The 60948-nt window shown below is 45.7% G+C and overlaps 1 protein-coding gene across 1 annotated transcript; it reads left to right on the top strand.

Moving 5' to 3' along the window:
* Positions 1-477: 477 nt before the first annotated feature.
* On the top strand, positions 478-23422 carry NUP42 (nucleoporin 42). The gene is made up of 7 exons (XM_040433668.1): positions 478-622; positions 3299-3551; positions 4209-4303; positions 5041-5117; positions 6871-6954; positions 9241-9376; positions 22644-23422. The coding sequence occupies exons 1-7, from the start codon at positions 505-507 to the stop codon at positions 23291-23293; spliced, it is 1413 nt and encodes a 470-aa protein (XP_040289602.1). The 5' UTR covers positions 478-504; the 3' UTR covers positions 23294-23422.
* Positions 23423-60948: the final 37526 nt, after the last annotated feature.

Below are 60948 nucleotides of genomic sequence, written 5' to 3'. Positions count from 1 at the left end.
TGAAATATTGCAAAACTTATCTGAATATAGAAATTTCTAAAATTCTAATTGCATCAAATAATGAAATAATGTAAAAGGTGGGCTCTAATATACAGAGAGGAAACAATCTACACCTCAGATTATAAAGAGGGACATTTATGGAGCAAAGAGGGACTTGGGAGGTTTTAACACACCATCGGGGAACACTTTTAAGAAAAACTGGTGTGGAGACATGTGGCACCTTTTAAAAAATCTTTAATGAAAAAAAAAAAAAAAAAACAGACCCAGAATCTAAAAGCGGGAAAGTGGTTGTCAATGCTGCTCTGACGGAGCTTCCCTCCACTTCCATTCTACACCCGGTTCTTCCCTTCTCATGGCTGCTGCGCGCCCCCTTCAGGACACGATCATCATGGCAGTTAATTGCCAACCACAAGTGGCGCGTGGTTGGCGGCGTTGGCCGACGTGACGCCGTGCGTTGTTTTACCACGTGATCGGAGACGTTTCTTCCGCGAAACACCGGTCATCATGGCTATCTGCAGCTTCTTCCTGCAGGGTCGCTGTAAGTTTGGAGACAAATGTTGGAACGAACATCCGAGAGACGGACGGAACCATGGACAGAACCGGTACCAAGGGCAGGCCTCAGGTATGGGTTCTGTGTCCGCAGAGCCGGGCGGCAACTTCTATACAAACCAGTACATACACACGTAGATGTGCTGCCTACCACCTATGTTCTGTACTACAGCTTTCAGCCTGCAGTGTGTGTATAGTGTATGTATGTATCTGTGCCCCTGTAACAGGTTTTTCCTTGGTATAAGGTAAAATAGAAATGCTTCTCCAGGCTTCTTTGATCATGCTGTCTGCAGACTTGCGGAGGACAGGTCGTCTGCTCAGTACTTTACCCTGTTTCACACTTGCGTTGTGGCACATCTGAAAACCAGGAAAAAAAAACGGACCCGTTTTGTCCCCATTCATTGTCAGTGGGGACAAAACTGATCAGAATGAATTCCCTTCTGTTTTGTTGCGGTTTTTGACAGGACACAAAATCGCTGCACGCTGGAGTTGTGTCCGGTCTGCAAACCGTATCAATGTAAGTCAATGGTGGCAGATCCGGCGCCCATTAACTTTTAAAATGATTTTCATACTGGTTTGTTCAGTTTTGATTTAAACTGAGGCTTCCAGATGTATTAAATGGCACAGATCTGTTTAATAACAGTTTTGAGATTCTCTGCCCGATAACAAAACTGGAATGCCACAACACAAGTGTGAAACAGGCCTTACCACCGATGCCGCCTTCTCAGGTGATTGCCAGGACTGGACGTGGTTTCTTGTGGTCAGGTCTTCCTGTTCCGCTGGCTATATGGTATATGAGAGGGAGAGCCTGCAGCCAGTCTGAGCACTGCCGAATAGGCAGCATCGGTGTAGTGGAGGAGGAGGACTGAGCAGACTATCTTCCCTTCAAGCCCGGAGAACCTCTTTAAAGGATATCTGTCAGCAGATTTGTACCTATGACACTGGCTGACCTGTTACATGTGCTCTTCGCAGCTGAAGGCATCTGTGTTGGTCCTGTCTTCTTATGTGCCCGCATTGCTGAGAAATATGATGGTTTAATATATGCAAATGAGCCTCTAGGAGCAACGGGGGCGTTGCTGTTAGGCTACTTTCACACTTGCGGCAGTGTGATCCGGCGGGCAGTTCCGTCGTCGGAAGGACGGCTCCGGTATTCTGAATGCGGGATCCGGCACTAATACATTCCTATGGGAAAAAATGCCGGATCCGGCATTCAGGCAAGTCTTCAGTTTTTTTCGCCGGAGAGAAAACCGTAGCATGCTGCGGTTTTCTCTTTTGCCTGATCAGTGAAAACGACTGAACTGAAGACATCCTGAACGGATTACTCTCCATTCAGAATGCATGGGGATAAAACTGATCAGTTCTTTTCCGGTATTGAGCCCCTGTGACGGAACTCTATGCTGGAAAAGAAAAACGCTAGTGTGAAAGTAGCCTTACTCCTAGAGGCGCTGCTGCTGCACCCGCTCCACTTTGACAGTTCCAGGTGTGATGATGTTTTCACTGACGGGAATGAAGTACCGGTAGATGTTCCCGATAATTGCCTGATCTTCAGTGGAGATGAAAGCTGCATTTACATAGAGCAAACAGTGATCGCTTGTCTCCATAGGAAATTATTGTTCCTGCTCAGCAGGTCATTGTTTAGGCAGCACGACCTGTGTGTTGGTGGCGACAGAATGACACGATCACCTGATGAAAGTTATCGCCGACACCTTTTACACAGTCCAATTATCAGGAATGAGCATTTATAGCAAAACTGATCCCCCAGTGATCTGTTTGATTATCGGTCCTTGTAGAAGGACACTTGGGGCTCATACACACGGCCATATCCGTTTTTGCAGTCCACAATTTGTGGATCCTACCTGTGTGCGTTCTGAATTTTGCATAACAAGCCCTCTATAGAACTGTCCTATCCTTGTCCACAAACTGGGCAAGAATAGGACATGTCACGGGAGGTGGTCGGAACTGGGTCTCATCTCGCTTTAGTAGCGGTGAGATGAGACAACCCTTTTAAAGGGGTATTCTAGTGCAATTAAGACACCGCTCAATGGTTAAAAAAAAAGTAAAGAACTTTATACTCTCCTCGCCTGTTCCCCACTGCTGAGCGGCATTCCCAGCCATTTCCTGCCATGCCGAGAGGAGGAAGTGGGGCACAGTTGGCACCTGGTCACCCTCAGAACGGCAGCAGCAGAGAACATGAAGTGAGTATAAGAGCCTTTAACCATTGGCAGCATTGTTGTGCTGGAATACCCCTTTACATTAGAAATCCCCCTAAAGGGGTATTCCCATCTCAGACAATGGGGGCATATCGCTAGGATATTCCCCCATTGTCTGATAGGTCTGGGACCCGCACCTACATCGAGAACGGAGCCCTAAAGATTGCGGAGGGAGCACTGCGCATGCACAGCCGGCCTCTGTTTATTTCTATGGGACCGCCGAAAATAGCCGAACGCTGACTCAGCTATTTCTATCGGCCCATAGAAATGAATGGAAGCGGTGGCTGCACAAGCGCAGTGCGCAGGCATTAAGTCCTATGGGGAGAGCGCTTGGCCACCCCCTTCCTCGCTCTGTTCTCGATGCAGGCGCGGGTCCCAAAGGTGGGAACCTGCACCTATCAGACAATGGGGGCATAACCTAGCGATATGCCCCCAATAGCTAAGATGGGGAAAACCCCTTTAAAATCAAAATTCCATTTCTTGTATTGCTGGTTTCTGACCTGGAGATGTAACGGTATGACTATCAATTTGCCTCTAAGCTGCATCATCAAGTTGGAATTCATCAGGTCAGCGATACGTGCAGCCTTCTAACTTCTCCAGAAACCTCACATGGACCAATAGGGACAACGACAGAAGTTCTTCTTGGTCTGGATCTGGATCTGGTGATAATAGAGACAGAAGCTCGAAATCGAATGCACCTTCAGGATTCTTCTCATCCCAGAACAGATTTAATGCATTGGCCCACCAGGATCATGCCAGAGACAACGGCCAGGACAAGGAAGGAAGCCTCCTGTAAGTATCTAAGGCCTTTCATGTAGGAGGCGAATCTGACTTTTCTTATTGGCTTTTGCCTACAGCAGGGACCAGCAACCTTCGGCACTCCAGCTGCTGCGAAACTGCAACTCCCAGCATGCACACTTGCTCAGCTGTTCTTGTAACTGCCATAAAAGTGAAAGGAGGATTCTGGGAGTTGTAGTTTCAGAACAGCTGGAGTGCCGGAGGTTGCTGATTCGTGGTCTACAGGGCTTCTAAGGCTGTGGTTAGACTATGTTTGAGCATTCTGTTAGAGGTGGATATCAGGAGTTCTGAACGTACGCCTCTGATGGAAGGCTTTGATTTATGCCGCCGTATAGGCAAACGGTGGCATACGTTCCCATAGGCCCTGCAAAAATACAAATTTCTTACTGATTGCCCATGCACAGAAAAGTAGTAAAAATAAAATAATACACTGACTCGACTGAGGTCAGTAGGGAACACTTTTGGCTTCATTCGGGTAAATGGGGACCTATGACGACATAAGAGCAGAAAAACGAGTAGCTGTTTATGGTTTGGCAGCGATGCCAATCATTGTCTTTGGGAGGCAGCGGCACCGTATTAATTAATGGATGAGGAATGCATGCTAACCTTTCTATGTATAATCACTGGTGTGTTTTTGTAACTTTTGTCTAGAGCTGATATCATACATGATTTGGAGGCGTGGGAGTCTTCGGGGCAATGGGCGTACTCTGTTTATTGTGTCTTAAAGGAGCAGAGCCACTTATCAGGTAATCATTGTGCTATGGTAACGGCCGATAATCATTTATATCAACGCTTGTCCAGCAGTCAAACAGTTAATGATAATTCGCTCGTTTGTCGATCGCATCTTTTATGCTGACCGAGAAATAGTTGTGATTAGCAGCACGTCCTTTTGTGTAAATGGCCTGTTGCTTGCCAATGGAAACATGAAGGGGGATGAATGATCGCACATATGATCGTAGTTATATAGAAATACAAGTAAATGAGCGCCAATTGACTTGCTGTATCTGCGATCAGTGCTCATTACGGTTAAAGAGTAACTACACTTTATTTTTATATGTCGTAGGGACATATCAGAAGTGTTGCTTGGCGGGTGTCCCAGCTCTGAGACCACCACCGATCGATAGAACTTGGGCTCGGAAGTGCTCGAGTGCGAGACTGTAGATGGTTTCAATAGAAAGTCTATGAGCTCGTCAGCAGTAACGGGGAAGCAGCGCTCGGCTGAGCACTTCTAAACCCTTGTTCTATCGATCGGTTGTGGTCTCAGAGCTGGGACCCCCACCCATCGACACTTCTGATATGTCCATTTGATATATCAAAAATTGAAAAAAATAAGGGCAGTTACTCTTTAACTTATTTTCCAGTGTAAATGGACCGTTATGCAGTGTTGCATTGTTTTGTTGTCCACAAGATGTGTCTGTACGTATAGCAATTTCCTGATTGTCCTTGGGGACAAATGACCGCATTATGCTTATTTTCCACACAGGTTTTACTGACATCTCACCCGAAGAGCTGCGCCTGGAATTTTATACATCTCACAAAGAAGGCCATTTACAAAACTATGTAATTTTTATTTTATTTTTTTGTGATTGCATGTTAATCATTTTTGGCTAAAATTCTTTTTTTCAATTGGCCTTTATTAAAAAAATATTGAGCTTTTCTGTCACAAAGGGCTAACTGTTTTTCTAGCTGTGTGACTGGTACTTTGTGTCAGTCATGTAATAGACCTTATCTCTGTACTACTAAGAGGTCATAAACATTTATTTAAGCCACATTCTTATCAGTGAGATAAGAACTGAGCTATACTGAGTGTTTATAAGGTCAGAGAGTAGAGATAAGGAGTCCGAATGCTCCTGGTCTGACGGAAAAGACAGAATATCCGTAGGGTGCTACTAGAGCATCTCAGCTACGTATAGAAAAAAGGACGCCATATTTTTAAGAACAATTAAAAAAATATATTTTTAGCTCAAAATGAGTACAATGCAATAATTAAACAAAAATTGCCCCCAAAGGTGTACATAGCCTTTAATACCACAGTTGTCTACACTGATCTTAATTTGTCCTGCGCTGGCATGAGGTGCACCACAGTTATTAAAAGTGTCTCTTAGTAATTGTGGTGCCTTCTGGATAATGTCCGTTCTGAAATATTTCAGCCAGAAGCTGGAGTAAATTTCTGATGTAATGAGCAAAAGTTTTCTGGCGCATCTGTTAAATGAGTCGGGCTGCAGGGATCGTGTCCATGGCCTCCACCCACCTGCTTTGTGAGAAAGTGAGAAAGGTGTTGGTAAAGGTTTAGAAGTCGAAAATTTTGTTGCAATCAATCTCTCAAAGTCTTGTACCATAAAGAAAGAGACCTAGGGGGAGATTTATCAGGGCATTTCTTATGTCAGTCTTGATCTCCTTTCCTCTGGAGTGAGATGCACCTAATTTAATGCCAGTTTTGTGGTGTAAAATGCTTAAAACAATTCCCATCATAAGAAACGGTGGAGAATTACTGAAGAAAAATGTCATGTTCTAAGTAACTTTTATAGGCACATTATTAATAAAATGCTCCTACTTGTATATCTTAAAGGGGATGTCTCACTTCAGTAAGTTGCATTTATCATGTAGAGAAAGTTAGTACAAGGCACTTACTAATGTATTGTTACTATCCATATTGCTTCCTTTGCTGGCTGGATACATTTTTCCATCACATTATACACTGCTTGTTTCCATGGTTACGACCACCCTGCAATCTATCAGTGGTGGTCGTGCTTGCACAATACAGGAAAAAGCACCAATGTCTCTGGGGGCCGGGACCGTGGGGCTGCTGATTGGCTAGTGCGTTTTCCTATAGTCTGCAAGCATGACCACCACTGATGGATTGCAGTGTGGTCTGTAACCATGGAAACGTGCAGTGTATAATGTGATGGAAAAATTAATCCAGCCAGCAGAGGAAGCAATATGGATAGTAACAATACATTAGTAAGTGGCTTGTATTAACTTTCTCTACATGATAAATGCTATTTGCTGAGACAACGCCTTTAAAGGGGGTTGTTACAGTTCTCTCCCCGTAACTGTCACAGCGTCTAACATTACATATAGCGGGGCTGGTGGCAGTTGAAGGATGGTTCGGAGCATGTGTGTCCACCTCAGTAACATTGTGGACAGAGAAATAATGAAAATGACAAACAGCAGGTGGCGCTATACAGATACGTTTTATTGAATAGCTCAGAGGCTGATTACATGCAAATTCTATATAGCCATATTCTTCCTGGCACAGCCTCTCTGATCAGATAAATGCCTTTCTACTGACTGATTTGTTTTTGCTTGTCAGGTGAATTCGGTACAACAGCTGATCAACCAGTGGAAACATAGGGTACATGAAATTAAGAACTGGAACGCCTCTAACTCGGCATTGGTAAAATGACATTACCTTCTTTTATTACAGAATTACTGTAAAGAATATAGAATGGTGTGGTAAAGGTTAAATATCTCTCATAGTTATACTGCGCTATCAGGTAGTGGTCAGCCGGCACTCTGTCAAAGAGGTGTGGTGGGCGATATAGACGATATAGGCGATATGCGATATAAATTTGTGCCACGATATGGATTTTGAGCATATCGCCTATATCGCCGGACCGCGATATGATCCTGAGCCGGCACAGTGGAGAAGGAGAGAGTCCCTCCCTCCCCACTGTGCGCGGCTGCCGCTGACCACCAATGACAAAAGAGGAGGAGGGGAGGGACTGACAGTAAATCATTGAGTTTTCACGATCTCAGTGAGCGCGTGAAAACTCAAATCCGATGGTATATTCTAACCCCCAGGCGTTCCCATGGTGACAGGGACGCTTGCCTGGGGGTTAGAACATACAGGGCCACGCCGCTGACAGTAGAACATTTAAAAACTAATCAGTAACTTTAACTTTATTCATTGGTGATCTCTTTACTGTATACCTTACTAGGTCTTAGCTCCGGTAATAGCAGGCAGTGCGGGCGGGCGGCGCTCACTCACTGACGTCACGCGCCTGCTCCTCCCACTAGGCGGCGCAGGCGCGTGACGTCAGTGAGTGAGCGCCGCCCGCCCGCACTGCCTGCTATTACCGGAGCTAAGACCTAGTAAGGTATACAGTAAAGAGATCACCAATGAATAAAGTTAAAGTTACTGATTAGTTTTTAAATGTATTCCTGTGAGCATCGGGGGGGGGGGGGGGGGGGGGGGGGTCTGGATGGCACCGTTTAGGGGAGGGGGGGATCTGGGGATGGCACCGTTTAGGGGAGGGGGGGATCTGGGGATGGCACCGTTTAGGGGAGGGGGGGATCTGGGGGTGGCACCGTTTAGGGGAGGGGGGGGAGATCTGGGGGTGGCACAGTTTAGGGGAGGGGGATCAGCTCCCTGCTGTTGTGTGCACAGGGCAGCAGGGAGAGTGTAAAGTCCTATTCACCCTAATAGAGCTCTGTTAGGGTGAATATGACAAGGGTTCTACGTTCTAGCCCTTAAGGAGACTAATAGTTATTAAATAAAAAGTTTAAACACGCCCCCCCAAATATAGAAAACAATATATCGCAATATATATTTTGCTTAAAATTATATCGCAATATAGATTTTAGGCCATATCGCCCACCCCTAGTGCACGTGTCCGAGATCACAATCCCACATGTATTAGAGAAAGAGATCGGCACTCACTTGGTCTTTTACGAATTAAATCCTTTATTCGTCACATATATGTACTGTATGGTGCAGAGATCCCTTTCCCATCTTGTACTCTCAGCCGCTAGCCCTGATGGATGATCTGGCTGTCCCCCTGTAATGGGTGACCCAAGGCTATCACCCGACCCCCTCTAGTACTGTAGTTCCCATAGCTTTCATCATACAGCAGTCACCAGGGGATAAGAGGGTAATTTGCGTATAACAAAAACTATTGTTGCTTTCTTGGTCGTGTGGATAGTCAGCATGTCCACATCTGCAAAATACCTTCCATCTGTTCTACTTCTTAGGTCTTCCATTTTATTCATTGAAAGTTATGATTTTAGTTATTCACTGGCAAATTGATCAGTGATATCGGAGGTAATACACCCCTTAAAGGGGTTGTCTACGTTCAGAGCTAAACCCGGACATACCCACATTTCCACTCGCTCTCCCCTAATATGAGCATCTGAACATTTCATGCTCCGATGCTCTCCTTTGTCCTTCGCTGAATCGTGCAGGGCAAAGGCATTTTATGGAGTTCTGGTGACGTAGCGGGCTCTCCATAGGGACTGCTAGTCAGAGGCTTCCGTTTAGTAGCGAGCCCCCGTGACGTCACCGCCACTAATGGGCAGACTTTAGCGTTGCCCTAGCCTGTAAAATGGCCAGGGCAGTACTAAAGCCCGCCCATCAGAGCCAGTGATGTCACCGAATACACTGCTGGGCAGAAGCCTCCGCCTAGCAGTGAGCCAGAGTAAACAAACAAGCCCTTGCCCTGCAGGATCCAGCGCAGGGCAAGGGAGAGCATCGGACCATTTCATGCTTCTATGCTCATATAAGGGGGCTGCCTGAGTGAAAATGTGGGCATGTCCAGGTTCAGCTTGGAACCTGGACAACCCCTTAAAGGTAGGGTCCAAATCTCCTCTGTCATATAGCATAGTTATGGTAGTACTATTAATAATGCATACTGTTTTTTTTTATGCTTGAAATTTCATATATCCTTGTTCTTGTATTTTTCAGCTTAATCAACTCACAAAACCCCCTAGTGCTGCGGCACCATCATCATTTGGGGGTCCGCAGCAATCTGGATCGTTTGGAGGTCCACAGCAGTCTGGATCATTTGGAGGTCCACAACAGTCTGGTTTTGGGACATCAAGTATGTATTTGTAGTAGACCGGCAAACAGGCCAGTAATGTCTCTTACTTGGAGGTGCACAGCATTGTTTCCTTAGTCTATTGCACTCAGGGAAGCAGGGCTAAGTTTGTCATTTAGCTCCCGGCGCCGCTCCTGGTCCCCGCACCACCGCTGCTGCTTCTCCCTGCACACAGATGAAAACATCCGGGGGGTGATGAGCAGCCAATGGCAGACGCCATTGATACTACAGAGGCTCATCCCGGTCCCCTCCCCGACACCGTATGTTTTCCTCCGTGTGCAGGAAGAAGCGGTGTGCGGGGCGTTTTTTGTTGAATGTCAATTTACAGATAGAATCCTGCTGTTTAGCTCATTAGATAAAACTAAACGCACCCTTTTTTAATACTCCTCCCCCCCCCATCACTTGTTCCAACGACGAGTTGGTTTCCTTTTCATAAATACGACTTTTTGACAAAGTCGCACCTTTCTGCTTAATTGTCTGCAACAATTGGAGCCATTTCTGCCAATGAGAGGATGATAAATGAGGCGTAATATGCGCCAATTTGATAGCTCTGCTTACTTTGACATTTATAACTCCTTTCTGGCGTGATGCAGTCTTTATGGTGAAAATTCTGGAGAAGACAGTTGATATATTTGACGCAAATCAAAACGCCATTCTTTTTTACTTATTTTACGCCATAATTCTGGTGCAACATCCTTAGTAAATGTCCCCTATTGATTTATTTGCAGGAACACAACGCTGTGCAGTCGGTCAGGGTCACTGCTGTCAGTCCATACACCTGTTGGTTATTGTTGGCATATCGTAGCTGTATGCCAGTAATGTCTTTAACCCCTTAAGGACCAGCACCGTACATGTACAGCGGGCAGATCGGGCAGGTGCTGCTCCCGCCCGATCAGCGGCAGGGGTCCGGCAGTCACTGATAGCCGGATCCCTGTTGTATGCACCGGCATCGGTGAAAACACTGATGCCGGCGCATTAACCCTTGCACTGCCGCGGTCACATGCGATATCCTGCCGCGTCCAGGGTGGCCATTAGGTCCCTGCGCTGCTGTGACGGGGACCCGATTGCAGGGAAGGCACCCTGATGCTTTCTTTAGGCATCGTGGCTGCCTTACGTGACAGCCTGTGAGATCCAGCCCCCTGGATCTCAAAGGCAAGCAGGCTGAAGTTTATTACAGTGTATAATACACTTACAGCCAATGCATCACAATACAGAAGTATTGTAATGCATTGTTAAGAGGATCAGAGTCCCAGAGTGGGACAAAAATAAAAAGTAAAAAAAAATAGTTTTCCATAATAAAAAAAAAAAGTTTCAAGAAAAAAAATAAAAAGCCCCTTGTAAAAAAATATAATAGAAAAACAGACATATTTGGTATCTCCGCGTCCGACCGGCTCTATAAAAATATCACATGACAACCCCTCAGGTGAACAGCATAAAAAAAAACTGTCAAGCCTTTTCTTTTTTTTTGGTCACCTTAGTAACATAGTACATTAGGCCGAAAAAAGACATTTGTTCATCCAGTTTGGCCTTTCATCCTGCAAGTTGATCCAGAGGAAGGCAAAAAAAAACTGAGGTAGAAGCCAATTCTCTCCACTTTGGAGTCGAGAAGGAATTTTTTTATTCCCCTAATCAGGCAATCAGAATAACTCCCTGGATCAACGACCCCTCTCTAGTAGCTATAGCCTGTAATATTATTAAACTCCAGAAATACATCCAGGCCCCTCTTGAATTCCTCAGGCAGAGAGTTCCATAGTCTCACTGCTCTTACCGTAATGAATCCTGTTCTATGTTTGTGTACAAACCTTCTTTCATCCAGACGCAGAGGATGTCCCCTCGTCACAATCACAGTCCTGGGGATAAATAGATGATGGGATAGATCTCTGTACTGATCCCTGATATATTTATACATAGTAATTAGATCTCCCCTCAGTCATCTTTTTTTTTTTTCCCCCTACAGTCGTTCTTGCATCACAAAAAGTCATATGCCCCCCCAAAATAGTGCCAATCAAACCGTCATCTCATCGCGCAAAAATGATACCCTACCTAAGACAATCGCCCAAAAAATAAAAAAAACTATGGCTCTCAGAATATGGAGACACTGAAACATGATATTTTTTTTGTTTCAAAAATCCTGTTATTGTGTAAAGTAAATAATAAAAGAAAGTATACATATTAGGCATCAGTGTCCGTAAGAATCTGCTGTATAAAAATATCACATGACCTAACCCCTCAGGTGAACAAAAAATAAAATAAAAAGTCTGCCAAAAATTCCTTTTTGCCGCCTAACATCACAAAAAGTGTAATACCAAGCGATCAAAGCCATATGCACCCTAAAATAGTGGCAATCAAAAAAATGACCCCCTACATAAGACAGTCGCCAAAAAAATAAAAATAAACTATGGCTTTCAGAATCTGGAGACATAAAAAAAAAAATAAAAAATCAAAAATGCTTTACTATGTAAAACTGAAACAAATAACAAAGAAAAAGTATATTTGGTATCGTCGCGTCCGTAACAACCTGCTCTATAAAAATACCACATGATCTAACCTGTCAGATGAACCTTAAAGGGCTTCTGTCACCCCACTAAACAGTTTTTTGTTTTTTTTTCGGTTACTTATAATCCCTATACTGCGATTTATGCATACATACTGTAATCATTTTGGTTCAGCAGATTCTGTTAAAAACTTACTTTTAAAATATGCAAATTACCTGTCTACCAGCAAGTAGGGCGGCTACTTGCTGGTAGCAGCCGCATCCTCCTATTCTAAAGACGCCCCCTCCGCCTGTTGATTGACAGGGCTAGCGGACGGGATCTTTCTCTGCTGGCCCTGTTTGCTATTAAGATCTCGCGCCTGCGCCGTAACGGTATTCAGTCGGCGCTGGCGCACTGAGTGGCGGCCGCTCGCTCTGCCGCTCCATCCTCAATGCGCCGATGACGTCACATCTACACCCGGCGCTGGCGCATTGAGGAAGGAGCGGCCGAGCAAGCGCCCTCCTCTCAGTGCGCCTGCGCCGACTGAAGACGGGTACAGTGCAGGCGCCAGATTTTGAATGCAAACAGGGCCAGCAGAGAAAGATCCCGTTCGCTGGCCCTGTCAATCAACATGCGGAGGGGGCGTCTTTAGGATAGGAGGATGTGGCTGCTACCAGCAAGTAGCCGCCCTACTTGCTGGTAGCAAGGTAATTTGCATATTTTAAAAGTACGTTTTTAACAGAATCTGCTGAACCAAAATGATTAATTACAGTATGTATGCATAAATCGCAGTATAGGGATTACAAGTAACACAAAAAAAAAAAAAAAAATGTTTAGTGGGGTGACAGAAGCCCTTTAAAGGGTTTCTATCACTTCGTTTCACCTATTTAGCTTCTAGACACTAGCGATCCGCTAGTGTCTGCTTTATCTAACCATCCTAATATAAGAGCTTATTGTCCTGCCGTTTAGCTAAAAAAATAACTTATATAGATATGCAAATGAGCCTCTAGGTGCTATGGGGGCGTTATTAGCACCTAGAGGCTTGGTCTACCTTAACAAACTGCCGCCGCCCAGCGCGTCCCTCCAGCCCGCCCATCTCCTCCGGAATGCGATGCTCCTCGTATTCGGCGCATGCGCAGTGAATGTCTGATCGCTTCCCTGCTCAGACATCTCCACTGCGCCTGTTCCTCGGAGCACTATTACGTCATCGGCGCAGTGGAGATGTCTGAGCAGGGAAGCGATCAGACATTCACTGCGCATGCGCCGAATACGAGGAGCATCGCATTCCGGAGGAGATGGGCGGGCTGGAGGGACGCGCTGGGCGGCGGCAGTTTGTTAAGGTAGACGGAGCCTCTAGGTGCTAATGACGCCCCCATAGCACCTAGAGGCTCATTTGCATATCTATGTTATTTTTTTAGCTAAACGGCAGGACAATAAGCTCTTATATTAGGATGGTTAGATAAAGCAGACACTAGCGGATCGCTAGTGTCTGAAAGCTAAATAGGTGAAACGAAGTGATAGAAACCCTTTAACCACCTCAGCCCCTATGGCTTAAACACCCTTAATGACCAGGCCACTTTTTACACTTCTGACCTACACTACTTTCACCGTTTATTGATCGGTCATGCAACTTACCACCCAAATGAATTTTACCTCCTTTTCTTCTCACTAATAGAGCTTTCATTTGGTGGTATTTCATTGCTGCTGACATTTTTACTTTTTTTGTTATTAATCGAAATTTAACGATTTTCTTGCAAAAAAATCAAATTTTTCACTTTCAGTTGTAAAATTTTGCAAAAAAAACGAGATCCATATATAAATTTTGCTCTAAATTTATTGTTCTACATGTCTTTGATAAAAAAAATGACATTTTCCACTTGGTTGCAAAAAAAAAAAATTACATCCATATATAAATTTCTCTAAATTTATTGTTCTACATGTCTTTGATAAAAAAAAAATAATGTTTGGGTAAGAGTTAGTGTTTACAAACTATGGTACAAAAATGTGAATTTCCGCTTTTTGAAACAGCTCTGACTTTCTGAGCACCTGTCATGTTTCCTGAGGTTCTACAATGCCCAGACAGTACAAACACCCCACAAATGACCCCATTTCGGAAAGTAGACACCCTAAGGTATTCGCTGATGGGCATAGTGAGTTCATAGAACTTTTTATTTTTTGTCACAAGTTAGTGGAAAATGATGATTTATTTTTTATTTTTATTTTTTTCATACAAAGTCTCATATTCCACTAACTTGTGACAAAAAATAAAAACTTCCATGAACTCACTATGCCCATCAGCGAATACCTTGGGGTCTCTTCTTTCCAAAATGGGGTCACTTGTGGGGTAGTTATACTGCCCTGGCATTCTAGGGGCCCAAATGTGTGGTAAGGAGTTTGAAATCAAATTCTGTAAAAAATGACCAGTGAAATCCGAAAGGTGCTCTTTGGAATATGGGCCCCTTTGCCCACCTAGGCTGCAAAAAAGTGTCACACATCTGGTATCTTCCGTATTCAGGAGAAGTTGGGCAATGTGTTTTGGGGTGTCATTTTACATATACCCATGCTGGGTGAGAGAAATATCTTGGCAAAAGACAACTTTTCCCATTTTTTTTTTTATACAAAGTTGGCATTTGACCAAGATATTTATCTCACCCAGCATGGGTATATGTAAAAAGACACCCCAAAACACATTCCCCAACTTCTCCTGAATACGGAGATACCAGATGTGTGACACTTTTTTGCAGCCTAGGTGGGCAAAGGGGCCCAAATACCTTTTTAGGAGGGCATTTTTAGACATTTGGATACCAGACTTCTTCTCACGCTTTGGGGCCCCTAAAATGCCAGGGCAGTATAAATACCCCACAAGTGACCCCATTTTGGAAAGAAGACACCCCAAGGTATTCAATGAGGGGCATGGCGAGTTCATATAAAAAAAAAAAAATTTTGGCCCAAGTTAGCGGAAATTGATATTTTTTTTTTTTTCTCACAAACTCTCCCTTTCCGCTAACTTGGGACAAAAATTTCAATCTTTCATGGACTCAATAAGCCCCTCAGCAAATACCTTGGGGTGTCTTCTTTCCAAATTGGGGTCATTTGTGGGGTGTTTGTACTGCCCTGGCATTTGAGGGTCTCCGCAATCATTATATGTATGCCCAGCATTAGGAGTTTCTGCTATTCTCCTTATATTGAGCATACGGGTAATGAGATTTTTTTTTCCGTTCAGCCTCTGGGCTGAAAGAAAAAAATGAACGGCACAGATTTCTTCATTCGCATCGATCAATGTGGATGAAAAAAATCTCTGCAAGAAAAAGGAGGGGAAAGGCGTCTGCCAGGACATAGGAGCTCCGCCCAACATCCATACCCACTTAGCTCGTATGCCCTGGCAAACCAGATTTCTCCATTCACATCAATCGATGTGGATGAATAAATCATTGCCGGGATTTTTATATATATATATATATATATATATATATATATATATACACAAAGTGTTTGCCAAAGCATATGAACACCGCCACCTCCTCAGCTCATATGCCTCCGCAAACGTATCTTTTACTGCAGAGGAGAAATCTCGTCTTGCAGCGCCGCATACACCGACTTGCGTGTAATCTGACAGCAGCGCAATGCTTCTGTCCGAATGCACATCAGTGCTGCAGCTAGTCGATCGGTTGGTCCACCTGGAAGGTAAAAAAAAAAAAACAGGCCGCAACGCAATAAATTTATTAACTTCAGAACAGAACATATTAACTTTTTTTTAACTTTTTTACTTACCGGTAATTTTTTTTTTGTTTAGTTTTTTTTACCTTTATAGAACAAACCTCTCCTTCCCCATGGGACAATGTGCAAAGCGCAAATCGCCCAAAGATGTGGCGAAGTACGTTATGCACTTTATCCCAGGTGAAAGGAGAGGTTTGCAGCAGCTGTGAGTAAAAGGGCCCTAATAGTCCTGTGTGCCTGTCCTGTGAGATGCAATCCCTATGCTAGGTGTACCTGTGTGTGGTACTTCCGGAAACAGTTTCCTAAGCATAGGGCAGGGTGGTCAGGACAGTCAGGACAGAAATAGCGGGTGTCACGCCTTATTCCACTCCTGCTACAGACACGACATCTTTTTCGGGGTGACGGTTGGGTTGAGGTACCAGCAACGACACTGGGGAAATGTCGCTCGTGTAGACGGCTAACTACACTGGTGGATGGGGCCACGGAACCTTCTGGATACAGGAGGTTCTCGATGATCTCTTCCTGGAATTTGAGGAAGGATCGTGTTCTCCCAGCCTTACTGTAGAGAACAAAACTATTATACAGCGCCAATTGAATTAAATATACAGACACCTTCTTATACCAGCGTCTGGTTCTGCGGGAAACTAAATAGGGAGCCAACATCTGGTCATTGAAGTCCACCCCTCCCATGAGCGCATTATAGTCGTGGACTGAGAGGGGCTTTTCAATGACACGGGTTGCCCTTTCAATTTGGATTGTCGTGTCTGCGTGAATGGAGGAGAGCATGTAAACGTCACGCTTGTCTCTCCATTTCACCGCGAGCAGTTCTTCATTACACAAGGCAGCCCTCTCCCCCCTTGCAAGACGGGTGGTAACGAGCCGTTGGGGGAAGCCCACGCGACTAGTTCGCGCAGAGCCACAGGCGCAAATCCGTTCTAGAAACAAATGCCTAAAGAGGGCCACACTTGTGTAAAAATTGTCCACATAAAGATGGTACCCCTTGCCGAATAAGGGTGACACCAAGTCCCAGACTGTCTTCCCACTGCTCCCCAGGTAGTCAGGGCAACCGACCGGCTCCAGGGTCTGATCTTTTCCCTCATAGATCCGAAATTTGTGGGTATAGCCTGTGGCCCTTTCACATAGCTTATACAATTTGACCCCATACCGGGCACGCTTGCTTGGGATGTATTGTTTGAAGCCAAGGTGCCCGGTAAAATGTATTAGGGACTCGTCTACGCAGATGTTTTGCTCAGGGGTATACAAATCTGCAAATTTCTGGTTGAAATGGTCTATGAGGGGCCGAATTTTGTGGAGCCGGTCAAAAGCTGGGTGGCCTCTGGGACGGGAGGTGGTGGTGTCGCTAAAATGCAGAAAACGCAGGATGGTCTCAAATCGTGTCCTGGACATAGCAGCAGAGAACATGGGCATGTGATGAATCTGGTTCGTGGACCAATATGACCGCAATTCATGCTTTTTAGTTAGACCCATGTTGAGGAGAAGGCACAGAAAAATTTTAAGTTTGGAAACTTGGACTGGTTTCCACCGGAAAGGCAGGGCATAATAGCTTCCCGGGTTTGCGGTTATAAATTGTGTGGCATACCGGTTTGTCTCTGCCACGACTAAGTCCAAGAGCTCCGCAGTCAAGAACAGCTCAAAAAATCCCAGGGCCGAACAGATTTGAGCCGTCTCAACCCAAACTCCAGACTGGGCGGTAAAAGGGGGAACTACTGGTGCGGCTGAAGTTGGTGACTGCCAATCAGGGTTTGCCAGCACCTCAGGGATTCTAGGGGCTCTACGGGCCTGTCTGTGCGGTGGCTGCGACGGGTTAACTACTGCACGTGCCACCGTACCAGCTTCAACTGCCCTTCTGGTGCTCGCTACTTCACCAGGTTGTACGGCAGTGCTGGTACTAGGTCCAGGATGGGCTGTGCTGCTGGTGTATGCCTCACCACGTGATCCGGCAGCGCCAGCCCCACTCTGCTGCTCTTGAAGCGGATCCTGCGTAACCTGTGGTCTAGCGACACGGGGCCGGGTACGCCTGGTGCTATCAGGGACCTCCACCTCCTCGTCCGAACTTTGGGTCAGAGAGCCACTGCTTTCCACAGGTTCATATTCTGACCCGCTAGATTCGTCAGATGAGGGTTCCCATTCCTCATCCGACTGGGTCAGAATCCTGTAGGCCTCTTCAGAAGAATACCCCCTGTTTGACATTTTGGACTACTAAATTTAGGGGTATTCCCTGAGACTACCCAAGAAAAAAAGCAAACCTGTCTTACAAAGGGGAGGCTAGCGAAGTACCTGAGGCCGCTGCGGTTGATAAAAAATATCAAAACTGATTTTTTTATCGCCGCAGTGCGTGTAAAGTGAATGTGCAGTGATCAAAAAAAAATAATTTTTTGTCACTGCGGTGGGGCGGGCGTGGGTGAACGCACGTGTGGGCGACCGATCAGGCCTGATCGGGCAAACACTGCGTTTTGGGTGGAGGGCGAACTAAGGTGACACTAATACTATTATAGATCTGACCGTGATCAGTTTTGATCACTTACAGATACTATAAAAGTACAAATGCTGATTAGCGATACGCTAATCAGCGAATAAAAGTGACTGCGGTGGGGTGGGCGCTAACTGACGCTAACTACCTAACCAAGGGGCCTAAACTATCCCTAAAATCTAACAGCCAATACTAGTGAAAAAAAAAGTGACAGTTTACACTGATCACTTTTTGTCTTTCACTAGTGATTGACAGGGGCGATCAAAGGGTTAATTGGGGTGCAGGGGGGTGATCTGGGGCTACAGTGAAGTGTTTGGTGCTACTCACAGTTCAGTCTGCTCCTCTGCTGGATCCAACCGACGAAAAGGACCAGCAGAGGAGCAGAGAAGCCATATAACAGATCATATTTACTAATATGATCTGTTATATGGCTTGTGATTCGATTTTTAAAAAAATCAGCAACCTGCCAGCGACGATCATTGGCTGGCAGGTTGCTGATGCAATTGTCCTCGAACTTTTGCCGGCCCGCGATGCGCATGCGCGGGCCGGCTGTGACCGAAATCTCGCGAGAGGGCGCGTCCAAGCGGAATGAAACAACCACCTCCAGGACGCGTCTGTGCGTACAGCGGTCCGGAGGTGGTTAACCGCCTCCGGACCGCCTAACGCAGGATCGCGTTCCGGAGGCGGCAGCTGCAGGCAGAGTCACGCATATACGCCTTATTCTCGCGAGACGCGAGATTTCCTGTGACTGCGCGCACACAGGAGTGGATCTCCAGCCTACCAGCGGCGATCGTTCGCTGGCAGGCTGTAGATGCGATTTTTTTTTTTTTTTTTTTTTTTTTTTTTTTTTTTTTTTTTACCCCTAACAGGTATATTAGATGCTGTTTTGATAACAGCGTCTAATATACCTGCTACCTGGTCCTCTGGTGGTCCCTTTTGCTTGGATCGACCACCAGAGGACACAGGCAGCTCAGTAATAAGTAGCACCAAACACCACTACACTACACCCCCCCCTGTCACTTATTAACCCCTTATTCACCCCTGATAACCCCATATAGACTCCCTGACCACCCCCCTGTCATTGATAACCCCCCTGTCATTGATCACCCCCTTGTAAGGCTCCATTCAGACGTCTGTATGTTTTTTTCGGATCCACGGATACATGGATCGGATCCGCAAAACACATACGGACGTCTGAATGGAGCCTTACAAGGGGGTGATCAATGACAGGGGGGTGATAACCCCATATACACTCCCTGATCACCCCCCTGTCATTGATCACCCCCCTGTAAGTCTCCATTCAGACGTCCGTATGTGTTTTGCGGATCCGATCCATGTATCCGTGGATCTGTAAAAAACATACGGACGTCTGAATGGAGCCTTACAGGGGGGTGATAACCCCATATACACTCCCTGATCACCCCCCTGTAAGGCTCCATTCAGACATTTTTTTGGCCCAAGTTAGCGGAAATTTTTTTTTTTTTTTTTTTTTTTTTTTCTTACAAAGTCTCATATTCCACTAACTTGTGTCAAAAAATAAAATCTCACATGAACTCACCATACCCCTCACGGAATCCAAATGCGTAAATTTTTTTAGACATTTATATTCCAGACTTCTTCTCACGCTTTAGGGCCCCTAAAATGCCAGGGCAGTATAAATACCCCACATGTGACCCTATTTCAGAAAGAAGACACCCCAAGGTTTTCCGTGAGGGGCATATTGAGTCCATGAAAGATTGAAATTTTTGTCCCAAGTTAGCGGAAAGGAAGACTTTGTGAGAAAAAAACAAAACAAAATCAATTTCCGCTAACTTGTGCCAACAAAAAAATAATATCTATGAACTCGCCATGCCCCTCATTGAATACCTTGGGGTGTCTTCTTTCCAAAATTGGGGTATTTATACTGCCCTGGCATTTTAGGGGCCCTAAAGCGTGAGAAGAAGTCTGGGATCCAAATGTCGAAAAATGCCCTCATAAAAGGAATTTGGGCCCCTTTGCGCATCTAGGCTGCAAAAAATTGTCACACATCTGGTATCGCCGTACTCAGGAGAAGTTGGGCAATGTGTTTTGGGGTGTCATTTTACATATACCCATGCTGGTTGTCTTTTGCCGAGATATTTCTCTCACCCAGCATGGGTATATGTAAAAAGACACCCCAAAACACATTGCCCAACTTCTCCTGAGTATGGCGATCCCAGATGTGTGACACTTTTTTGCAGCCTAGGTGGGCAAAGGGGCCCACATTCCAAAGAGCACCTTTCGGATTTCACAGGGCATTTTTTACAGATTTTGATTTCAAACTACTTCTCACGCATTAGGGCCCCTAAAATGCCAGGACAGTATAACTACCCCACAAGTGACCCCATTTTGGAAAGAAGACACCCCAAGGTATTTCGTGATGGGCATAGTGAGTTCATGGAAGTTTTTATTTTTTGTCACAAGTTAGTGGAATATGAGACTTTGTAAAAAAAAAAAAAAAATAATAATAATTTTCCGCTAACTTGTGACAAAAAATAAAAAGTTCTATGAACTCACTATGCCCATCAGCGAATACCTTAGGGTGTCTACTTTTCGAAATGGGGTCATTTGTGGGGTGTTTGTACTGTCTGGCCATTGTAGAACCTCAGGAAACATGACAGGTGCTCAGAAAGTCAGAGCTGCTTCAAAAAGCGGAAATTCACATTTTTGTACCATAGTTTGTAAACGCTATAACTTTTACCCAAACCATTTTTTTTTTACCCAAACATTTTTTTTTCTTATCAAAGACATGTAGAACAATAAATTTAGAGAAAAAATTATATATGGATGTAGTTGTTTTTTTAAAAAAAAATTACAACTGAAAGTGAAAGATTTCTTTTTTTTTGCAAAAATTTCGTTAAATTTTGATTAATAACAAAAAAAGTAAAAATATCAGCAGCAATGAAATACCACCAAATGAAAGCTCTATTAGTGAGAAGAAAAGGAGGTAAAATTCATTTGGGTGGTAAGTTGAATGACCGAGCAATAAACGGTGAAAGTAGTGTAGTGCAGAAGTGTAAAAAGTGGCCTGGTCATTAAGGGTTTTTAAGCTAGGGGGGCTGAGGTGGTTAATTAACAAAAAATAAAAACTGTGTGCCAAAACAGCTATTTTTTTTTTTTTTTTTTGTTACCTTGCCTCACAAAAAGTGTAATATAGAGCAACCAAAAATCATATGTAGCCTATAATAGTACCAACAAAACTGCCACCCTATCCCGTAGTTTCCAAAATGGGGTCTTTTTTGGAGATTCGACTCTAGGGGTGCATCAGTGTGTCTTCAAATGTGACATGGCAACTTAAAATTATCCCAGTGAAATCTGCCTTCCAAAAACCATATGGCGTTCCTTTCCTTCTGCGCCCTGCCGTCTGCCCATACAGCAGTTTATGACCACATGTGGGTTGTTTCTGCAAACTACAGAATCGGGGCAATAAATATTGAGTTTTGTTTGGCTGTTAACCCTTGCTTTGTTACTGGAAAAAATGGATTAAAAAAATCTGCCAAAAAAGTGAAATTCTGAAATTTCATCTACATTTTCCTTTAATTCTTATGGAACACCTAAAGGGTTAACAAAGTTTGTAAAATACGTTTTGAATACCTTGAGGGGTGTAGTTTCAAAAATGGGGCCATTTATGGATAGTTTCTATTATGTAAGCATCACAAAGTGACTTCAGACTTGAACTGGTCCTTAAAAAGTGGATTTTGAAAATTTTCTAAGCCTTCTAACGTCCCCCAAAAAAGAAAATGTAATTTACAAAATTATCCAGACATGAAGTAGAAGTCTGTTTTCAAAAGCGGAGAAATTGACATTTTGAAAATTGCTAATTTGTCCACATTTTTGGTATTTTTTATTTTATTATAAACAAAAATGAAATATTTTGACTCAAATTTTCCACTGTCATGAAGTAAAATATGTGAATGGCTTGGATGAGTAAGTGTTTTAAAGTTATCACCACATAAAGTGACACATGTCAGATTTGCAAAAAATGGCCTGGTCCTTAAGGTGAAAAATGACAGGGTCCTGAAGGGGTTAAAGTGGTTGTCTGAGAAAATCATAAACAACGTCTGCAATGTCTTAAAATAAAGAAAAAGCATGATATACTCTACTGTTTACAGCTTTAGCTATGGCACGCCTGAATACTGCCAATCGCACTCCTCAGTGGTTTACAGCTGAAGACACTGGCTGTAGCAGTGGCCTGCCAAATCCAGGTACATCACAGTATTGGTGGTGATCCTAGATTCGTCATGACACCTCTGCAGCCAGTCACGGTCTTTAGCTGTAAGCCACTGAGTATAGCAGCAGGAGTACCAGATGGTCCAACAGAGTTGAATGGATCTGCGGACAGACCCCTATTCTGGTGATCTGTGTGGGGCCCAAAGGTTGGACCCTGCCAATCCCCTATAATGGTGTCAAACCGATATCTCCTAGGGGGTTTGAAAGTAAAAAAAGAAAAAAAAAAACATTTAAGAAATGTTTCTTTCTAACACCCACTTTGCTAATTACTGTACATTTCACAATATTTGGTTTCTATCGTGTTTTTCGTATTCTAACATTGAGATTTCCCTTTTTCCAGGCACTCCAGCTACGAAAACGTCTACAGCGGCCACCTTCAGTTTTAAGCTAGACTCCCATACTGCTGCTCCCACTGCTGGGGCCAGCTCCACTTTTTCCAGTGCTCCTGGATTCGGTAGTAAGCCTTCATCTGGATTTGGCAACGTAGGAACTGCATCTGCATCCTCATTTTCTTTTGCACCAACAACTACTTCAGGTGGAACAGCCTCAACCTTCTCGGGTTTTGCTTCAGCTGCTCCTGGCATGGGTTCATCTGGTTTTGGGTCAGCAGTGCCCTCTAGTTTTGGAGGAACAGCAGTGACTAGCAGCTTTGGAAGTGGAAGTGCAGTATCAACATTTGGAGGGATCTCTAGTGCTTCCGGCTTTGGAGGACTTGCAAGTTCTACAGGGACATCTGGCTTTGGGGCAGGGACTACAGGAACCAGCAGTCTTTCTACACCAAGGACATCGACATTTGGCCAAGGAGTCCCAGTAAGCAGTGCATCAAATGCTGGTGGTTCCTCTGCAGCTGATGTCATGTTGTCCAGTGCCTTGTTTACTCCTCGAAATGAACTCTCACAAGAAGACCTCCTGCAGTTTGAAGCTAAGATTTTTACTCTAGGAAAAGTCCCTTTGGTGCCCCCACCAGTAGATCTCCTAACTATAAAATAAATCTTATATAACACTACTGACAATTTCCTTGTCATAAATTGTATATAACTATAAATGGATGTATAGGGATCCTCCTGTCATTTATGGAATTGTTTCTATTAAAGGTATTTTTATAAAATTCTTCCCTTTTTAAAAAGATGCAACTAATCTGTATGTTGAGTAATACAGTTACTAATAAATATACAAATGGTATATTGAGAAGGATAAACCAGGATTAACCATGGTTATCGGATGAGTTGGACCCCCATTGATCTGATAAATGTTGACCTATCCTCAGGACGGGTAACCATTAAGGCTACTTTCACACTGGCGTTTTGGCTTTCCGTTTGTGAGATCTGTTCAGGGATCTCACAAGCGGTCCAAAACTGATCAGTTTAGCCCCAATGCATTCTGAATGGAAAAGGATCCGCTCAGAATGCATCAGTTTGCGTCCGTTCCGTCTCCATTCCGCTTTGGAAGCGGGCACCAAAACGCTGCTTGCAGTGTTTTGGTGTCCGTCTGACAAAACTGAGCCAAACGGATCCGCTCTGACACACAATGTAAGTCAATGGGGACGGATCCGTTTTCTATGACACAATCTGGCAAAAAAGAAAACTGATCCGTCCCCTATTGACTTTCAATGGTGTTCAAGACGGATCCGTCTTGGCTATGTTACAGATAATACAAACGGATTCGTTCTGAACGGATGCAGACGGTTGTAGTATCTGAACAGATCAGTCTGTGCAGATCCATGACTGATCCGCACCAAACGCGAGTGTGAAAGTAGCCTAAGGCTAGGTCTACACGACGACCTTTGTCGCGCAACAATAAGTCGCGCGACAGATAGGGTGCAACATTTTGTTGCACTAATGTCGCACAACAATTTTTATAATGGCAGTCTATGGCGTCGCACTGCAACATGCGACTGTGACTCAACAGTCGCAGAAAATCCATTCGAGATGGATTTTTCTGCGACTTGCGTCGCAGTCGCAGCATGTTGCAGTGCGACACCATAGACTGCCATTATAAAAATTGTCGTGCGACATTGGTGCAACAAAATGTTGCACCCTATCTGTCGCGCGACAAATGTCGTCGTGTAGACCTAGCCTAAGTCCTGGAAAACAACTTTTGGGACCTGCTTCTATTTCAAGAACAGGTTGTGCATCGCTGGACATGGAGGAGGCTGTATGTGCTATAGGATGAAAATAGCCGAGCACGCTTGAGATGGGTGCAGGTTCCAGCCCCGAGACCTCTTTGTCCTCAAAAATCCTTGTATCCTGGCAAAAATCAGTAATGGTTTCTTGCTTATAACAGAACTACAGATGAAGTGAAGTCTCCATACACCTTAGTCACAGTCACTAAAGGGAGCCTGTTAAGGCTACTTTCACACTAGCGTTTTTACTGGATCCGGCAGGGTTCAGCAAAAACGCTTCGTTACTGATAATACAACCGTCTGCATCCGTTATGAACGGATCCGGTTGTATTATCTTTAACATAGCCAAGACGGATACGTCATTAACTCCATTGAAAGTCAATAGAGGACGGATCCGTTTTCTATTGTGTCAGAGAAAACAGATCCGTCCCCGTTGACTTATTTTGGGGGTCATGCCCGTTCCGTCTTGCTCCGCATCCCAGGACGGAAAGCAAAATACATGTTGCAGTTTGCTCTCTGGTATGGGAACGCAACTAAACGGAACGGAATGTATTTTGGAGCGCTCTGTTCTATTCAGTTTTGCCCCAATTGACAATGAATGGAGACAAAACTGAAGCTTTTTTTTTTCCTGTACGGAGTTTCCACGACGGATCTCAATACCGTAAAACTAAAACGCTAGTGTGAAAGTAGCCTTAGCTGTACATTATGTCCGAGCTGAAGGCAGCATGTAAGGTCTCTTTCATACGAGCGAGTTTTCCGTCCAGACACAATGTGTGTAGTGAACGCATAGCATCCGGACTGAATCCTGACCCATTAATTTTACACAGATCATCTTTGCATTCAGGAAAAATCGCAGCTTCTTCTATATTGTGCGTTTTTCACACAGTCCTGGCTCCGTAGAAGTGAATGGGGCTTGCGTGAAAAACCGGATGCAATGCATTTTTCACTGATGGTAAAGTGAAACATGGGAGGAATGATTACTGCTGTAGTTGTGTTGATCAGCAGCACGTCCCTGATTACACGAGGATATGTGCTGCCCGATAATAATGTGTCTTTCATCCTGATGAAAAATGCTAATTAGCCGAAAAGCTAGCGTTTGCTTGTATATCAGCAGCACGATTATACGGGCCAGTTATCATTGGCATGCACAGTTGTTTGGCTGTTCTGAGAACTACAATAGATGTGAATGGAGCATGCTGGGAGTTGTAGTTTCACAACAGCTGGCGTGCCAGAGGTTGCTGACCCCCTCCTCTAGGGAGAACAGCACAGTAGTATGAGCTCTTAGATCAGGCATCCTCAAACTGCGGCCAATTTTTAAAATGGCAGTCTATGGTGTCGCACTGCAACATGCGATAGTCGCAGAAAAATCCATCTCTAATGGATTTTCTGTGACTGTCGCAGCATGTTGCAGTGCGACACCATTGACTGCCATTATAAAAATTGGCGCGCGGCATTGGTACAACAAAATGTCGTCGTGTAGACCTAGCATAATACAGATGGTACAACAGTTCTCTATTCTAAGATACAGTTTATCAAGTAGTTTATTTTTAAGATGAAACAGCCTATGTCTGTGGGTTCAGTCATATGATGGGCTGGCCGCCCTCCCTGTCATGCGCTTTTTAATATTATTGAGTTCTCCTTAATTACACACAACATGCCCAGTCATGAAGTATGTGTGCATGCCAGTTCTTTTTTCATGCGTCTTAACCTAACTTAGTATTTTCATGTGCACTCGTAGTTCTACTTAAAGACACAACTGCTTGTTTTTGTGGTGCATTGGTCTCATTAGGCTACATTCACATGAACGTATTTTCGGTCAAAAAAATGTAGATCAGACACAGACCCCTTCATTTCTATGGGGCTGCAAAAAATTATACACGTGCATTTTGCAGACAAGAATAGGCTTCTTTTTTTTTCAATGGGGCTTGTAAAAAGTGTGGGATGCGCAGGGACCGCATCCCTATTTGTGTGAATGTAGCCTTATTTTGAGACATTAAAAACCATAAGTGATGTAAATCTGGTTGTAAATTCTTGTCTGTGAAGCATTTCCCAGAATTATATACACAGCAGGTTGTGAATACATGTCAGTGCGTTATGGGAGTATCCTATGTGCGCAAGCTTCACAAAAAAGTCATCTCGTGAAGTATCGCTGGTTAACAAATAAGCAGAGCTACCTCTCGTAAATAGTGTCACACATGATGATGTGAGCTGTTGCATGCGAGTGCTGTTATCAGCTATTTACCTTTTTCATGAAAGAAAACAAGGTTAGATTGTACTGTACAGTTGAAATAAAAAAATACCTGTCCATCAAACCAACACAGTGGAGGGGAGAGGTATGGTAAAAAAAATAGCTTCCCCCTACTGATGCAGAGGATGGTAAGAATCGTTGGTTTGTAATCTAAACTTGTTTTCCCTTAGTCCTAACAGCAACAAAAATAATGGGGTATTTCTGCTCCTGTGTACTAGTAGGACAGATAGACTTTTTAATTTAATCAAATTAATCACTAATTTGAGACCCCTGTGATTATATAAGTATACCTAGCACCTCCTACCATGTGTTTATAATAAAGAAGTAACATACTTAGGGTGGGAAGCTTGTGCTGATGTTAGGACTAAGGGAAAACAGATTAATGTTATGGAAGCGAAATGGCTCTGCACAGCACATTGATGCAGGATACCCTGCACTGATATGCTATGCCATACTTTTAGCGGAGTGAGGACAATCAAGAACAGTTGTGTGCTCCTGCCTGCCCTGTGCACACTGCGTCATCTACTGTAAAACACAGAATTCGTACACCGTGTACATGGCTATGGTGTATGCCCTCTAGACAGGCCTAAAGTTTGGGGGCCTGTTTTGATAGATTTTTTTTTTAACTTAATGAATATAATATTTCAGAAAAATAGTTTTTAGAGGATTTACGACAGCTTTAAACATGAGTACATCCTTCACATTTTTGTAAATCTTTCATATCTTTTCATGGGACAACACTTATAATTTGACACATTTATACAATGTAAAGTAGTCGGTGTACAGCTTGTACAACAGTGTAATTTTGGTGTGCCCTCAAAAAACCTCAACACACAGCCAATAATGTCTAAACTGCTGGCAACAAAAGTGAGTACACCACTAAGGGTAAGTGCCCAAATTGTACCCAATTAGCAATTTCCCTCCCGGGTGTCATGTGACCTGTTAGTGTTACAAGGTGTCAGGTCTGAATGGGGAGCAGGTGTGTTACATTTGGTGGTATGGCTCTCACACTCTCTCATACTGGTCACTGGAAGTTCAACATGACCCCTCATGGCAAAGAACTCTCTGAGGATCTGAAAAAAGAATAGTTGCTCTACACCAGGGATCAGCAACCTCTGGCACTCCAACTGTTGTGAAACTACAATTCTCAGCATGCTCCGTTCATTTCAATGAGCGTTCTGAGAACAGCAGAGCAGGTATGCATAATGGGAGTTGTAGTTTCACAACAGCTGGAGGTTGCCTACTCCTGCTCTACATAAAGATAGCCTCCTAGGCTTTAAGAAGATTGCCAACACCCTGACACTGAGCTGCAGCACGGTGGCCAAGACCATACAGTGGTTTAACGAGACAGGCCTCGCCATGGTCGACCAAAGAAGTTTAGGGGACGTGCTCCGCGTCATATCCAGAGGTTGTCTTTTCAAAATAGACGTATGAGTGCTACCAGAATTGCTGCAGAGGTTGAAGGGGTTATCCAAACCTGGAAATGCAATCTTGTGTGCCTCCGTGTTTTTTAGCGGTCCCATTGACTTGAATGGGTCCGCTAACCGTTTTCTGCAAAAATAATAGGACAGGTTATATTTTTTTGACGGACTGGAACCACGGATCACGGACGCGGATGACAAACGGTGCATTAGCCGAGTTTTCAACGGACCCATTGAAAGTCAATGGGTCCGCAGAAAATCACGAAAAACGGCACAACGGACACGGAATAAAACAACGGTCGTGTGCATGAGGCCTAAAGGTGCTGGACTGGCCAAGCATGTCTCCAGACCTAAAACCTATAGAGCATCTGTAACTTTTGCGAGATACTATATATATATATATATATATATATATATATATATATACACTCACCTAAAGAATTATTAGGAACACCATACTAATACGGTGTTGGACCCCCTTTTGCCTTCAGAACTGCCTTAATTCTACGTGGCATTGATTCAAAAAGGTGCTGATAGCATTCTTTAGAAATGTTGGCCCATATTGATAGGATAGCATCTTGCAGTTGATGGAGATTTGAGGGATGCACATCCAGGGCACGAAGCTCCCATTCCACCACATCCCAAAGATGCTCTATTGGGTTGAGATCTGGTGACTGTGGGTGCCATTTTAGTACAGTGAACTCATTGTCATGTTCAAGAAACCAATTTGAAATGATTCGAGCTTTGTGACATGGTGCATTATCCTGCTGGAAGTAGCCATCAGAGGATGGATACATGTTCTCATTCTGTTTACGCAAAATTCGGACTCTACCATTTGAATGTCTCAACAGAAATCGAGACTCATCAGACCAGACAACATTTTTCCAGTCTTCAACAGTCCAATTTTGGTGAGCTCGTGCAAATTGTAGCCTCTTTTTCCTATTTGTAGTGGAGATGAGTGGTACCCGGTGGGGTCTTCTGCTGTTGTAGCCCATCCGCCTCAAGGTTGTGCGTGTTGTGGCTTCACAAATGCTTTGCTGCATACCTTGGTTGTAACGAGTGGTTATTTCAGTCAACGTTGCTCTTCTATCAGCTTGAATCAGTCGGCCCATTCTCCTCTGACCTCTAGCATCCACAAGGCATTTTTGCCCACAGGACTGCCGCATTCTGGATGTTTTTCCCTTTTCACACCATTCTTTGTAAACCCTAGAAATGGTTGTGCGTGAAAATCCCAGTAACTGAGCAGATTGTGAAATACTCAGACCGGCCCGTCTGGCACCAACAACCATGCCACGCTCAAAATTGCTTAAATCACCTTTCTTTCCCATTCTGACATTCAGTTTGGAGTTCAGGAGATTGTCTTGACCAGGAGCACACCCCTAAATGCATTGAAGCAACTGCCATGTGATTAGTTGACTAGATAATTGCATTAATGAGAAATAGAACAGGTGTTCCTAATAATTCTTTAGGTGAGTGTATGTGTATATATATATATATATATATATATATATATATATATACACAGTACAGACCAAAAGTTTGGACACACCTTCTCATTCAAAGAGTTTTCTTTATTTTCATGACTATGAAAATTGTAGATTCACACTGAAGGCATCAAAACTATGAATTAACACATGTGGAATTATATACATAACAAACAAGTGTGAAACAACTGAAAATATGTCATATTCTAGGTTTTTCAAAGTAGCCACCTTTTGCTTTGATTACTGTTTTGCACACTCTTGGCATTCTCTTGATGAGCTTCTGTGCGCTGCTGTTCTCCTGCTTGCCACCGCGGTCCTGGGCGCCGTGTTCAGAGGTGATCTGCTGCCTGTCCTTCCCCATTCACTGCTGCAGTCCTGGGCTCTGTCCTTTTAGGTACTGTTTGTTCTGGGATCCGCTCCACAGTTTCCTTTCAGCCCTGGCCACAGCATGCTTGCTGCTTCTTGCCTGGAGCACTTCCTTAAGGGCCAGCGCGTGTCACTTTCTGTGCTTTATGGGTTAGATCATGTGACCTTGCTAACCAATCCTAGCCCTCCTGCATGTATATAAGTGGCTCAGCCCCCTTCCCAGATGCCTGAGTGTCAAGGTCCTTGTGTCCTGCAAAGGTTTCTGATTTCTCTGCTTGTTTTTCTGTGTACCTGACCTGTGTTTGTGTTCCTGGTCTACGCTACCTGTTTGATCCCTGCCTGCTTGCCCTGACTCTCCTGTTGCCGCACCGGACTGCCTGACATGTACCTGTGCTGCATGCCCTGACCTATTGCTTGTTTGACTTCTCTGCCTCATCCTTCTGTCCTGCACCATTGCACCTGGTTACGACTCGGCCTGCTGACTATGTCTGTACCTCTGGTACCTTGCTCAGGTACCTCCTGGTCCACCTGTACTAGCTGCCTCGTGTGCCAATCCTCCTCAAGAGGTAGCGACCTGGTGTTCCTCTCTGGAAAGCCTATCCCCAACCTTAAGGGGTACTGTGAAGAACGAGGGGTTCACTCAGACAACGCACTTAGAGGAGGTAGGACGCGTGGCACGGTGGGTTCACACCCGCTGGTTTGTGACATAGTGGTTTGTATAAAGGCAAAAGTATGTTCTTGTTATAAGCATCTATGCCTTATTTGATGCATCCCGTTATTTTATTTGCCTTGTCCGCAGCTGCCTGGCATTGGTCACTAATTTAAGTTTATTGTCTTGCTAATATCTTTAGGTCTTTTTCGGTGGCAGGTTTACCCAGTGTTTTACAATTTAATACACAATTTCAGATTTTGTTTCCTCAGCCTAAGTGCATGACCTTACATTTATCCACATTGAACTTCACTTGCCATTTCTACGCCCACGCCTCCAGCCTCTCCAAATCTCTCTGCAATTTTATATTATCCTCCTGCTGATTGCTTTGCAGAGCTTAGTATTCTCTGCAAGTATTGAAATTCTACCATGTAAGTCCTCTACAAGGCCACTAATAAACATGTTAAATAGAAGAGTACCCAATACTGAATCCTGTGACACCCCAGCGGTGACTGTAAACCATTCTGAGCCTGTACCAATAATAACTACCTTCTGTTTCCTATCACTCAGCCAGTTGTTAACCCAATGACATATATTCTCCCTATATCTCAGGATTCTTATGTTACCAACCTTTTATGAGTACTCTATCAAACGCCTTTAAAAATTGTAGAGACACAACATCCATGGCATTACCCTGGTCCAGTCTGGAGATTACCTCCTCATAGTTATGATCAGTATTCACTTTTTCTGGCTTGTTTTCCCTCCTAGTTTAAAATTCATCTCCACCATGCTACAATTCACTCCCCCAGCATAGGAGACCCCCTTCCATTCAGGAGCAAATTATGTGCAGAATACAGTTTGTACCCCAATGAAAAAAAGTAATCTAAGTTCTCTAGGAACCCAAACCCATCTGCCCTACACCAAGACTTGAGCCTTGCAATTAACTCCCTAAGCAACTTGTGTTGTGCATGGCACAGGCAGTATTCCAGAGAATACCACCTTGGACGTCCTTCCCTTCAGCTTGGAGAGCCTAGTTCTTTAAAGGATACCTAATTTTTTAAAAAAAGGGTGTAGAAGCGCTGCTTAGTGCACTCAGACTCTCTGGCTTTTATAAAATCTGCTTGACTTTTCAAGTGTGTGACATACAGATCCATAGAGACGAAAAGCTGGGCTTTTCTCACGCCTGCTTGGGTTGAATGGTATCTAATAGGTCTGCCATTTCCGGGAATTACACCCTTTGCATTATCACTCAGTCTGTCAATTTTGCTTGGAAGGACAATAAAAGAAGTAGCCTTCCTTTATGGACGCCCCCTAATTACAGTATATTAACCCAGCTACTTTCCTACTCCTAAGAAAATCACTGCAAAAAAGCATATCGGCTCTGACGTGACTGTGATGCAGGCGCAGTGTGCAAACCCGCCCTGAGTCCTGCAGTTTACGTTAAAGCACCTGAGAACAATTAAACCTTCCACTTATTCACGTGCACAGCAAAATATAAATGGTTTTAAATTGGAACAGTAGCTGTAACATAATCTGCACCAAAAATGAACCATACTACTTTATATATGAAAGCACTCAACCAGTCCACAGAATTTCTATCAGTGCTATCTCTCATAACTCTGCCCACCCACAACAATGATGAGGAAGATCTAACATAAGAACAGTTCTTTACTGGCAGATAATGTTCAAGTACAGCACAGTTCAGACTTTGCATGGACAGTTCAGACTTTTTGCATTTTCACAGATCTTACAAGATCTTACAGTTCTTAATGCTGCAAAGGTAGTTAACCGGCCTGCCAAGATCTTTTTCTGCAGCAATCTTCCTCATTCTGCACTTTTCTATCCCACCTTTAAGAATCCAGAATTAGGGGTGCAATACTGCTCACTTTCAATATGCAACCCTTTTATCACAGACTACGTTTTGTTCCTTTTTTCAGTTTGCTGTACTCACAGTAAATGGATCAACAGGATTTCCTGTGGGAAATGGGCCTTAGCAGAGCCACAACCTGCCTAAAGTATGTCCAGGCTCCCAAAGCCTTTCATCTCCTGGACAAGTGAGCTGTGGGAGTCCAAAAGTCCATAAGACAGATCATCTCCACAGATCTTCGGCATGCACAACCTCTCAACACTGGAATGCTCCACAAAAATACAGACAGATCCATAAATATTGGAACATCGACACAATACTAACATTTTTGTCTCTATACACCACCACAATGGATTTCAAATGAAAAGAACAAGATGTGCTTTAACTGCAGACTTTTATTTGAGGGTATTTACATCCAAATCAGGTGAACAGTGTAGGAATTACAACCGTTTGCATATGTGCCCACTGGCGTACATACAGGGGTCGCAGTTGCGACCGGGCCCCGGCACTCCAGAGGGCCTGGCCGTCTGTGGAGCGCTCTGATGGGGCCTAGCATGAAGTACAGTGGCAATTTCGGGCCCCATCAGAGCGCTCCATGCCTCCATTACATGTATAATATGGGGGGGGGGGGGGGTTGGGAGGGAGCGAGCACTCACTGACACCCGGCCAGGCAGTTCCGTTCCATAGTGAAGCAGGGAAACCTCTCTCCTCCCTGCTTCACTGATCTTCAGAGCTCAGGAGCTCCCCCTGCTGGCCCCACATTGCGCTGATGGCTGTGGGATGAGACCTGAAAGCCCGGCAATCTGCCTCCTGTCATCAGGGAAGAAGGTAAGTATGTTTTTTTTTTTTTTCTAACGCTGCAGACTAGGGGCAGGGGGCAGAGGGCAGGGGGGGGGGGGGGTTTGATGGACACAACTAGATTGAGGGGGCACAAAAGTGGGCATCTCTACTGAGGGGCACCTAATCTGCCATAACTAATTGGAGGGGGCACCTAATCTGGCATAACTACTGTGAGGGGGCACATATGAAGGCATAACTACTGTGGGGGGGGCACGTAATCTGGCATAACCACTGTAAGGGGCACATATGTAGGCATATCTAATGTGAGGGGCACATAATCTAGCATAACCACTCTGAGGGGGCACATAACTGGACATAAATAATGTGAAGGGGCACATAATCTGCCATAACTACTGTGAGGGGCACATAGTCTGGCATTACTACTGTGAGGGGCACATAGTCTGGCATTACTACTGTGAGGGGCACATAATCTGGCATTACTACCGTGAGGGGGCACATATCTGGGCATATCTACTTTAATGGGGCACATAACCGGGCATAAATACTGTGAAGGGGCACATAATCTGGCATTACTACTGTGAGGGTACACATAATCTGGCATAACCACTTTGAGGTTGCACACATCTGGGCATATCTACTTTGAGGGGGCACATAACTGGGCATAAATACTGTTAAGGGGCACATAATCTGCCATAACTACTGTGAGGGGCACATAATCTGGCATTACTACTGTGAGGGGGCACATATTCTGGCATTACTACTGTGAGGGAGGCACATATCTGGGCATAACTACTGTAAGGGGACACATATTTGGCATAACTACTATGATGGGGCACATATCTGGGCATAACTACTGTGAGGGGCCACAAGGTGGGCATTAGTACTGTGTGGTAGCATTTAGGGGAAATGTCCTAGATTACCCTGCTATACATTGGCATGACTCAGTCTTACAGGCCAGCACAGCGCCCCTGCTGGTGATTTCACAGGGGCAGTCACCATCCCTTCCTTATGTGATTATTCTTTTTTTCTCACCACAGGGACCTTGTTCTGGATCCAGCAGACATCACGCCGACGCCAGTGACACCCTGGATGAGGTAGGACCAGATTTTATTAGGACTGGGTGAGTGTATCCATGCATTGGGTTTAGGGCTCTTTCACACGAGCAGATCCCATGCGTGGAATCCGCTGCGTGAAAGAGAGCCAAGCCCCGTTCCGGACAGCAGAGACACGGAGCATTAACATGATTGATAATGCTCTGTGCCTCTCTGTGATCTTTTTACTACAAAATCACAGTGAGATAAAGTTGTCACCGTGATTTTGTAGTAAAAAGATCACAGTCAATCATGTTACTGCTCCTTGTCTCTGCTGTCCAGAATGGGGCTTGGCACTCATTTACGCAGCGGATTAGCCGCATGGAAAGAGCCCTTAGTAAGAAAATTTGCCGCTTCTTTGTAAAAATGTTTGCACTGTGGCCCATAACACTATAGTTACAGCACTGGTAGGGGAGGTGGGGGGGGGGGGGGGGGGGCCCATGGATCAGTTTCGCACCGGGGCGTTGGGGGGGTGTTGCTGAGCTCACCGGTGCGTTCCTTCTTTTTAAGAATGATTTAAACAGTTGTTTTGGCCACGCCTAATGTTTTTGCTATCTCTCTGATGGGTTTGTTTTGTTTTTTCAGCCTAATGATGGCTTGCTTCACTGATAGTGACAGCTCTTTGGATTGCATCTTGAGAGTTGACAGCAACAGATTCCAAATGCAAATAGCACACTTGAAATGAACTCTGGACCTTTTATCTGCTCATTGTAATTGGGATAATGAGGGAATAACACACAACTGGCCATGGAACAGCTGAGAAGCCAATTGTCCCATTACTTTTGGTCCCTTAACAAGTGGGAGGCACATATGCAAAGATGTGTTAATTCCCCACTGTGACACAACTGCAGGAAGATGAAGGCAGATTTCTGACATCAGGAGTCAACTGTCTCTAGGTTTCTCCCATGTTTAAAGAAAGTCCAGATGGAGGTCGATTATTGTTTTCCCTCAAAGAGTGGGTCTCCTCCATCTCAGATCCCTGGCTCCTACATATTGGCCAAAGAGGTTATACCATCAGTTTTCTGTCTCTTCCACCATACAGGTTTGCAAGAACCAAACCTATTCTATCCAGGAAACAGTTGATTCTAAAGGATGCCATTCTTAAATTTCTTCAACAAAAAGTCCTGGAAGAAATTCTAAAACCAAATGAGGGGTTAGGATTTTATTCCCCATTAAGTTTTGCTTGTCTCAAAACCTTTAGGGAACTGGAGAATGAAAATCCATCTAAAATATGTCAACCATTACATCCGAAAAAAATAAAATGTTATGGAGGAAATTTGATCGGTAGTTGCGATTCTAGGACAAGAAGATTTCATGGCCGCAATCGATGTCGATGTCAAGGACACCTATCATGTCCCTATATTTCTTCCAAACAGATTTCTGAGAATAGTGGTATAGCTTCAGGGGGTGGTAAGACACTTGCAATGCACCACCCTTCTCTGGGATCTCCTCTTTCTCTCACAATTGGTCTTTGGTGTGGTCGTTACCCTCAGGATTTGTGGTATTTCCATTGACCTGGATAATTTGTTGAACACCACATCTAGGAGAGCCTTTAATGAATTGTTTCCTGATAAAAGTGGCTAGATCAAGATCTATGGTTCTAAAGCCTATTATTATGGGACCTTTCAGTAGTCTTAAAAGATCTTTGCTCTCCGCCCTTTGAACAATTTGAGAAAGTAGATTTTAGGTTAATTTCCCTGACGATTACTTTTTGTTAGCCATAACCTCTTCTAAAAGGATAGGAGGACTTCAAGCCTTATCTTCACATTGTGTTTCTTCCAGATAGGATTTTATTAAGATTCCTACCAACTTTCAATTTGAATCAAGTACTTTCCCATCTAATTCTTGCCTTCTTCTGCCTTCTAGTCAGCCTTCTTCGGAGGAGGAGTTTAATTTGCATCTCCTCAATTTATCCTGGGTTTAAAAGAATTAACTAGGTATCCAAGGTAAAGAATGTTCTGATTCATTTTTTTTTTTCTGGGAAGAATAAGGATTTGAAGGTCTAAACCTACCTAGTTGTGAGATGGAAGCTATTAGATGGTGGCTTATATTTCTCAGAAGTTGGATCCTCTGGATTTTATTTGTGCTCGCTCTACTTGGGCAGTCTCTTCGTCTTGGCTGAGAGGAGTCTGATTCTTCTGGAACAAATTTGTAGTACACTTTCTTGGAACAAACACTCAACCTTTATAAACTATTAAAGGTTGAAATTTAGATTTTCAGAAAATGTAGCCTTTGGGTGAATTCTATTAGTCAAAAAGGGCCATCCCTACTGGATTATTTCTTGCCATATCCTCATACTGTGCTGCTGGTTATAATTAGGGAACCTTTGATTTCAAACATGAATATGTTTTATCTAAGGCTACTTTCACACTTGCGGCAGGACCGTCCTTCCACTATTTCGCCGTGCCGCCGGACGGCAGCTCCGTCCCCATTGACTATAATGGGGATGGGGCGGAGCTCTGGCGCAGTACGGCAGTTCGCGGTAAGAGGCCGCCAGACTAAAAAGTTGGACATGCAGGACTTTTAGTCCGGCGGCCTTTCGCCGTGCACTGCCGTGCTGCGCCGGAGCTCTGCCCCTGTCCCCATTATATTCAATGGGGACAGAGCGGTGGTCAGGCAGCATGGCGAAATAGCGGAAGGACTGATCCAACAGGGTGAACAGCCTGTCGGATTCGTCCTGCCGCAAGTGTGAAAGTAGCCTTAGTCCTAACAGCAACACAACTTTTCCCTTCCTATGATTATTGAACATTTGTTCTTTATAACAAACACAGAGTAATCAGGGAGTGGCTAGCTTTTATAAGGTTAAGGGGGGATGTAACGTGAATTCAAATGATTTGAGAATGAATAATTTATGATTAGTGATGAGCGAGTATGCTCGGCTGAATACTTGTTTGGCTCCCTGCACGTTTCGTGGCTGCTAAGCAGCCAATAAACGTGCAGCCTGCAGGTAAGTACTGCCATCACTGTAATGCCAGTAGCCATGTTGGCTGCTGGCATTACAGTGATTGGCTGGCCGGAACGTGTCATCGGGTGCTATATAGCACCCGATGACTCGGGTTAGGCTCATTGCGAGTCAGGGAGAGCTGCGCTTAGTGTAGGGAGTTTGTGACCGCAATTTATTAAATTTTAAAACGTTTCAAAGACCCAAAAGTCCTTTTAAGGACTATTGTGTTTGGTGGCAGCAATTTAATTGTGCAAAGTTGTACTAGAATATATATTTTTTAATACTTTTTGAAATAGCGATTATTTTTCTATATAGGTCTACAGTGACTTGTGACATCTGTGCAGCAATACCATCTGTGTGTCAGGGGCAGAGATAGGAAGAATATTAGTGAAAATAATATTTTTTTTCCCATAATCCACATTTTTGCTGTCAACGGTGTAAACCGTGAATTGTGTGATCTGCGCTTCAATACATTGTGTGGTTGTCAGGCCTAGATATAGTGAAAAATATAAATATAAATATAAACTACATCAGAAAACAGTGTCTGTACCGCAGATTCCAATAATCTGGGACTAAAATAGTGTCCATATTCTGTGGTGTTCTGTGACAAATAAGCCATCCGAAAACATTTTTTTTTTTTTTGCGTAAATTTAAATAATCAGGGGCCAGTCCTCATCTACTGTGTCTGTAGTGTGTGCGTGTAACAGGTATACGCAGAGATCCGCAGCACTCTTCCATTTGTGCAAAAATACAAATTGGTTTATTTCAAATCAGCAGCATAATGACAGCGACGTTCCGACCATCTCTGGTCTTTATCAAGCTATGTGATTATAACATAGGATATGCCTTAAAGGGATTCTGTCATGACATTTGAGGCCTATAACCTAAACATATGGCCAGGTCCCTACTAATAACCTGAATCCGAAACTGTCCTTATTAAATGTGCCTGTGGCTCTATTAGCACATAAAACAGGTTTTTATAACCTGTCATTCACCTACCTAAGGTGCCCAAGGGGATGTCGCTTCATACAGGGTGCCCGGCTGCAGCCATCTCCGTCTGGTGCCCAGCGCCGCCTTACCACTAGAAATCCCTTTCTATAGAGCCGCCTTCCTCACCTCAGCGCCGCCTCCCTCACCTCAGCACCACCTCCGAAATCGTCCGCTCCCTCAGCCAGATCCGCGCGTGCGCACTAGGTATAACCTGATGCGCCTGTGCGGACTCCTGGCAGCGGCCTCGTTGAGCGAAGTTCGCTTGCGCAGTCCGGCGCACTTCGCTCAAACCTGCCTTGACTGCCCTATTGCAGCCATCCTCTCACAGCTGTGCGGGATCTGGCTGAGGGAGCGGACGATTTCGGAGGCGGTGCTGAGGTGAGGAAGGCGGCTCTATAGAAAGGGAGGGCGGCGATTTCTAGTGGGAAGGCGGCGCTGGGCACCAGACGGAGATGGCTGCAGCCGGGCACCCTGTATGAAGCGACGTCCCCTTGGGCACCTTAGGTAGGTGAATGACAGGTTATAAAAACTTGTTTTATGTGCTAATAGAGCCACAGGCACATTTAATAAGAACAGTTTCGGATTCAGGTTATTAGTAGGGACCTGGCCATATGTTTAGGTTATAGGCCTCAAATGTCATGACAGAATCCCTTTAACCGCCTCCGGACTGCCTAACGCAGGATCGCGTTCCGAAGGCGGCAGCCCTGCGCAGAGTCACGCATATATGCGTCATCTCGCGAGACGCGAGATTTCCTGTGAACGCGCGCACACAGGCGCGCGCGTTCACAGGATCGGAAGGTAAGCGAGTGGATCTCCAGCCTGCCAGCGGCGATCGTTCGCTGGCAGGCTGGAGATGCGATTTTTTTTAACCCCTAACAGGTATATTAGACGCTGTTTTGATAACAGCGTCTAATATACCTGCTACCTGGTCCTCTGGTGGTCCCTTTTGTTTGGATCGACCACCAGAGGACACAGATAGCTCAGCAATATGTAGCACCAAACACCACTACACTCAGGGCCGGTACAAGGCAGGGGCCGAAGGAGCGGGTGCCCTGGGCGCTACCATTTGCGGACAGGAGGGGGGCGCAGGTGAAGTGCCAGCCACGGCCCCCCCTACATCATGCTGTGCCCCCCCATGTGCCCCCCCAACTAAAATGACCCCCCCCCCCCCTTCCAAGTGAGCAGCCGCCGCCGGGCACAGGGAGATGAGCGCTTCCATTGCGCTCATCTCCATTGTAAACTGTCTGTGCCAGCGGAGGTGCAGGTGAGGGAGAGGCGTGTCCCTTCCCTTTCCTCTGATAGGCTGCAGGCAGGCACCGAAGTGGAGGAGAGGCCCCGCCCCCTAATTACTCCTGTTTACCTTTCTAAAGCTAAAGGACCTTTGATGATGTCATCACAGGTCCTGTAAGGGAACTGCACAGTGTAAAGTGTAGTTCCCAGGTTAGAACAGTGCATCTGCCAGGACCTGTGATGACATCATCTTCAACATCACAGGTCCTGCAGAATCTAGCAAAGGAACTGCACCAAAAATGGTGTAGTTCCTAGGTTTCAAAGGTACATCTGCCAGGACCTGTGATGACATCATCACAGGTCCTTCAACCCCTAACAGCAAGTATTAAAAGTTCACAAGCAGCTCTGTATTGATCCATACAGACTGGAATGGAGAGGTAAGAGGAGGTCCTCCACTTTTCATCATTTACCCCCCCCCCCCCCTCCATGCCCTGTTTTTACTCATTGCTCACTCATGTATACTACTTCAGACAGTTACCACTACCTCATGTACCTCACAGTGACTATAATGCATAACTGACCACATATTTCTATAAACACTGCATCTACAGTATTATACCTTCTATGTGTCACATCAATACACTGCTCTGTATATATATATATATATATATACACACACATACATGCACACACACTGCATATATTACACAGTATTATACATGCAATATGTACAGATATATAGTATATACCGCAGTGCACTGATATGTGAGGTATGAGGTATAATAGATGCTGTGTGTACAGATATATAGTATATACAGCAGTGTACTGATATGTGAGGTACGAGGTGTCAATACACTGCTGTATTTACTATATACCTGTACACACTGCATCTATTATACCTCGTACCTCACATATTACACTACTGTATATACTGTATACACTGCATATATTATACCCCGTACCTCACATATCAGTACACTGCTGTATATACTATATACCTGTACACACTGCATCTATTATACCCTGTACCTCACATATCAGAACACTAGGGAATATACTATATACCTGTACACACTGCATCTATTATACCGCGTACCTCACATAACTGTACACTGCTGTATATAATATACATCTGCATCTATTATACCTCTTTTGTGTGCCAGGGCTGTTTTGTAATCCCATTCCGGCCCTGATGGCATAAATTATAAAACGCAGCAGCAAGAATAGTTCATGGAACAAAGGGAGGGGCTATAAAAGGGGAATGGGGGCCCAATTTAGATTCCTGCTATGGGGCCCAGTGATTTTTATGTACGCCCCTGGCTGCAGGCACTAGGCCGGCAGCCTATCAGAGGCCGGCGCAATGACGTCATCGTGCCGCCTGAGCCTTACATTACAGCGTGGGACACAGGAAGAGGCTACATCGCATCGCTGACACTTAGGTAAGTATAAGTGTTTTTTTTTTGTTTTTTTTTACAATAGTGTTACTGGCACATTGGGGGGGGCTTATTACAAAACTGGCACATGATGATGGGGGGGACTTTATACTGGCACATGATGATGGGGGGGAACTTTATAGTGTCTGTGACTTTCAAAGTCCCACAGTCCTTTGTTCTATTGCTTTAAGTATATTCTTGTTTTGAAACAACATTGATTCTTTCTTAAAAACGGGGGGGGGGGGGGGGGGGGGGCGCAGTTTGCCATCTTCGCCCTGGGCACCAAATGGCCTTGTCCCAGCCCTGACTACACTACACCCCCCCTGTCACTTATTAACCCCTGATCACCCCTGATCACCCCATATAGACTCCCTGATCACCCCCCTGTCATTGATCACCCCCTGTAAGGCTCCATTCAGATGTCCGTATGATTTTTACGGATCCACTGATACATGGATCGGATCCGCAAAACACATACAGACGTCTGAATGGAGCCTTACAGGGGGGTGATCACCCCATATAGACTCCCTGATCACCCCCCTGTCATTGATCACCCCCCTGTCATTGATCACTCCCCTGTAAGGCTCCATTCAGACGTCCGTATGTTTTTTACGGATCCACGGATACATGGATCGGATCCGCAAAACACATACAGACGTCTGAATGGAGCCTTACAGGGGGGTGATCACCCCATATAGACTCCCTGATCACCCCCCTGTCATTGATCACCCCCCTGTCATTGATCACCCCCCTGTAAGGCTGCATTCAGATGTCCGTATGTTTTTTACGGATCTACGGATACATGGATCGGATCCGCAAAACACATACGGACATCTGAATGGAGCCTTATAGGGGGATGATCAATGACAGGGGGGTGATCACCCCATATAGACTCCCTGATCACCCCCCTGTCATTGATCACCCCCCTGTCATTGATCACCCCCCTGTCATTGATCACCCCCCTGTAAGGCTCCATTCAGATGTCCGTATGTTTTTTACGGATCCACGGATACATGGATCGGATCCGCAAAACACATACGGACATCTGAATGGAGCCTTATAGGGGGATGATCAATGACAGGGGGGTGATCACCCCATATAGACTCCCTTTTCACCCCATATAGACTCATTTTCCGCTAACTTGTGACAAAAAATAAAAAGTTCTATGAACTCACTATGCCTATTAGCGAATACCTTAGGGTGTCTACCTTCCGAAATGGGGTCATTTCTGTCTGTCTGGCCATTGTAGAACCTCAGGAAACATGACAGGTGCTCAGAAAGTCAGAGCTGCTTCAAAAAGCGGAAATTCACATTTTTGTACCATAGTTTGTAAACGCTATAACTTTTACCCAAACCATTTTTTTTACCCAAACATTTTTTTTTTATCAAAGACATGTAGAACAATAAATTTAGAGAAAAATGTATATATGGATGTCGTTTTTTTTTGCAAAATTTTACAACTGAAAGTGAAAAATTGCATTTTTTTGCAAAGAAATCGTTAAATTTCGATTAATAACAAAAAAAGTAAAAATGTCAGCAGCAATGAAATACCACCAAATGAAAGCTCTATTAGTGAGAAGAAAAGGAGGTAAAATTCATTTGGGTGGTAAGTTGTATGACCGAGCAATAAACGGTGAAAGTAGTGTAGTGCAGAAGTGTAAAAAGTGGCCTGGTCATTGAAGGTGTTTAAGCTAGGGGGGCTGAAGTGGTTAAATAGAGTGTGTGTATAACCCCACCCAGGAAGTGGGGGGGGTGTCATCAATATTAATCTCATATCTCAACTAATGTGGCCATCCTACATAGAACATATATGTGGATCAAAGTGACAAGTGCATTTAATTAATAAAAATCGTTAATAGATCACTTACTTAATCACAGTAGTGCCCCCATGTGAAGTCCAGTATGCAGAGAAGCGCGCACTAGCGGTCGGCATGCCTCACATTCTACTGCACATGCGCTAGGTTGATAGACAATTTTTCCCCCTCTAGCCAATGAGAAAACAGGAGTCTGGTGACGTAACCTGTTACCAAGTGCAGGGAAAGATCGCTCTATAGCTAATGGAAAAAAAATCGCTCTGTCGCCAATAGAAAAGAAAGGGGAGTGCCTAATGACACATATTGTTACTAAGGCATATAGGCAACTCAGCGATCTTATCCCATCCTACTGGCAAAACTCAATACTCACACCTGTCAAGCTGAAATACAGAACAATAAGATCTGTTAATTAATATGGGGGTCTGAGTAAAAGACAAGTTGGAGAGCAGCAATATAATGATTCGATCAAAATGAGGGGCTCCATATGACTGGAATCATCTCTTAGGTGACTCCCAGTCCTCACATGGGTCCCCAAGAGAGAATCAGATAGCAGCAATCCCTAAAAGGGAGTGATCAATTTTCGATTGACCCTCTATCTTATTGAAGGGGTTGCTGCAACCATTAAACCCCAATATCTATATCTATAAGGGGAGCAGCATACGTTAATAAGCATGTCCCCCCTAATGTTTGACATTACCGAGGAAAAGGGTAAGGTCATAAAACCTGTCCCGTTTCATCCAACCAATCTTACATCGTTCACCCCCTACAGTTATAATAATATACGGTCTTCAGGAGGAGTATGAGATGAATATTTAATCCAGAAAGATGCCCCGGGCAGAAAAGTCCAAAATAAGTAAGGATATCACAGAGGGCACCACCTGAGGAAAAGCAGAGAAAAAAGACACAAATTAGTGTGTGATATAAAAATATAAAAAACACATAAAACACAACAAAAATATTTTGTTGGGCACCAAACTTATGTTACAAATCGCTCGTATACATAGGGTAGTTGTAGCATACATCTAGGGAACAAGTTACTTAATGAAAATATCCAAATTGTAGTCCCTATTGAGGCCTTTGGGTTCTAGAGTGTACAACCTATGGATCCACTTAAGTTCAAGTTTTTTGAGTAGAGTCTCTCGGTCGCCGCCACCTTAAGGGTATGCAACCCCATCTATTATCTGAAACCTCAATTGAGAAATATTGTGTCCACATTTAGAAAAATGTTCCGGGACAGGGAGCTCCAGAACTCTCTTCATTACCTCTTGTGTGGTTTCTCCCACATATAGTAGCCCACAGGGGCATCGTAAAATGTAAATCACATATGAGGAATTACACGTGAAGTGTTGTCTAATGTAATACCTCTTCCCTGTTTGGGGATGCACAAAAGAGTTACCTTTAATCATGCTGCTGCAATGGCAGCAGCCCAGACATGGGAAGCAACCCGTCTTCTGATTTAGCTGTCGTGAAGATGGAAAGGAATCAGCATGGACCAGTTTATCCCTTAAATTGATGCCACTCAAGTGTGTGCGTGTAATACACATCCGTGACATATACAGTCGGATATCCATCCGAAAACTGTTTCTTTAGCGTAAATTTAAATCTGGGCCTAATCTAGTGTCCATGTCACGATGCGGTCTTCTGGGAAGCAGGGACGGCCGGGGTGCGCTTGCGTCATCAGCGAGCCCGGCGTCGCCTGTTCCCATGACAACCGCAATAGGGCTGGGCGCCGAGCTGATCACTCGACGCTCGGCTGCATCAGAACTTAGGAGTCATGTGACGCTGGCCATGTCACATGACTCCACCAGCGCTCTATTTAAACAGGCAATCTGCTGGCCACAGATTGCCTGTTATTGAGGTCCTTCCTGCATGATACTCACCTGGTTTGTTTGTTCCTGCTTGGCTTCTAAATTTCCCAACCGTCTCATCCTCTGGTCTTGGCGTGCTCTCCTGGTTTGACTTTTGACGATTCTCTGCTTGCTCCAAATGTCCATAACACAGTCATTTGAACGCAAGCACAAATACCCACCCACCCACAGGCCATAGCACTAAATGCGCAACTTTAAAAGTTACTGGCCCTTGAAATGTTGCCATTTAGGCTTGTGGACACAGAGGCCTTCCACAGCCTGATGTCGGCGGCCGTCCCTCGGTATGCAGTCCCCAGCCGCCACTATTTTTCACGGTGTGCCATGCCCGCCTTACACCAGCATGTGTCCCAGAACATCACCCGTGCCTTGACCAACGCAGTTACTGGGAAGGTTCACTTAAGCACGGACACATGGACAAGTGCTGGTGGCCTGGGACGCTGCATTTCCCTAACCGCACACTGGGTGAATGTTGTGGAGGCCGGGAGTGAGTCGTACCCTGGGATGGCACAGGTGCTACCCACTGCTCACAATTAAGGACGACACTCTGAATGTGGCAGACGAGGAAATGGGGGAGGACTTTACACAGGGTGATAGCCAGCCCACCCTCAGTTTGTCTTCTCAGCGCAAATTGGACCATGAAGAGGAGGAGCTGGAGACATTTGCCTCTGCTACAGAGGGTAGTACCCATGGAACTTTAATTCCATCTATTCAGCGTGAATGGGCAGAAGAGGAAAAGGAGGAGGAGATGGAGAGTCATCCTGATGTCGACATCGACGTCTTGCCTGTTGGTACTCTGGCACACATGGCTGACTTTGCTGGTGGCAGAGTCCGTAATTCCTTAGGCAACCGAGTAAGGGAGACAAGGGGAACACACAGCAGTTCCAACAAAGGCAGGACAACACTCTCCAAGGCATGGGACACTTTCAGCAACCTCACCCTGAAGCGCGGCCTAGTGGTACAAGGAGGGAAAAGTTTTGGAAGATGGTGAAGGAATGCATAGCAGACCGTGTCAGCGTCCTAAATGATCCCTCAGTGACTTACAACTACTGGGTGTCCAAGCTGGACACGTGGCACGAACTTGCACTCTACGCCTTGGAGGTGCTGGCCTGCCCTGCTGCCAGCGTTTTGTCTGAGCGTGTATTTAGTGCTGCTGGTGGCATTATAACAGATAGGCGTATCCTCTTATCCACTGGCAATGCTGACAGGTTGACTCAGATAAAAATGAACAAGGCCTGGATTGCCCCTGACTTCTCAACTCCACCAGAGGACAGCTGAGCTGATGATGAACATAAAGGCAATTTCAATCTATCATTTATAATGTACTGAATCTACTGTAGTGTATTCCCATGCACCTTTTCCACCACAAAAAAAGAGTATACGGATGTAGTAGAGTTAACAATCATGATTTATGAGACGTGTTATCTAAACTAAATGAGTTAAGCAAACACCTTCAATTGCTTTTCAATGGCTTTTGTCTCAAGATAACGCGATGAGTTAAGAAATTTGAGTTAAGAGCTTGAGTGCTAACCCTGCTACATCTGTATGGTTGAATCTTGTTTTCTCCTCCTCCTCCAGATTGTATATATTCCCTCCACTCTAATTTTTTTAATAGGGTCAGCTCAACTGCAGGCCCTCAACTCAATTTTTTATATAGGGTCAGCTTACCAGCAGGCCCTTGCCCCTAATGTTTTAGAGGGTCAGCTCAGCATCAGGACCTCACCCCTAATGTTTTAGAGGGTCAGTTCAGCAGCAGGCCCTCGCCCCTAATGTTTTAGAGGGTCAGTTCAGCAGCAGGCCCTCGTCCCTAATGTTTTAGAGGGTCAGCTCAGTAGCAGGCCATTGCATATAATGTTTTAGAGCATCAGCTCACCAGCAGGCACTAGCATATAATGTTTTAGAGCATCAGCTCACATGCAGGCCATCGCATATAATGTTTTAGAGCGTCAGCTCAGCAGCAGGCCCTCGTCCATAATGTTTTAGAGGGTCAGCTCACCAGCAGGCCTGAACTTAAAATCTTTTGCAGGATCAGCTCACCTTCAGGCCTGCAACTCAAATTTTTTACAGGGTCAGCTCACCTGCAGGCCCACAATTCATGCTGCCTTGCTTTGAAGTAGTAGCCGTAGCAGTTTATCAGGCTCCCTCTCCAAAATCGAACAATGATTCCCCGTTACCGGTGGTCACCATGTTAGGCGCATAAAAGAACATCGAAAGTTGATAGGGAAGATATCCAAATGGATCGTGGACGTCACGTGGACGTGCGATCAGGCAGAAGTTATCTAGAGTCAACAAAGCGGCAGCAGGGCCTCTCCTGTATAACGTTTCCTCATCCAAAATACTGCAGTGACATTACCTGTCATTTTTTATTACTCATTCCAATAACAGGGCATCTTAAGAGTCGGGCGCCTGCTGCCTTCCTCGGATGTTTCTGCTTTAATAACTTTACCCTCCCTCTCCACCTAATCAGATTTCAGCTATTGACCTCCCTTGGATGTGGTATCTCTTTCTCAAGCTCCCTCTCTGGCATCGAACCCTGATTCCCCGTTACCCGTGATCACCATGGTAGGTACAGAAAAGAACATCGAAAGTTGATAGGGCAGACATCCAAATTGATCATCACCTTCACGGGGACAGCCAATCACCCAGAGGTTATCTAGAGTCACCAATGCGCAGCAGGCCCTCACCCCTAAGGTTTTAGATGGTCAGATCAGCAGGCCCTTGCTCCAAATGTTTTTGAGGGTCACCAGCAGGCCATCAATCATAATTTTTCAAGGGTGTGTATGATGCTCTCCTTTATATGTAAATAAGGGTGTTTTGGAGTGCCAGTTCCTTGTAATTTTGGGCAGCCCTTTGACTTAATGCATAGGCTTTATGAGTGTAGGAGTCCCACTACCTGAACAATTGTACCACAGTGTGAATGAGGCCCTCCTTTATGTGATATACAGGCTGTAATTTTATTGCAGCACATGCACTTTATATACAATTGAATATACAATTTTTCCTGTAAAATAGATTTTTGGGGGTTTTCTGTGTATTTTTGTCAGTCTGTAAAAGTGGAGTACAACTCGGACAACATGGTTCCCAGCAGCGACCTGGGAGTCCAAGATGCATCCAGATATCGTCCCTATGGTGTTCCCGATCCATTTTGGTGTTGTTTCTGTCACTTTCTGACCTTTTCCAAAGGACCAGGCACCCTCCCCTCTTCAGAGCAGGGGGTGCCTGGTTGTCTCCCATTGACTTCCATTATACTCGGGTGCTCGGCCGAGCGCACGAATATATCAATATGTTCAGGCCGAACACTCGAAGACAAGAAAACTTTGATGCTTGATCATCACTAGTTACAATACATAGGCTAAGTGAATAAATATACTTACTAAGTGTGATTAAATATAAGATAACACAGACAAATGACATGCAGAATAATAAAAAGTAAATAGACATCACTAGCCTAAATCTGCAATATGGGGTAGTGCTCCGGTCGGCCATGCTATAACAAATGGCTGTCTACCACGTTATAACACATGGCCGACACCCCAGGGTGTACAATAGATAGGGCAAATCAATACTTACATCCTACCTAGGATGAAATTCCAAATGGAGTCCCCACTTATGTATGTGTGTAACCCACGGTGTGCATCACACATGTCCTGAGATGTGTCTGAGATCACTACTCAGGAATGTAGCCTTATCAGCACAATGGGGGATGGGTACTACATTACAAGGATTTACAAGGAATGTCCTTACACAGAATACTAAAAGTAATATAAAAAAGACAAAATTAAAGGGGCAGAATCAGTACTGAAAAATACCCTTACAATACAGGGGAATTATCTGGTTAATTAGGTTTATTAAAAATGCCACCTGTTCTACCCAGGGGCGTAGCTAAAGGCTTATGGGCCCCCACCTTCCCTTAGTGCTTTATGGCAAGGGGCAGGGGTGCACCTAGCCTTTCTGCTGCCTGAGGCAAAAATGTAAACGTTCCCCCCCATGCCAAATTCTCAACCTAACCCATTCCTTCCAGTCCTGCTGTTAAAGGGGTTGTCCTCCTTTTACTACTGATGACCTATCCTCAAAATAGGTCATCAATATCAGACTGACAGACATCTCCCGGCACCCCCACGATCAGCTGTTTTAAGGGTAGCGCTCATCTGAGAGCTGCTTTCTCTGCTCTGTTAACCTGCTTGCCACTAGAATTGCAGTGGTGAGCAGGTAAACAGAGCAGAGAAGGCAGTGCTCATACAAAAAAAAGCAGACAACCCCTTTAAAGACATACTTGGAAAACATTACATACAGCGCTACAGAAGATACAGGGTAATACAGTGCCACAAACCTCTTACATCCAGTGATGTCTCCTCTGATGTAGATATTCTCTTTCCTCATCTTCTCCTTTCAGACTAGACTGCCATGATGATTTCTTTTAGCCATGTCTTGTCTCTGCAGAGTTTAACAAACATACATCTTACTTTCCTACTTTTCCATCATCCCCACCTTATCAACACCCCATCCTGACCCCCCAATACTATACTGCAGAAACAGTCCCCCTTAAAATACTGGTACCACACAGATAGTGTGCCAGTACAAAAATACCCCCTTACCTTTCAGATGAGACCCCCATATCAAACCCCAGATGAGATCCCCCCTCCACATATCAGACCAGACCCCCTTTAGACCTCTGTCAGACCCCATATCAGACCTCCATTAAACCTCAATGTCAGACCCTGCTCCAATATAAGACCTCAGATAAGACCCCCGTTAAACCTCCAGACCTCCATAAAAGACCCCCATTAGACCTCCAGACCTCCATATAAGACCCCTATTGGACCTCCAGACCCCCAATCAGAACCCCATTAGATCTCCAGACACCCAATAAGACCCCCATTAGATCTCTAGACCTCCAATTGAACCCCCATTGGACCTCCAGACACCAAATAAGACCCCTATTAGACCTCCAGACCCCCATTAGACCTCTCTAGATCCCCAGTCAGACCCTTTATAATCTCAATCAGACCCACCATAAGACCCTCCAGACCCCCATTAGACCTCAGACAGACCTCCAGACCCCCATAGACCTCCAGAACCCCATATCTGACCCCCATTAGACCTCCAGACCCCCAATCAGACCCCCATTAGACCTCTAGACCCCAATCAGACCCCCATTAGACCTCCAGACCACCAATCAGACCGCCATTAGACTTCGACCCCATTAGACCTCTCTAGACCCCCAGTCAGACCCTTTAGATCCTCAATCAGACCCTTCAGTCCCCCAATCAGACCCTTCAGTGTGCATTTTGTGAATTTGTTTTCCAATAAAATATATTGGCTGGAAGTATCTGTAATTTGCAATCCCAAAAAGTTTATTGACTTTATGTATGTATACTCATGAAATTTAGATCATTTTCTGCTCCAAAAATGTAACTGTCCCTCTGTTTGTAATAGACATCCAGTAATAGATAACCAGTAAATAAATTTGCAGTGCATTGAATTATCAGATCTGCTCCATTCCTTCAGTGTACCATGTAACCGGGCGCTGATTCTCCATCTTCATTGTGGTTCGAAAATCTATGCCTTAGATTCCCCATGAGAGTTTCATATATAGAGAGAATGATTTTATGATATAATTTTTTTGGTGCGCTTCTTTAGGTGGATGTCTTCATATAGTAATAATAATGATGTATTCTCTCTTTACATATCATTATCTACCTATTCTGCAACTTTCTTGATAGTCATACTGTAATTATGGTAGTCTCTTATTGCCATATCTCCTGTACGGATAATTGAGAATGTTGTTTTCCTGAAAGTAGACAGAGGTTTATCAGTTCCTTTTTTTTCTAGAAAAAGCACACCACGTGCAGAATTCATCTTAAAGTTGTCACAATATGTGGTTTCAGAAAATACAGAACAGGGCAAGTAACAGCATGCAAACAGATGAGCCGTGTGCACAGAGTCTGCAAGATTGTATGTGGAGCCTACGGCACTACGTTACTATATTATATACTATAAAACATATCTCCAGGAATTCTTGTTAACACAACTTTTTATTGAATAGTACACTATTCAGGTGGGCTCTGCTGGAGTCCTCCAGGACATGGTTGCACTTGATGCTCACAATGCCTAGTAAGGTGACTTCACTGAGTCACCTCCACAGGTCTCAGTGGGTCAGAAGCGATTCCCACAGCCTTTGGTTATGATAGGAGGTCAAATGTAAACTGGGATTCTGGCTCCTCAGTGGATCACAGAAGCACCTAGCTGCTACCTCAATGTTAACACTTCAACCTTTGGATGGTGACCATTTGGCAATAAAGGGGTTAGCCAGAGGAATGGATCTCAGAAAGGAGAAATGCAATGATCTAACACAGTCTAAAAGTCACCTGAGACCTTCTGCAGGGCATTTCTTCACAATGCAGCAAAGCAATTAATATTCTCACATTTCATAATGCTTCACAGTATTTATCTCCTTGAGCCTGATTCGTACAAAGAGGATAGTGACTGGTTGCAAAGATTTGAATTGGAATAAGTGTTCTACAGCAGCAGAATAGGAATCACAGCTCTAATAATTTCTAAAATGGAGGCTCCTGGCAGGAGCTCGGTTTCTCTGCAACCAGGTTCCACCTACACTCACACTTGATCCTTATTACATCTCCTGTAGAGAGGAAGGAAGTAAGAGCAGTCTCCATGTTGCTCTTCTTCCATATACTCCAGCTCCAAGCCCTGGAGCCTCAGTCACCTCTACAAACTCCATGAGATGCAAGCCCGAACTAAAGGAGGAGGATTTGCATGGCTATAGCAAGAGAGAGAGAGAGAGACAACAAAGTAATCCAGCTTAGGGCAATCAAGACCGTGCTGCTGCAGAGGTATAACAAGTTAAGACACCCTTTGCACCCCACAATAGTGGACATTACAGCCACCCCACAGCTATTAGCCAGAGATCCGTATAGCAGATATTTTGCCAGAGTAATTGGAGGGACAGTGCTGTATCCATCTGAGACATCATGCTGAGACATCTGAGAGGACTTTACATTGTATACACACTACTGCTAGATGTTTTACAACTTCAATCCTGCAAACAGTAACGAGAGAGTCTTTTTAAGTTTAATCTGGCCTGGTCTCTGACTCTCTTAACACCACATTTTTGCTATTGCATCTCCTACACCTGCTATCATGGGAGGGGGTGAGCGTGCACAGCCCTGAGCTCAACCCACACCTCTCTCCCTGCCTACTTGCACGGTCCGCCCTAGGCGACGGTGTACAACTGGACGACGTTCCTTAAACTGAGTATGTGCTCGGCCTTAAAGGGAACAATGAAACTGGAGAAAATAATAAACAAAGTGACAGGCAGGCACGGAGGGGTAAATACACAAACAATGCAAATATAAGCAGCGGTCAAAATACAGGACGAAAGATACAAATAAAAGAGTAAGCAAAGTCAAAACAAGCCGAGGTCAGTACCAGGAGGTCACCTAAGTACAAAGGAATAACCAAATCACAGCAAACACAAGCCAAGGTCCGAATGCCAGGAGGTCACGTCAATTCAGAGGAAACAGCAGAAGCGGGGTCAAGGAAACAGAGCCGAGGTCAAGGTACAATGCAAACCAATACAGAGAACTTGGTAAATGAAAAGACCTTATTCACAGGCAACCTGTTTAAATAGTCCTGGCTGGTGAGTCACATGACGTGGCCGGCGTCACGTGACTAACAGCAGCCAAACTCAGCTGAGCACCGATCATCATTATCGGCGCTCGGCTCTCCTGCAGCTCGCCTGCTGTCATGGAGACGAGGACGCAGGCTATGTCCCTGTCCCTCTACTTGCGCAGGGTGCCGGCGGTGCTGCGAAAGAAGCGCGCGTCGCCGGCCCCTCGTTAAACCTGCTGTGCTTAATACTTACATGGACATTAACCATCAGAGAGGGAGCCCATGGCTACAGGGAACAGAGGGTGCTCCTCCTTCACTGCACCGACCCCATGGAGCGATGGCCTGAGGCTGAGGGAGTACCCCGTCACACATCATCAGGGCTACTACTACTCCCATCCTCTGCTCTGGCTCTTCATGGACTTGTTGCATATCAAATATCATTTAAACACATGGAGGAAAGAATGAGGACCAAATGAAGTATAAGCTATTAATGTACTTACATGCAGCATAAGTTGATAGTACTAATCTAGCTATAGAGCCTTGTGTTACTTGCTGTCCACTGTGCTCAGTACTATAGAGCCTTGTGTTACTTGCTGTACACGGTGCTCAGTACTATAGAGCCTTGTGTTACTTGCTGTCCACTGTGCTCAGTACTATAGAGCCTTGTGTTACTTGCTGTACATGGTGCTCAGTACTATAGAGCCTTGTGTTACTTGCTGTACACGGTGCTCAGTACTATAGAGCCTTGTGTTACTTGCTGTACACGGTGCTCAGTACTATAGAGCCTTGTGTTACTTGCTGTACACGGTGCTCAGTACTATAGAGCCTTGTGTTACTTGCTGTACACGGTGCTCAGTACTATAGAGCCTTGTGTTACTTGCTGTCCACTGTGCTATGTACTATAGAGCCTTGTGTTACTTGCTGTACACGGTGCTCAGTACTATAGAGCCTTGTGTTACTTGCTGTAAACGGTGCTCAGTACTATAGAGCCTTGTGTTACTTGCTGTACACGGTGCTCAGTACTATAGAGCCTTGTGTTACTTGCTGTACACGGTGCTCAGTACTATAGAGCCTTGTGTTACTTGCTGTACACGGTGCTCAGTACTATAGAGCCTTGTGTTACTTGCTGTACACGGTGCTCAGTACTATAGAGCCTTGTGTTACTTGCTGTACACTGTGCTCAGTACTATAGAGCCTTGTGTTACTTGCTGTACACGGTGCTCAGTACTATAGAGCCTTGTGTTACTTGCTGTACACGGTGCTCAGTACTTTAGAGCCTTGTGTTACTTGCTGTACACGGTGCTCAGTACTATAGAGCCTTGTGTTACTTGCTGTCCACTGTGCTCAGTACTATAGAGCCTTGTGTTACTTGCTGTACACGGTGCTCAGTACTATAGAGCCTTGTGTTACTTGCTGTACACGGTGCTCAGTACTTTAGAGCCTTGTGTTACTTGCTGTCCACTGTGCTCAGTACTATAGAGCCTTGTGTTACTTGCTGTCCACTGTGCTCAGTACTATAGAGCCTTGTGTTACTTGCTGTCCACTGTGCTCAGTACTATAGAGCCTTGTGTTACTTGCTGTACACGGTGCTCAGTACTATAGAGCCTTGTGTTACTTGCTGTACACGGTGCTCAGTACTATAGGGCCTTGTGTTACTTGCTGTCCACTGTGCTCAGTACTATAGAGCCTTGTGTTACTTGCTGTACACGGTGCTCAGTACTACAGAGCCTTGTGTTACTTGCTGTACACGGTGCTCAGTACTATAGAGCCTTGTGTTACTTGCTGTACACGGTGCTCAGTACTATAGAGCCTTGTGTTACTTGCTGTACACGGTGCTCAGTACTATAGAGCCTTGTGTTACTTGCTGTACACGGTGCTCAGTACTATAGGGCCTTGTGTTACTTGCTGTCCACTGTGCTCAGTACTATAGAGCCTTGTGTTACTTGCTGTACACTGTGCTCAGTACTACAGGGCCTTGTGTTACTTGCTGTCCACTGTGCTCAGTACTATAGAGCCTTGTGTTACTTGCTGTACACTGTGCTCAGTACTACAGGGCCTTGTGTTACTTGCTGTACACGGTGCTCAGTACTATAGAGCCTTGTGTTACTTGCTGTACACGGTGCTCAGTACTATAGAGCCTTGTGTTACTTGCTGTACACGGTGCTCAGTACTATAGAGCCTTGTGTTACTTGCTGTCCACTGTGCTCAGTACTATAGAGCCTTGTGTTACTTGGTGTACAGTACACGGTGCTCAGTACTATAGGCAGGGCCGGACTGGGGATAAAAATCAGCCCTGGAAAAAGTTGCATACCAGCCCCAAAGCGTTGCGTCATTATTTACTTGTTTATAAAAGGGGGAAGCATTCATTGTAAACACGTGTGTAAACACGAATATGAACTTTGCCCCACGATAGCTCTTTTGTAGAACCTCATTGTTCATATTACCGTTTTACTGGCTAGGGCAGCGCTAAATCCCGGCCATCAGTGACGGTGACGTCACTGGGCTTCCTGACAGCCCCATGGAGAGCCCCGGTACGTCACCAGATCTTCAAAAAATGCCTTTGCCCTGCGCGATTTAGCGCAGGGCAAAGGAGAGCATCGGAGCATGAACTGCAGGGGGGCTGCCGGGGGGAAAATGGAGGGACGTCCGGGTTCAGCTCTGAACCCGGACAACCCCTTTAATTTATACTCAGATATAGTCCTCCTGTAAGTACCTGGCCTTCCCCCTCTTCCTTACCCCCCCCCCCTTCCCCTTCTGTCCCCCTTGAATGTATGTCAGCAGCAGCACCAGGAGAAGGACTGGAGCTGCAGGCTGCACAGGGACAAGTGAGTGACTGGCAACCCCTTCCTGCTGTCACAGAGTTGCTGGATTCTCCTGGAAAAGTTGTTGAAGTGCAGCTGCCTGGAGGTGGTGGGCTCCAAGCTTCTCACAGCCACTCTGACCATCATGCATGGAGTTTCAGCTGCCTGGAAGTGACCTCCAGGCTTCTATGTATGAAGGCACAGTAGACTGCTGGGAGCTGCCTGTGTGGAGGCTGAGCAGCCTGCTGGATGCAGAGAGCTGTGTGATCACTGTCCCCTCCTGTACAGACAGCAGCAAGGGACTCTCCAGGAGTTGCATCAGCTGGGCAGATCAGCTTCTAGGATATGGGCTCCATGGGCCCTCTGTAGCCCTCACATGCTTCTTTATGCATCACAGCAAGGAGATGATTGGGGCAGTTGACAGCAGGGCTCTGGCTGGAGGTAGCACTTTGTGAAAGGTTGTCACACAGGTTGTCAGGGGCTGGGAGGGGAGAACATCTTGGTGTGTAACCTGGTGTCACTGTGCTGTACCAAGGATCTGCTGGGCATGGTTCCTTTCACAGAGGGCAGGGAATCAGATGGACTGAGGAGGGCTTGTACTTTGGAGAAGAATATGTGGCTTCATGTGACAGAGCAGAGGAATCGCACAGAAGAGTGTGTGGATGAGGATACGTCGTGTCTCCAGGAGCTCTGCCCCTGAAATCTCCAAGTGACAGACACTGCTGGACCCCCCTGGCACCTTGCACACAGAGCCTTCCTGTATGTATGGCTGGTGCCAACTTGTGATCAGATCTGACAGTCTGAAGCCAGGAAGCGCTGCCACCCTGTCCCCAGGTCTGCTCTGTGCATGCACCCGGAGCCCTCTGTACCCACGCCGGTGATGCCATGTCCCGCAACCATAGTGGAGGTGATGTGGGAGGCTCTGGATAAAAAGCAGCTCTGGAGGTAAAGGCAGGGGCAGGAACCATTACTACGGGTCGGGGCAACAGGGTGCTGTTGAACTCCAGTAGAGGGGACGGGCTGCTTTTCCTGGGCACCAGTGACACTGGCAGGGGCAGCGGTGTGGGACCGGAGGGGGCTTGCAGGAGAGCCGCCGGGGGAAGCAGGGAGCTTGCATGAGCTTATTGGGGAAGCCGCTGTCGTACAACAGCAGCCAGAGCTGCCGGAGGAACGTGAAGTACCGGAGGCTGCATAACTACCTGTGCAACGTGCTGGAGAGACCCCGGGGCTGGGCATTTGTCTACCACGTCTTTGTGTGAGTACCGGACACCGTGCTGCTGTGTATAATGCACCGCCACTCGCCACATGTGGGCATGGCCCTGGCATCCAATACATATCAGGGAAAGCTATACTGTGCATTTATAATGTGTGCAGGGTGCTAGGGGGGTCCAGCAGGGTCTGTCACTTGGAGATGTCAGGGGCAGAGCTCCTGGAGACACGACGTATCCTCATCCACACACTCTTCTGTGCGATTCCTCTGCTCTGTCACATGAAGAAGGCACTGGCTATTTGTTCAGTCCCACTAGCTTCACCATCATCCTACCCCCAACCCCACATCATGAACCAAGAAATAAACACACCACACCACTGCTTGGATTTAATCGGCCACAGCAGCCGTTTATTGAATACATGCAAAATATATAACATAAGTTAACCCCTGACGAGGGAGCTCCTAGAAGCCCCAATAACTCCATAAACGCTGGAACACCTGCGTCTCCATCTTGCCCCCAGCCGTTGAACCCAGCTCGGAGGCAGCAACTGATGGACGCGTAATTAGTTCCTACCAGCTCCTCAATGAGAGTCCAGCCCCTCCCGCGGGGCCCTCCCATCCTCAGGTACCACCATATTCCTCCACTTCAAGGACCTCCCCCGCCTCCAAGAACGCGCAGCTTGACCACCTCAACCCTGCGCGTCCCTCCACATACGCAAAGCAATTTCAACACCACTCTGAAGCCCCAGAGCCCACAAATCTGTACCCACCGCATTCAGGTGCACTCCATCTGCCCTCCAAAATGCCCCCTCCCCTTTCTCCAACACCTCATGCCGCACCACCACACCGCCATTCCTTGCCATAAACCGGCCAACTGCTCTGTTTACCTTAATCCGAGCCTTATTAAGGCTCTCCACTGACCTCGCACCCCTCCACGCCTTCCGCGGCACAATGTCTGACCAAACAGTTATCATCCCTGGAAACAACGCCCAGACCCTGAGCAAGTCAAACTTGACATCCCGAACTAACTCCCTAAAAGGACGCTTGCCCAAATCGTTCCCCCCCACATGTAAAACTAACACATCCGGAGGACGATCCAATCGCACGAAATGATGCACCTCCCGCAAAACTCCACCCCACAACATGCCTCTAACCCCTAACCACCTGACCGTAGCACACTCCGGACTAATCCCCAACTGACGCCCACTCGGCCTCACATCTGCTCTGATCGCACCCCAGAACACATAGGAGTGCCCCAGAATCCATACCAAAGCCGCCACCGTCCGACCTGTGAACACAAAAAAGAACAAATTAAGACCCACCTATCACTCACCATACGACTACAATAATGCAGGCCTCACATATGATTTGAAACGCACCGACTCCCAACACCCAATCTTCCTATCACCTCTTCACTGGCGCCCCACCTAGCTGCCTCAGTTGCCGCACCAATTCTGAACGAATGACCAGAATAATCCTTGACCGGCACTCCCAAGAGCTTTAAACATTTTTTAAAAACCGCCAGGAACTGAAACCTAGACAAAAAGGAGCCATCCTCATGCCTAAGAAAAGGAACCTCATTACGCTGTAGCCCCGCCCCATAAGACCCTGCACACCGCACCGGACACATACTACAACCTGGTACCGGGAACAACGTAAAACGCTGCCCCCTGCCCTCCTGATCAGTCTTTGACCTCCGAATCCGGAAATACACCCTATCCCCCGCTAATTCCACATCATCACTCCTAAGTCCCCCCGCTCTACTCACACTATCACACACCAACTCCCCCAAGCGAAAAGCACCGAAAAACGCCAGCGCAAATGCAGCCCTGAACAGCACTAACTCCCATTCAGAATTACAAACACCACTCAACTTATCACCCATTTGCACCAGCAACTCAAAGGACACCGGCCTCCGATAATCCGGCACCCTGCCTGCCCCCCTACCCCACCCTTTCAACACCTGCCTAACCAAAAAACCTTTAGTCAAATCTGGCAACCCACGCAACTTAAGACCAAATGCTACCCCCGCAATGAAATGATTCACCTTTGACACCGACCACCCCTCGCCCTTCAACTGTCCTAACAACATCAACAACCTTACATCACCATCCCCAACACCAGCCCCCCAGGATCCATTCCAAGTTTCCCAGGTCGCCCACGCCTTACCATACTCCCTCCAAGTACCAGGGCTCAACGAATCCCTCAACATCCCCATCACTTCTCCTCCAGGATCCCCCACAGCCACGGCGGACACTCCAGACCTTCCAGCTCCGCTTCTGGCGCAAGAAGCCGGAACCGCTCCCACTGTAAACGAGAAAGAGAATCCGCCACTGAATTAGACACTCCAGCCACATGTTCTGCCACCAACCACATGTTAATCGACAAACATCGTAATACCAAAAACTGTAAAAGCCTAACCACCGGCGACGAAGATGCGGACAAACTGTTGATAGCCTGAACCACCCCCAAATTGTCACAATGGAAACGCACCTTCCTGTTCTCAAATTTCTCACCCCACAACACTACAGCCATCACAATGGGAAAAAGTTCCAACAACGCCATGTTCCTCACCCAACCCCGACTTACCCACGAATCCGGCCATACGCCCGCACACCATTGTCCCTGGCAATAAGCCCCAAAACCCACTCCCCCCGATGCATCGGTATACAACTCGAACTCCACACTATCACACAACTCCGCCATCACTAAAGACCTTCCATTGTACTGCCCCAAAAACTCCGCCCACACCCTTAAATCCCCTTTTAACTCTTTGCGTAACCTGATAAAATGATACGGCGCTGCCACCCCCGCCGTAGCAGCAGCCAGCCGTCTGCAAAAAATTCTGCCCATTGGCATAATTTGACAAGCAAAATTTAATTTACCCAGCAATGACTGCAAATCCCTCAACCTAATCTTCTCCCTGACCAAAGCCCTGCCAATCTCCAAACACAAATCCACCAACTTATCCTGCGGAAGCCTGCACTCCATCCGCTCCGTATCTATAACAATCCCCAAAAAACACAACTCTGTCACCGGCCCCAACGTCTTCTCCCGCGCCAATGGTACCCCAAAACGTGCAAAAACCGACTGCACCGTGTGCAGCAACAAAGAACACACCTGCGAATTCGCCTGCCCTAAACACAAAAAATCGTCTAAATAATGGATAACGGATGAACAACCTGAAACTTCCACCACTACTCATTCCAAAAATGAGCTAAAGGCCTCAAAATAAGCACACGACAGAGAGCACCCCATTGGCAAACACCTATCCACAAAATATTCCCCCTCCCAAAAACAACCCAACAAACTCATGCTCTCCACGTGTACCGGAAGCAATCGAAAGGCCGCCTCCACATCGACCTTAGCCATCAACGTCCCCTGCCCCAACCGCCTCACCCATCTTACAGCCGCATCAAAGGAGGTATATACCACCGAACAAAGTTCAGGATCTATACCATCATTGACCGACGCCCCTTTTGGATAAGACAAATGATGGATGAGCCGAAACTTGTTCGGCTTCTTTTTTGGCACTACACCTAACGGGGACACCCTCAATCCCAGAATCGGCGGCTCCTTGAATGGACCCGCCATCCGCCCCAACTTCACCTCCTTCTTCAACTTTTTCCGCCACAACACCCGCGTGAACAAGCGCGGACCTAAGATTCTTAAGAACCGTAGGCCCCGCCGTAACCACTGATGGAATACGAAAGCCAACCCTAAACCCATCCCCCAAAAAACCCGGCCGCCACCCGATCCGGATATCTATCTAGGAACACCTGCATCTCTTCCACCCGCACCGGCGTCCGTCCCTTTTCCAGCCCCATCACCCCCCCTATTCTTTCCCCCTTTGAAGCAACGGTTAGCTCCATGGGCTCCCCCACACCCTGTGCACTCGTGCTTAAATTTGCACTTGGCACCAAATCTGCAACTTCCTTCATTAAAAAGGAAGCACAACCCTTTTGCCGATGCCGCTGCCAACGCCCCAGGGGATGACCCCCCGGACTCCCCACGAAAGGACTGCCCAGCCCTAGTAGGCGCCGTCACCCTCAACCACAACCCAATATCCTTATGATCCCACCGGATATCAGGCCTCACCGCCTTACGCTGCCGGAACTGCTCGTCATAACGTAGCCAGCCCACACCCCCATACACCCTATAAGCCTCCCCAATAGCGTCTTGGTAGCAAAACAGCGCCGAACAGCATTCCGGCGCCCGTTCACCAATGACACTTGCTAATATGGCAAACGCCTGTAGCCAATTAGCAAATGTACGTGGAATCAATCGATGCCTACGCTTATCCTCATCCTCCTTTTTCCCCTCATCCTTCTTGCCCCTATCCAGGATAAACCTTTCCAATGGGAGCAGCGAAAATATCTCCACATACTCTCCCTTCCAGATCTTTTCTCTCACTTCCTGTTTTAAATGAGCCCCCAGCGGCCCCTCAAAGCACACGTACACCTCACCCTGGGCCCTATCATCCAACCTCTGCACCTCCTCCTCCCCCCCGGCTTGCGTCTCCACCGACACCGACCCTGCCGTAGCAACCTGCGTCCCAGCCCCTAACCTTGGCACCACTCCCCACCCCGGCAACGGAGACCCAGCACCCATACCCGACAACCAACCCGCCAATCCCCCCAAAAACTGCCCCAAACCCTTACCAAATTTACCCATGTTACC

This window comes from Bufo bufo, chromosome 5 (genome assembly GCF_905171765.1).
Source record: "Bufo bufo chromosome 5, aBufBuf1.1, whole genome shotgun sequence".
Classification (NCBI taxonomy): domain Eukaryota; kingdom Metazoa; phylum Chordata; class Amphibia; order Anura; family Bufonidae; genus Bufo; species Bufo bufo.
The sequence above is the reverse complement of the archived record's forward strand: the minus strand, read 5'-3'. Positions and strand labels throughout refer to the sequence as shown.

What these genes read in the sequence shown, in the direction of transcription:
- NUP42 (XM_040433668.1), top strand. Translation starts at nt 505, where the DNA reads ATGGCTATCTGCAGCTTCTTCCTGCAGGGTCGCTGTAAGTTTGGAGAC. An exon ending in AAGGCCATTTACAAAACTAT is followed by an intron (nt 5,118 to 6,870) that starts GTAATTTTTATT and finishes TTTGCTTGTCAG; the next exon opens with GTGAATTCGGTACAACAGCT. An exon ending in ACGCCTCTAACTCGGCATTG is followed by an intron (nt 6,955 to 9,240) that starts GTAAAATGACAT and finishes TGTATTTTTCAG; the next exon opens with CTTAATCAACTCACAAAACC.